This window comes from Moschus berezovskii, chromosome 6 (genome assembly GCF_049115385.1).
Source record: "Moschus berezovskii isolate FMDL1 chromosome 6, NW_MosBer_1.0, whole genome shotgun sequence".
NCBI lineage: Eukaryota > Metazoa > Chordata > Mammalia > Artiodactyla > Moschidae > Moschus > Moschus berezovskii.
This window is the reverse complement of record NC_142465.1, coordinates 119,371,894-119,441,812: the sequence shown is the minus strand read 5'-3', so window position 1 is coordinate 119,441,812 and position 69,919 is coordinate 119,371,894. Positions and strand designations below refer to the sequence as shown.

Below are 69,919 nucleotides of genomic sequence, written 5' to 3'. Positions count from 1 at the left end.
ACACTGAGAAAAGATGGGGTTTTTTTGTTTTGCTATGGAAAATTTAAAACAAGCACAGAAGTACAGAAAATAGAATGTACTTATCACTTGGCTTCTACAGTGATTAACATTTTGCCAATTTTGTTTCATCCATCCTCTGACTTATAAAAATCTTTTTATCACGGAGAATTGTAAATATATTACAAAAGTTGAACAATGGAACCATGACTCTCCCACCTTCAATAATTATTCATCCATTTATCAGTTACCTGGTCTATACTAATACACCATTTTCCCCTCCCCTGAAATGATTATGAAGCAAATCCAAATTTAAGATTAATGGAAGTTACAAAATATGGGATTATTCTATCAAGTTCTTGCCTTGAGTTGGAAAATGTCTTCAAACAAATGTATTCCTTATTAATATAATAACTCAATGAGTGATAAAATAACAGAAAGTCATCTTCCCGGCGATATTTTCTTTCATAGATCTCCATTTCTTTAACATGAGTTTTTAAGTTTTTATTTTATATTGGGGTATAGCCCATTAACAATGTTGGGATAGTTTCAGGTGGACAGCAAAGGGACTCAGCTGTACGTGTACATGTATCCGTTCTCCCATCTCGGCTGCCACCTAACGCTGAGCAGAGTTCCCTGTGCTGTATAGCACGTCCTTGTTGCAACCCATTCGACTTCTTTATCTGAGTGGGTCGGTTCTTCATTGCAGTGCGCGGGGTCCCCTTCGTTGCCTCGTGCAGGATCCTTTGCTGCAGCACAGACACTCTCTAGTTGTGGGCTCGCAGGCTCACAGGCTCTAGTAGTCCTGGCTCGCAGGCTTAGTTGCTCTGCTGGCATGTGGGACTTGCATTCTCTGACCAGGGATCAAACCTGTGTCCCTTGCATTACACGGCAGATTCTTAACCACTGGACCACCAGGGAAGTCCCTCTCTGTTTTAAGTACAGCAGTATATTCATATGGATCCCAAACTCCCTACCTATCCATCCTTCCCTCTTTCTTGGGTATATTATGGTAACTTTTTATCTTGTGAATCACTATGGAGTCATGGATTTTCATAGATCCAATGTGTTTTAATCAAGAACAGTCTATTTACTTATTTTCGTGCTCAAACTGCCAGAACTTCAGCCATTGGGAGGCCCTCTAAGTAAGCTCTGTGCCTTCTTGATACGACTTGAGCGATCCTTAAAAGCGTCCTTGCCCCTGTGACACAGCACGGTGGCCCAGGTTTACCAGATGGCTCCCGGCTCACCCATGGGGACAAGGAAGATATGTTTATAGCATCGTTAATAATTACTAATGTAGTTATTTCAGATCATGAGTGTGTGTCAATATCTCCAATGCAGTTCTGACATTAGAGCATGTTCACATTATTTGACTCTATAATTGCTATTTATGTTCCTACGGGAAAATCCCTACTCCTAATGCATGAACCTATATACTTAGTTGTTTTTGCTTACAATACAATAAAATAATCCAAAAGAACTCTGCCAGATTCATACCGGGAAAAAATAAAAAAAGAATACTACAGAATCAAGTCCTGGATTTTACAAGAAGTTCCTTTCTCCGCATTCATTTGTGATGGTTAATTATATGTGTCAACTTGGCTGGACCACAGTGGCCAGATATTGGTCAAACATTAGATGTTTCTGTCAAAGTGGGTTTTGAATGAGATTAGCATTTAAATTGAATGGACTTTCTTCGCTGTTCACCTGAAACTATCACAACGTTGTTAATTGGCGATACCCCAATACAAACTAGTTAAAATAAAAAAATCGAATGGACTTTGAGTAAAGCAGACTCCCTTCTATAGGGTGGGTGGCCTCATCCAATCAGTCAGAGGCCTGGACAGAACAAAGGCTGACCTGCTTCTGCTGGGCAAGGAGGCGTTCTGCCTCCAGTTGGCCTGGACTTGAAATGCAGCCCTTCTCTGCCACTGTTCTGCAGTCTCCAGTCTACCAGCTGCCCTGGAGATTCTGGACTTGCCACGCCTCCAGGATCACACAAGCCAACTTATTAAAACAAATCAACATCCCACACAAGTACTAACCAGGTCCGACCCTTTTTAACTTCTGCAGTAATTAACATAGCATTGCCACTCTACTATACTTCAATAAAGAGCAAACTAAGCTAAATCAACGGAGAAGGCAATGGCAAGCCACCCCAGTACTCTTGCCTAGAAAATCCCATGGATGGAGGAGCCTGGTAGGCTGCAGTCCGTGGGGTCGCTAAGGGTCGGACACGACTGAGCAACTTCACTTTCACTTTTCACTTTCACACATTGGAGAAGGAAATGGCAACCCACTCCAGTGTTCTTGCCTGGAGAATCCCAGGGACGGGGGAGCCTGGTGGGCTTCCGTCTAAGGGGTCACACAGAGTCGGACACGACTGAAGTGACTCAGCAGCAGCAGCAGCAAGCTAAATTAAACAATAAAACAAAATAAACTCTCTCTCCATACGCGCGGGCGCACACACACACACACACACACACACACACACACGGCTGGTTCCGTTTCTCTGGAAACTCCCAGTGCACCCTTTAAGGATGCGCTGGAAAATATTTTTGCTCTGGAGCTGAGGTTTTCAATTGGGTCCATTCTGCCCCCCAGAGGACACCTGGTCTCTGGAGACGCTGCTGTCTGTCACAACCAGGGTGATGTTGGGGCCGGGGGTGGGGGGGTGCGGGGGTGGGGAATGGTGCTGGCGCCCGCACGGTGGAGTCCAGAGATGACAATATACATCCTACAATGCACAGGGCAGCCCCGCACAGCAAAGAATGATCCGGCCCCAAAGACCACTCTGCTGAGCTGGAGAACTAAGGCACGTGTCATTCACACGGGGCCCACTCAAGCATGGGTGGGGTGAGGGCCCGGACCTCCCCCACCATCCACCCAGGAAAGCTGCGTGGGTCTCCCAGCTCCCGTTATTTGTCCACCTGAAAGCCATTTCTCTAGGTCGTGCTGGGGTCATGCGTGACCCAGGCCCATCCCAGCCTGAAGACTCCCAGTCCGCTGTCTTAGGAGAAGGAAACCGACTGACAGTGTGGACAGGGCTCCAGGGGCTTTAGGGAGCTCAAGGGAGGCGCCTGGCTCGGAAGACTTCCTGGAGGCGGTGGTACCTCAGCTGGGTCTCGTAGAGGAAAGAGGGGCCGTGAAGTGCACAAGCAGGTTTTTGGCGCGGCGGGGACCGTAGGGGACCAGAGAACCGCTGTCCCCTCCCCGCTGTTCGGCGGGGCCGCGCGCCGGAGTCGGGCGCCCTCTGGCGGTGGCCCGCGGTTCGGACCGGGGAGCAGCGGAGTGGTGGTCGCGCTGGGAACGGCAGGACAGCGCCAGGCCGTCTGACCCCAGTTCTCCTGGAATCAGAAGAAACAGGAAGCTTACAGGAGGAAAATGCTTTAGCATATCACTTTGGTATATTTGTCTCTATACTAACGCTCTAAAGAAAGCTGAGCGCCGAAGAACTGATGCTTTTGAACTGTAATGTTGGAGAAGACTCCTGAGAGTCCTTTGGACAGCAAGGAGATCCAACCAGTCCATCCTAAAGGAAACCAGTCCTGAATATTCTTTGGAAGGACTGACGCTGAAGCTGAAGCTCCAACACTTTGGCCACCTGATGTGAAGAACTGACTCGTTGGAAAAGACCCTGATGCTGGGAAAGATTGAAGGTGGGAGAAGGGGACGACAGAGGGTGAGATGGTTGGGTGGCATCATCGACTCGATGGACATGAGCTTCAGTAAGCTCTGGGGATCGGTGATGGACAGGGAAGCCTGGTGTGCTGCAGTCCATGGGGTCACAAAGAGCCGGACACGACTGAGCGACTGAACTGAACTGATACTAATGCAATTGTAAAATACTTTTAATTTATGGTGAATAAATATTTACATATTGAGGTTTGGGGAAGTCATTCTGGCATATACATGGCATTAATAACTAATAATTAATAATTAATGTATGCTGTTTGGCTCTCTCTCTCTGAGCTAACCTGGTCTTCTCCCCCGGCTCCTCCCGTTTACAGTGTGGCAGCAGGAAAGATGCAGTGTGGACCTGTGTGTCTGACATCCCACCTCATTCCTCAGCACTTAAAAGAAAGTGAGCTCTGGGACTTCCCTGGAGGTCCAGTGGTTAAGACTTCACCTTTCACTGCAGAGGGCATAGGTTTGATCCCTGGTCTGGGAGCTAAGATCTCACATGACTCACTGCCAAAAATTAAACAATAAAATTTCTTTTTTAAAAAGAAAAGCCAATAGATACAAGAGCTCCTCCTGTCTTCCCGAAGTCAAGGAGAAGTGCTCTGAGCTTCCCAGAATCCCTTTTTCTTAGTGGTTCGGTGCACAGATCTTATAAGGAGTGAAGGTGAAAGATTTCTCCGACTCCCTGAGGTTCCTGGGTTCCCACAGTTCCCGCAGAGCGAATTTGGTTGAACTACAGGAGCACAGAGCTTTGGGAAGATTCTGGGCCCCCGGACACACCTTCGCGGGGTCATGTTTCTGATCTTGGGAATTAGCAGTTCCAAGGAGGAAGCTGTCAAGAGGAAGTGAACCCTTGAGGAGTACTGGAATATTACAGAAAGCACTGAGCCTTCCTTCCCCCTTAGAGATGGGGAGGCTGGGGCCGGGGAGAGGGAAGAGATGTGGCCAAAGCCACACAGGCCAGTTCTACAAAAACTTACCCAGAGCTGGACCAGTCGAAGCACAGAGCCGCCTGAGCAAGGCCAGTCTCAGCGTCCCTCAGGAAGAGGGGCGAAGGCGTGCGGGCGGAGCTCGGTTCACAGCAGCTCCCAGCCGCCTGGCTCCTGACTTGGTGTCACAGACACAGAAATAAGGACCAAAGGAGTCCCACACAATCCCCACCACCCTTCGCCCCTCAACCCATTGGACAGTCCCCGCTTAGCATCTTCTGTAAAACGGGGTGATGATGCATCCTTCCAGGGTGTGGTGTCTGTCCTGAGCCGGCCCTGTTCTAGGATGAAGCCCAAAGTCTGGTATTCAAGGCTCTTCTTAACCCTCCCAGCAAACTTCACCTGCAATCAAAATGAGCAGGGCCTCGTGGGGCCACCTGACAAGGGCCTGGAGGAACAAATCTGTGTCCCCCCTGCTTAAAACCCACTCCCAGCTCTCTGGCGATTCTGCTGTCGCCATGGATGCAGGGTGGAGAAAAACCAAAAACCAGCAAGTGGGTCCAAGGCCAGCTGGGGAGCCCGTACTGGGTCCAGAGGGGCCCCAGGACCTCCAGTCCAGCTGAAGGGAAAGCCACACGCAGCCGGTCAGTCATGTTTTCAAGTCAAGTCAGAAATACAGATTTTTAATATTTATTTGGTGCTGCCTGTGGGCTTTCTCCAGTTGCAAGGAGGAGGCCACCCTCTCGTTGCGGCACTCGGGCTGCTTGCTGCGGTGGCTTCCTTTGCTGCAGTGCACAGGCTTTGGGTGCACGGGCTTCCGTAGTTTAGTAATGGACTCAGTAGCTGTGGCGCACTGTGGGCTTAGCTGCTCTGAGGCTTGTGGGATCTTAATTCCTTAAACAGGGATCAAACCCACATCCCCTACATGGAAAGGCGGACTCTTAAACACTGGGCCACCAGGGAAGTCCCACTCAGTATTATCATTTTGAGCACCACCCATGTACTTCCATGTAACGAGTTTGTTCCTTCTAACTGCCGAGCAGTATCCCATCATCAGTTCAGTTCAGTCGCTCAGTCGTGTCTGACTCTGCGACCCCATGGACTGCAGCACGCCAGGCCTCCCTGTCCATCACCAATTCCCAGAGCTTACTCAAACTCATGTCCATCGAGTTGGTGATGGCATCCAACCATCTTATCCTCTGTCATCCCCTTCTTCTCCCGCCTTCAATCTTTCCTAGCATCAGGGTCTTTTCCAATGAGTCAGCTCTTCGCATCAGGTGACCAAAATATTGGAGTTTCAGCTTCAGCATCAGTCCTTCCAATGAATACACAGGACTGATTTCCTTTAGGACGGACTGGTTGGATCTCCTTGCAGTCCAAGGGACTCTCAAGAATCTCCTCCAACACCACAGTTGAAACGCATCAGTTCGATGCAAACACTAAATTCCATCAAAACAGTGGACAGTTTGTCGCCCTGCTCACCTGTGGTGGACTCTGGATTGTTTCCCTTTTGCTGTCTTGTTGTTCAGTTGCTCAGTCGTGTCCGACTCTGTGACCCCATGAATCGCAGCACGGCAGGCCTCCCTGTCCATCACCAACTCCCGGAACTTGCTCAAACTCATGTCCATTGAGTCGGTGATGCCATCCAACCATCTCATCCTCTGCCGCCCCCTTCTCCTGCCCTCAGTGTTTCCCAGCATCAGGGTCTTTTGTTCTCTTAGCTGTTACATAAAGCTTCCTTGAACATGCATGTACAAGTCTCTGTATGTTTGTATGGTTCTGTTTCTCTTGGGCAAATCCTAGGAGTGGAATGGTTGGGTCGTGTGGAAGGAGTATGCTTAACTTCTTAAGGAACCGCCCGCTGTTTTCCTAAGTGGATGTGTGTTTACAGTCCCACCAGCCAGGTAAGAGGGTTCCTATTTTTCCATATCCCTGACAATAACTGGGATGATCAGTTTTTATTTAAGGGAGTCTTTGGTGTTTATTTTCTTGACTTTTAGGTGTTTGGCTGAGCCAGGTTTTGCTTGTGGCACACAGGATCTTTAGCGTGGCACGTGACCTCAGTTGCAGCAGGTGGGATCTAGTTTCCTGACCAAGGATCAAACCCAGGACCCATGAAGTCTTAACCACTGGACCACCAGGGAAGTCCCCAAATAGTCAGTCTTTAGACACGGGTGCAATGCTGCTTCATCATGAGAACTCATTCCGTAACCACTCATGCTGTTGTACTTCTCTTCATGGGCTCCTTTGTCAGCCCTGTATATTCTTTGGTGAAAGGTTTATTGAAAGCTTTTGCCCATTAAGTGAAAATTGGGTTGTCTGTCTTCTTACTCTCTAGCCACAAGGGTTCTTTTTATATTCGAGATCACACAGTTTCAGTGGAGGCAGTATTGCCCCCGAGGGGGTGAAATTGGTTTTGAGGACGTGAAAAAAACCATACTCTTTTAATGTGGAAAGCATGAACATATGTACAGTACAGAAGCAGCGTCTGTGCTATCAGAATTTCATGGGAGCAATTAGGGGGGAAAATGCCTGAAAAGGCTCCATGCAGGAGAGAGGAGTGAAAAAGGCTGAGAAACATTGTTGTAGATACAAGTCCTTTGTTGGATATTTTGCAAAGAGGAAACCTTCTAAACTTGGAATAAGTCCAGTTGATGAGTTGTGCTTTGTGTGTACTAGTCTAGGGCTTCCCAGGTGGCGCTAGTGGTAAAGAACCCGCCTGCCAACGCCAGTAACAGAAATGCTTGCCTTAGTCACTCAAGGTCACTAACATTTTCTCCTGTGTTTTCTCCTAAAAGTTGCATAGTTTTAACTATTCCATTTAGGTCTATGATCCATCTCACAGACCTAAAGAGATCAAAGTTAAAAAAAAAAAAATTCTTGGCATCTGCACGTCCAAACTGATCCAACAGTGTTTGTTGAAGCACTTTTCTGTCCCCGTTGAATTGCTTTGCTTTTCAACCTCTGTCAAAAATGAGTTGACCAGGAGCTCCCTGGTGGCTCAGTGGTAGAGAAGCCCCCTGCCAGTGCAGGAGACATGGGTTCGATCCCTGATCTGGGAGGATCCCACCTGCTGCAGAGCAACTAAGCCTGTGAGCCCCAACTATTGAGCCCGTGCTCTACAGCCCGGGAGCCGCAGCTTCTGAAGCCTGTGTGCCCAAGAGCCTGTGCTCAGCAACAAGAGAGCCACCTCCACTCTCTACAGCTAGAAAAAAGCCAGCAGAGCCAAAAATAAATATGTAAATAATTTTTTTTAAGTCAATTGATTATAGATGTGTGGGTCTATTTCTGGACTTTCAGTTCTGTTCCAACTAACTCAAATATCTTTAATATATTGTGCAGACCAAAGAGAAGCTGGTCTTTGGTCGGCCTGCTATGGGCCCTGCTCGCCTCTCTCTGACTCCCATGCAGACCTCCTTGGCTGCCTTAGCCAGGTACCTCCTGACTCAGGGCCGCAGTTGCACCTGAGTCCTGGCCCCACACCCTCTACCCTGAGATGACCTCTTGGTTCGTGTCTCCTTCTCTGAGAGGGAGGCCCCTGCTCACAGGCAGCCCTGGCCTCTCTCCGTGGCATCACGCTGTTGGTTTAGTTTTAGGAAAGCTCAGTGAGGTCTGTGGACTTCCCTGGTAGCTCAGTTGGAAAAGAATCCGCCTGCAATGAGGGAGACCTGGGTTCGATCCCTGGGTTAGGAAGATGCCCTGGAGTAGGGAAAGGCTACGACTCCAGTATTCTGGCCTGGAGAATTCCGTGGACTGTATAGTCCAGGGGTTCTCAAAGAGTCAGACACAGCTGGGCGCCTTTCAGTTTCAGTGAGGTCTGCAAGCATCAGATCACACAGGCCGTGTAGACAGTGATGAAGACTTGGGGCTTTGTTCCGTGTGAGATGGAAGCAGGAGTGGTAGAGCCAGACCTCAGTTCTGGGAACGTCACTTGGGGTGCTTTGTGGACGTGGTCTGAAGGGAGTAGCGTGGAGGCCCTGGCCAGCACACGGACCCTGCCAGCCGTGGTCCCGCCATCGGAGCCGACCCTCCCTTTGACAGCAGCGCCCGCAAGGAGGAAGGGAGCTCTGGTCACCCTCCCTCCTGGCTCTCAGGTGGTGAGAATCGGGGAAGGTAGGAGCTGGGTGTCCTGAGAAGGGGTGGTGGGTGGCTAGCGACCCCTAAGGCCTGCTGGAGTAGCAGCACCCCTGTGGCACTCCCTTGGGGTCAGGCCCTTTTGCCAGCAGCCCCCCTCTAGCCAGCAGGGGCTCGCAAATCCTCTGATGGTGCCACAGTGACTCATCCACAGTCTGGCCCACTCCTGCATCCAGCGGCTCAGCGAGTGTTTATTGAGCGCCTACCAAGTGCCGGCTCAAGGCCAGGTGGTGGGGCGATGCCAGCACCTGACGGTGGGCAGATGTCCCTGCTCTCAGGGCCCCAGGCTGTCGGGGGAGTGACAGAGCACTCAAGGAGGCACCCCCGGAATGGGTCTCTGTGAACTGGAGGGAGGTGCTCCGAGAGACGGGACTGCGGCAGGGCAGACACAGGGGTCCCAGAGATCAGACGAGACAAGACTTGGACCTGATTCGGGGATTCTTGGAGGCTTCTTGGACTGCATGGGAAGGTACAAATAAGTTCCAGGAGGAGGAAAAAAGGCAGACCAGTAGGTCCCGCAGAGGGAAGGAGGAGGGCTCATGGGGGGCTCTGAAGGGCTGATGGGGGAGGCAAGGGTGGGGTCCCGAGAGCTGGGGAAGGGAGAGGCCTCGGGGTGAAGGCAAGGGCTCTGGCTGCACATTACCCGGGCCACGAAACCCTGCACCGTGACCTCTTCATGACCTTCGGACTCTGTCTTCTCTCCTTGCTCATTCCCACCGGACAGCCCCAGTCCAGGACTCCCAGCCCCTCCCTGACCTCCTGCAGCAGCCTCCTTCCCCTCACCGGCCTCTCTGACTCCGGTCCCCACTGGCTCTTGGTGGCCTTTCTTGCGCGCTCACAGCTGAGATCATGCCCTTACCTGGGACTCCCTGGGCTCTCGGGGCAGCTCTGGGAGGGCAGGAACCATGTGCGACCCACCCATTCCTGGGTCCTCGGAAGGCGCTGGGGACAAAGTTGCAGATACTACCATGGTTTGCAACGTTTCTGTGATCTGAAGCCTGCAACCATACTGAGAAAAGCAAACATTTAAGACAGAAGCTTGTGACAATAAAGAGGTGATTTTTTTTCCCCCACTCCAGTCCACCGATCTCCTGAATTCTATCTACCAACCCCAGGGTGAAGGGCTGGAGCTCCATCCGTAATGAGGCACAGATTGGCGCACTCGGAGCGGGGTAGCCTCACCAAGAAAGAAGAAAAGGGAGCCGTGGCCACACATTCAGCAGGAGGACAGACTGGACCAGAAAGACAGTTCACTGACAGCCAGCCGGCCTGGAAGAGCCAAAGCACTGGAGTTTCAGCTTCAACATCAGTCCTTCCAATGAACACTCAGAACTGATCTCTCAAGAGTCTTCTCCAACACCACAGTTCAAAAGCATCAATTCTTTGGTGCTCAGCTTTCTTTATAGTCCAACTCTCACATCCATACATGACCACTGAAAAAAACCATAGCCTTGACTACACGGACCTTTTGTTGGCAAAGTGATGTCTCTGCTTTTTACTATGCTGGCTAGGTTGGCCATAGCTTTTCTTCCAAGGAGCAAGTGTCTTTTAACTTCATGGCTGCAGTCACGTGCGAGCGCCTCAGCTGAGTTGGGGGTTCAGAGGGCATTCTTGGCAGACAGCACCCCGTGGGTGACCCCAGAGCAGATCCCACCTCTCTGGACCTCCGTCCCCACTCTGCGTGGTGGGCAGGCTGGTCTCCAGGCCTCTCAGGGTCCGCAGTTCATCCCTGGTAAGGAGGACTCTGAGAGTCAACGTGCCATTGAAATGTCCCCCTTGGTTAAGTGAGGCTTGTGGTGAACCTGCCCTCAGACCCTCAGATGAGTGAAGACAGATGCCTCTCACTGGCTCTGGGGGGAAGGGGTGGGCACTGGCTCCCGTGCCTGACAGGCTGGGCTTCCCTGACTGTCCTGCAGCCCTGCCCTCCTGTGTGCGGGCTCTGTCCTCTGCTGTCCCAGTGCCAGCCAGCTGCTCTCATCACTGCACAGACAACCCGAGCCCTGGGATCGGCTCAGCTGGACCAGCCCTGGACCAATCACTGTGGCCGGGGAGATGCTACGTTTTGATGGGCAGGCCAGGTCAAGTATTCACTTGACATGGACCAAAACAGGGGCTGGTGGGTCCCAGGCAGATCTGAGGACCTAGGTAAGAAGATGATGGAGTCCATCGGCGAGATGCTTCATCCACAAAAGTAGCAAAAACCACTCCAAGAAGTTGAACTGTTGCCCCTCAGGGACCCTCACGGATACGTCCACCCAGAACCTGTGAACGTGTGTGACTTTATGGGGCAAAGCCTTTGCGGATATAATGAAATCAAGGCTCCTGACATGAGAGCAGCCTGGGTTTAGGGTAGACCCTGAATCCAATGTCAAAAGCTCTTATAACAGGGAGGCGGGACTTCTCTGCTGGTCCTGTGGTTAAAAACCCACCTGCCAATGCAGAGGACACAGGTTGGGTCCCCAGAAGATCCCACACGGCTTGGAGCAACTAAGCTGGTGCACCGCAGCTACTGAGCCCACGCTCTGGAGCCTGTGCTCTGCGGCAAGGGGAGCCACCGCAAGCAAGAGCCACCACACCGCAACTAGAGTGACCCGGCCCCAAGCCGAGGACAGCCCAGAGCCCCCGGTGCTGCAAGAGGCAGGAAGAATTCCTCCGCTCGGAGGGAACACAGCCCTGCTGGCGCTTGATTTCTGATTTCTGGCCTCTGGAACCGTGAGGGAATACATTTCTGTTGTAAACCACCCGGTTTGTGGTCGTTTGTGACGGCCGGCACAGGAAACTAACACATCCACCCCAGTCTCATGTGACGCCCCTTGCAATCCCCGAGGGTTGGGTCTACATGGGGGATGGGCCTCCAACATGCCCAGATTTTGTCTCTGATCCAGCCCCTCACCTGCCGCTCCCAGGATGGACCACTGCACCCAACATTCCCGTCAGAAAAGGATAGAGGTGGGTGTGAACAACTGCTGGGCTCTAGACACTCTTCAACGAGCATTCGCAAAGTAGTTGTTAGAGAAGTACATCAATACAACTGAAGGGAGACCCAGACTACACTCACTGCCTCTTTGCAAGGCTCAGGGAAACAGATCCCAGTGTGTGCTGTGCTCTGGTCCTGTGAATAAGCCACTTAGTATCTCTGAGCCTCAGTTTTCTCACCTGTAAAATGGGGATGATGAAATTGCAGTCCTGCAGTTAGAGTGAGGGTTAAATGAGCTGGATACAATGAACTCAGCACAGTGTTAGGTGTTTAAGAAGAGCTGTTTTGTGATTTCCCTGGCAGTCCAGTGGTTAAGACGCCACGCTTCAAGGGGCAAGGGTTCCATCTCTGTTGGGAACCAGGGTCCCACATGCACAGTTCAGTTCAGTTCAGTTGCTCAGTCGTGTCCAACTCTTTGTGACCCCGTGGACAGCAGCACGCCAGGATTCCATGTCCATTACTAACTCCTGAAGCTTAGTCAAACTCATGTCCATCAAGCTGGTGATTCCATCCAACCATCTCATCCTCTGTCGTCCCTTTCTCCTCCCGCTTTCAATCTTTCTCAGCATCAGGGTCTTTTCCAGAGTCAGCCCTTTGTATCAGATGGCCAAAGTATTGGAGCTTCAGCTTTAGCATCAGTCCTTCCACTCTATTCAGGACTGATTTCCTTTAGGATGGACTGGTTGGATCTCCTCGCAGTCCAAGAGACTCTCAAGAGTTTTCTCCAACAACACAGTTCAAAAGCATTAATTCTTCTGTGCTCAGCTTTCTTTATAGTCCAACTCTCACATCCATACATGACCACTGGAAAAACCATAGTTTTGACTAGATGGACCATAAAATAATGTCTCTGCTTTTTAATATGCTGTCTAGGATGGTCAAAGATTTTCTTCCAAGGAGCAAGCGTCTTTTAATTTCATGGCTGCAGTCACCATCTGCAGTGATTTTGGAGCCCAAGAAAATAGTCTCTACCTGTTTCCCCATCTATTTTCCATGAAGTGATGGGACCAGATTCCATGATCTTAGTTTTCTGAATATTGAGTTTTAAGTCAACTTTTTTGACTCTCCTCTTTCACTTTCATCAAGAGGTTCTTTAGTTCTTCTTTACTTTCTGCCATAGCGGTGGTGTCATTTGCATAACTGAGGTTATTGATATTTCTCCCAGCAATCTTGATTCCAACTTGTGCATCATCCAGCCCAACATTTCTCATGATGTACTCTGCATATAAGTTAAATAAGCAGGGTGGACTCCTTTTCCAACTTGGAACCAGTCTGTTGTTCCATGTCCAGTTCTAACTGTTGCTTCTTGACCTGCATACAGATTTCTCAGGAGGCAGTTTAGGTGGTCTGGTATTCCCATCTCTTGAAGAACTTGCCACAGTTTGTTGCGATCCACACAGTCAAAGGCTTTGGCGAAGTTACTAAAGCAGAAGTAGATGTTTTTCTGAAACGCTCTTGCTTTTTTGATGATCCAGTGGATGTTGGCAATTTGATCTCTGGTTCCTCTGCCTTTTGTAAATCCAGCTTGAACATCTAGAAGTTCATGGTTCACGTATTGCTGAAGCCTGGCATGGAGAATTTTGAGCATTATTTTGCAAGAGTGTGAGATGAGAGCAATTGTGTTGTTGTTTGAGCATTCTTTGGCAATGCCTTTCTTTGGGATTGGAATGAAAACTGACCTTTTCCAGTCCTGTGGCCACTGCTGAGTTTCCCAAATTTGTTGGCATATTGATTGCAGCACTTTCACAGCATCATCTTTTAGGATTTGAAATAGCTCAACTGGAATTCCATCACCTCCACTAGCTTTGTTTGTAGTGATTCTTTCTAAGGCCCACTTGACTTCACATTCCAGGATGTCTGGCTTTAGGTGAGTAATCACACCATCATGATCATCTTGGTCGTGAAGATCTTTTTTGTACAGTTCTTCTGTGTATTCTTGCCACCTCTTCTTAATATCTTCTGCTTCTGTCAGGTCCATACCATTTCTGTCCTTTGTTGAGCCCATCTTTGCATGAAATGTTCCCTTGGTATCTCTAATTTTCTTGAAGAGATCTCTAGTCTTTCCCATTCTGTTGTTTTCCTCTATTTCTTTGCATTGATCACTGAGGAAGGCTTTCTTATCTCTCCTTGCTATTGTTTGAACTCTGCTTTCAAATGGGTATATCTTTTCTCCTTTGCTTTTCGCTTCTCTTCTTTTCTCAGCTATTTGTAAGGCTTCCTCAGACAACCATTTTCCCTTTTTGCATTTCTTTTTCTTGGGGATGGTCTTTATCACTGCCTCCTGTACAATGTCACAAGTCTCTGTCCATGGTTCTTCAGGCACTCTATGAGATCTAATACCCTTGAATTTATTTGTCACTTCCACTGTATAATTGTAAGGGATTTGATTTAGGTCATACCTGAATGGTCTAGTGGTTTTCCCTATTTTCTTCCATTTAAGCCTGAATTTGGCAATAAGGAGTTCATGATCTGACCACAGTCAGCTCCCGGTCTTGTTTTTGCTGACTGTATAGAGCTGCTCCATCTTTGGCTGCAAAGAATATAATCAATATGATTTGGGTGTTTACCATGCAGTGTGGCACCACCAAAAAAAAAGCAGTGTCCCTTCTCCTTCCTCCACTCCAGTCTCCACCCCCAGTGGACCACGACCCATGCTGTGGGTCACCTGGGAGGAAGGGCCATTTGCAGGCATTTATTGGCCTCAGTGTAATTCTTGCTTTTGGAGGCTCTGTCCACACAGTCCCAAGCATTAAGGTAGCCTTATAAAATGTAATATTTTTTAAAAAACAGATTCTGAAAGGATTTTTTATAATTTTTAACTTGAATTGACTTTGTTCCTTGACCCTGCCTTTGATGACCTTGGAGCAGATCCTTAACCTCTCTGGGCCTCCTGGTGCCTCCGTGAAAGAGCGATAATGGTGTTCCTGAGTCACGGGGTCCAATGTCAGCATTTGTGAAGTCACAAAACAGTGCCCCGCACGTAGCAGACCTGCAGGCACACTGGCTAAATAAGATAAAATACCGGCAACTTTTCATTTCTGATTTCCCATCAGTGACTCTGAATTCTCAGGATTCTTGCTACTTGAGAGTTCTCAATGTAGTGAAACCAGCAAAACTTTCATAATCACCAGGTCAGAAACAGTGATGACACAATGCCACATCCTATAGGTATTTGCTGTTGCTGTTGTTCAGTCACTCAGTCGTGTCTGACCCTTTGCGACCCCGGGGACGGCAGCACGCCAGGCCTCCCTGTCCATCACCAACTCCCAGAACTTGCTCAGACTCGTGTCCATTGAGTCAGTGATGCCATCCACCATCTCATCCTCTGTCGTCCCCTTCTCCTCCTTCCCTCAATCTTTCCCAGCATCAGGGTCTTTTCCAATGAGTCAGCTTTTTGCCTGTAGATATTTAATGAAGCAGTATTCATTTATTTGGCTGTGCTGGTCTTCGTTGCAGTGCCTAGGCTTAGTTGCCCTCAGGCATGGGGGATCTTAGTTCCCTGACCGGGCATCAAACTTGTGTCCCCTGGATTGGAAGGCAGATTCTTAACCAGTGGACCACCAGGGAGGTCCCAGTAGAGCATCTTTTAAATTTCACCTTTTTTTTTTCCCATTTGCAGTAGTACACAATGTTGGTTGCTAATACAAGTTCTGTCACCCCAGGGGACAAAGGCTGCATTCACGGACAAGGGGAATGACCTCCAGGTAGGAGCTCTGACAGCCCGGAAGAGCGGGGAAAGGAGGGCAGGCTCTCTAGCTCTCTGCTGGGCTCACCCAAACTGTCCTCCTATCGTGTCCGGGCTGGACAGGCCCCACATAGTTCAGCCTCCACTGACGGACGGGAGCCCGGGGCTCTGGAGCAGAAGGGACTCGCGCAGGTACGAAGTGTGCGGTCCCAGGTCTCCCTCCCGATGAACGAATTTCTTTCCCTATTTCAACCCCTTCCACATCCAGCACAGCCCACGACACCTCCCACATCGCTATCTCAGGGACAATTATTCTTCCCAGGAACAACCCACTGCCTGGCAGTTCCACGAAGAAAAACTTCTCCTTTCCAAACTTGTCATCAAACGTGCATTTTCTAAGAGGCCTTCCTGCCCCAAACCAGAAAAAAAGGATCACTAATGCCAGCTGGTGTGTGGGTTGCTGTCTCTCCCTTCCTGGCTCCAGGGTTCCAGCCCAGACTCCAGGTCCAGCTTGCTGTGTGATTTTCAGCGTGACTCAGCCTCTCTGGGTTTCATGTGTATCACTTAACATGGAGGAGAACACCAGTTGCCTTTCGGGGCTGAGTATAATCCTTGTACACATTCATGAAGCTTCTGACATCAGGAGGCGTCTCAATGTTAGTTAGGTATCTCCCCAACCCCCAACCGTCTCCAGCACTTCCTCTTTCAAAATCGCCGAATTCCTTTCTTCTCCCCAACTTGTCGGGTGCCTAATAATAATTTTAAAGTTATCCCTTCTGGGGGAATTTTAACAGAGATCTATTTTTAGAAAATGGAGTGCTAAAGTTGGAGTTTCTGCCAACAGATGAGGATGAGAAACTCTTTCGTGTGTGAGGCGGATGGTGGAAAAGGGGCCAGGGATGGGAGAGGAGGTGGCTGGACCTTTCCAGGTTGCTCCTCTCTCCTGGGAGCAGGTGAGAAGCACCCAGTGCTGGAGGAGCTGTTGCAGTCTTGATCTGGGGACGGTTGGGTTTAAATTTCCTGACGAAAAAAAAAAGGCCGGGGAACCGGAGTTCCAAGAACCTGAGTCACAAGAAGGGAGAAGTCAGGCTAGGAAGCTGCTGACCACACACTCACATGACTGAAAAAATCTAACAGATTCTCAAGGGCGACTGACAGAGCCTGTGAACCTGCCCCTTGCGCCTTCTGCTCATCCACCCGAGGAGAGGTTATTTATTCTTGATCTACCTCCAGAAATATTGTCTTTTCTTCTTGGGGACTAAGCAGAAAAGATGAACAATTGGTTCCAACTATGAAGCAACAGTTAGAACTGGACATGGAACAACAGACTGGTTCCAAATAGGAAAAGAAGCATGTCAAGGTTGTATATTTTCACCCTGCTTGTTTAACTTATATGCAGAGTACATTATGTGAAATGCCGGGCTGGATGAAGCACAAGCTGGAATCAAGATTGCTGGGAGAAATATCAATAACCTCAGATATGCAGATGACACCACCCTTACGGCAGAAAGTGAAGAAGAACTAAAGAGCCTCTTGATGAAAGTGAAAGAGGAGAGTGAAAAAGTTGGCTTAAAGTTCAACATTCAGAAAACTAAGATCATGGCATCCGGTCCCATCACTTCATGGCAAATAGATGGGGAAACAGTGGCTGACTTTATTTTGGGGGGTTCCAAAATCACTGCAGATGGTTATTGCAGCCATGAAATTAAAAGACGCTTACTGCTTGGAAGGAAAGTTATGACCAACCTAGACAGCACATTAAAAAGCAGAGATTAGCTTTGTCAACAAAGGTCCGTCCAGTCAAAGCTATCAGTGGTCATGTATGGACATGAGAGTTGGACTATAAAGAAAGCTGAGCGGTAAAGAATTGATGCTTTTGAAGTGTGGTGTTGGAGAAGACTCTTGAGAGTCCCTTGGACTGCAAGGAGATCTAACCAGTCCATCCTAAAGGAAATCAGTCCTGAATATTCATTGGAAGGACTGATGCCGAAGCTGAAGCTCCAATACTTTGGCCAACTGATGCGAAGAGCTGACTCATTGGAAAAGACCCTGATGCTGGGAAAGACTGAGGGCAGGAGGAGAAGGGGACGACAGAGGATGAGATGGTTGGATGGCATCACCGACTCGATGGACATGGGTTTGGTTGGAATCTGGGAGTTGGTGATGGACAGAGAGGCCTGGCGTGCTGTGGTTCATGGGGTCGCAAAGAGTCGGACACAACTGAGCAACTGAACTGAACTGATAGACTCACAGAACAATGGAAATCCAGGAAGGTGCTTAGAGATCACCTGGTCCCATGGGGCATTATATGGACAATAAATGATGCTCAGAGAATAGAAGGTTGGTGGCCAGGGGCCAGCATCAGGACTGTTGGCTTCTCTGATGACCAGTGCCTGCGAGAAGAGTTCCCTGGGAGCATTTGTTCCTAACACTGACAGGCTCTTTGAATCAGATCAGCCCCAAATATTGAGAGAGGAAAGCATGAACCACCAATGCCATTGTCCCTGGTATATACAATGATGGTTTTCGGGTCTATGGGCACAGATGTCAGGGAACGAAGCAACTGACCTATGAAAGCAGACTGCTTGTGGTTGGTTTTCCTCTGCACTTTGCTTGATTGCTGCTCTAATGTTGTTTGCAAAATAAACCTTGGGGAAAGAAGTGCTTGAGTAGAAAGTTTATATGATTCCCTTCATCTCAGGTTTGCCCACTGCATTGGTTTTCTGTGATAAACAACAAACTACAGGTTAGAAGTAAGACTGGGGGCACTGGGGAGGAGATGGGTTAAAATCAAGGTGCAGGGAAGGCTGTGCTCTTTTCTGGAATCTCTGGCAGAGAATCTGTTTCCTGGCCTTTTCCAGCTTCTAGAAGCTGCCTGCATCCCTTGACTCGTGGTCCCTTCCTTAACCTTCAAGACCAGCCACACTGCATTTATCTGATCACTTTTTTGTTGTCACCTCTCTGACTACAGCCAGGAAACCTCCAATTTTAAGAACATATGTGGGGACTTCTCCGGTGGTCCAGTGACTAAGACTCTTAATGCAGGAGACCTGGGCTCAATCCCTGGTCAGGGAACTAGATCTCCCATGCTGCAACTGAGAGTTCAACTGCCATGACTGAAAGGTCCTATGTGCCACAAGTAAGACCCAGCACAGCCGAATAAATAAATAATAATAATAAAAGAATGTGTGTGATTGCATTGGGTAAACGTGGGTAATTTGGGATACTTTCTCCATCTCAAGATCCTTAACCTAATCACATTTAGGAACGGTTTTTTACCATGTAAGGTCATATATATTCACAATTCCAGGGATTGGGGTTGGGCATCTTTGGGGACCATTGTTCTGCCTACATGTTCTTTCTCCCCCTCAGTGGTCTCTAAAAATACACCCAATTCTTTGCAGAAAAGAACATTTTCATTGTCATGGAAAATACGGCTACACCAAAATTCTTTCAAAGACTTTAAATCTTTTTATCTTTAATTCTATTTAACATTCTGCATATATGCAGAAAAGTGTATAACTCATCAAGTTACAGTATGAGTTTTATAAACCGACCACACCAATGTAAGCAGCATCCACATCAGGAAGCAGAACATGCCCTGGGACCCCAGAAACCCAGCTCATGCCCGCTTCAAGTCCAAGGTATTGGTCAACATTTGTTGATAAAAAATTTCCTATGTGGGCAATACTTGGAGTCTGATTGAACAAAGAGGAAAGAACCCAAGGGCTGTTCATTTCTTCATTCAATGAGTATTTTCTGGCATCTCTCCTGGGCTGGATGCCAGGGAAAATGGGATGAGCTGATTGGACAAGGGTCCTATGGCACAGAAGCAGTAGAGGCAACTCTGTGTGTGTGTGTGTGTGTGTGTGTGGTGGGGGGTGAGGGGGTGGGAAGGGAGTTTGAGAAAGAGATAAAAATACAAATGCATTGGCCAGGCCTAACCAGAAGGCTTCCCATAGAATGCAGGCCCTGAAGGTGAACACACAGAGGAGAAGAAAGGATTTCCAGCAAAGGGGTGTCAGCGGGGCAGGTGGGGTCAGGTGGAGTTCGGGAAAACAAAGAAAGAGATGACCATTGGACTTGCCAGCCTGTGAGCCCTTGCTCAATCATTCCCGTGTCCCATTTCATTTTATTTTTTAAAAACTTTCTCACAAACATTTGATTTATTTATGATTTTGGCTGCGCTGGGTCTTGGTCGTGGTGCTCAGGGCCCTTCTCTTGTTGCAGAACATGGGCCCAAGAATATGGGATCAGTATTTGCGGCACGTGGGCATAGTTGCCCCGTGGCGTGTGAGATCTTAGCTCCCTGACCAGGGAAGTCCCCCCATTTCCCATTTTACCAGCCCCAAATCCCAGCAGTCTGGATTCAGAACCAGAACCACAGCCCTCAGGCCAGTGTCTTCCTTTCAAAGATGGGGAAGCAGTTCCGGGGGAGAAGATATGATATATACATATATATATACACACACACACATACACACACGGCAGATCATTGGCTTCATCAATTCTCTTCCTCCACATGCCTCTATCGAGCCTCCCAAACCCCACCCTCCCCATGCCTGGTGCGGGCACACAGGGGTCAGACCCTGCCACAAGGTGCTCAGGGTGGCACAGAAGTAGCCGTGAGGCCTGAAGCGGGATCCAGACCAGCCCCTTCTTCCTTGAGAGTTGCTCCTGCACCCTGTGGTCCCTCACTGCCTCTCAGTCATTCTTCATGTGCTCAATTCACGGCACCTACTTCGTGGTGGGCGACGTTCCAGGCACAGGGAATACAATAGTGCAGAAGACAGGCCCCTCCCTCAGTGGGGACGTCAGACAATAAACAGAACACAGAGATCTATAATGTAGTGTCAGCAGAGGTAAGTGGTGTGTGTGAAGAAAAATAAAGCAGGATAGGGATTCCCTGGTGGTCTAGTGGCTGAGATGCTCAGCTCCCAGTGCAGGGGACCTGGGTTCAATCCCTGGACAGAGAACTAGATCCCACATGCCACAACTAAGAGTTCGAATGCCCCAACTAAAGATACTGCATGCTGCAACAAAGACTGAAGACCCCACGTGCTGCAACTAAGATCCAGGGAAGCCAAATAAATAAATAAATAAGAAACAAACAAACAGGATAAAGGGGTTGAGGGGAGGGAAGGTGGTCTTTGAAGTTAGGTGGTTGGGGAAGCTCTTTGAGGAGGTGACACTGGGACCCAAATAAGATAAAGAAGCTTGAGTTACAAGGATGGGGGACAGTTACAAGGATAGCCTGTGGACAAAGACTGGTGTGACCGCAGGGGGACGTCCTCGGAGGTTTAGCAAGTGGGGAAATGCCAGTTTCTCCCTCTCCACGTCCATCTCCCTAGTCCACAGAAATGGGTCACCAGGGGTGAGGTCAGGGAAGGGCCTCTAGCTGCTTCCCAGCCAGATCTTCCTTTCTCAGTGGAGGCCAGCACGGGGCCAATGCCCACTGGACTTTGGTCTTCATCAGGATCACAAGTCCAGCTGATCTCAACTCCCTGCTCCCCAGCCCCCTCAGTTCAGTTCAGTTCGGTTGCTCAGTCATGTCCGACTCTTTGCGACCCCATGGACTGCAGCACGCCAGTCCTCCCTGTCCATCACCAACTCCTGGAGTTTACCCAAACTCATGTCCATTGAGTAGGTGACACCATCCAACCATCTCATCCTCTGTTGTCTCTTTCTCCTTCTGCCTTCAATCTCTCCCAGCATCAGCGTCTTTTCCAATGAGTCAGCTCTTCGTATCAGGTGGCCAAAGTATTGGAGCCTCAGCTTCAGCATCAGTTCTTCCAATGAACACTCAGGACTGACCTCCTTTAGAGAGAACCTGTTGGATCTCCTTGCAGTCCAAGGGACTCTCAAGAGTCTTCTCCAACCCCCTCGTACCTAGTTAACACTCAGACCCCATCGCACAGCTGAGGAAGCAGGCTTTCTCAGCACCCTGCACTGTGGCAAGAGAAGGAGGCTGCGGCGGCAGGAAGGGCTTTTCCACTGCCCCCCCCACCCCGTGAGACCTGTTTCTGGGGGAGGGGTGACCCCTTTCTGGGTTCTGAAGAGGAAGTTCCCAGCGGAAACCGGTACTGACAACTTGATTGAGAAGAGAAGGGTGACAATGGGGAGGGCAAGTGACAAATTCAGTCCCTCACGGGGCAGCGCATAGAGGGTGGAGCCGGCCGGGTAGGTCCCCCGCGGTAGGTCAAAGGCGGGTGACGCGGGGCGTGGCCTGAGACGGGGGCGTGATCTGGGCGTATCATGGGTGGGCCCTGAGAGCCAGGGGCGGGGCCTCGGAGATAGGGGCGGGGCCTGGAGGACGGTGGCGGGATCTGGATGGCTGGGGTGTGGCCTGAGGGCGGGAAGGGGCGGGACCTAGGCGATCGGGGGCGGGGCCTGGGGAACAGTGGCTGGATCTGGATGGTTGGGGTGTGGCTTGAGGGCGGGCCGAGGCGGGGCTGGAGGCGGGACCCGGGCGGCTTGGGGGCGGGACCGGGCGGGGCCGGGCGGGGCCCGCGGCGGCCTGGAGGCGCGCAGGCGGTGTGTCAGCTACGCGGAGGTGCGCTGGTCTCGCCGGGCTTGGCGGGCGGCGACGGCGGCGGCGACACGCACAAAGGCGGATTGTGGCTTCTCTGGTGCTGGCGGCGGGCGGCGCCGGGGCGGGGTCGGCGGGGCGAGCCCGGGGCCCCCGCGGGCACCGCGGCGCGGGCGATGAGTCGGGGCCCGGCATGGCCTCCGCGCGGCCGCCGGGCCGGGCCTGCGCCGCTGTGCCCGCGCCCGCGGGGCTCCGGGCCGGGCCGCCCGCCCTCCCGGCCGCCGCCGCCTCCTCCCCCGAGCCTGCGGGCGGCGCGGAGGCCGAGGAACGCTCGCTGCAGCACATGCTGCGCGCCATAGCCGAGGAGCGCGGCCGCGTCAGCCTGCGCCGCGAGGTCTGCGGCCTCGGTGAGTGGGGCCGGGCGGGGGCGAGGCCGGGGCCGCGGCGGCGCCGGAGTGTCCGCGCGCGTCTCTGTCTCTGCGCGGGTCTCTTGAGTCTCCGCACGTCTGTCCCCGCGTGCGTCTCGGGGGCAGCCCTCGCGTGTCGTCCCCAGGTCCTCGCGTCCTGGTCGTTCCCGCGCCCCCGCGTCTCCGTCTCTGATTCTGGTCCCTGGAGCGGTCCTGCACGCTCGCGTCCCTTGCGTGTCTGTTCCCCTGTCCGCCCATCCGGGCGTCTGCCTGTCTTCTCCCTCCCTCTCCCCTCCGTGGCTCCGCCGGGTCTCTTCCGTCTCCGGGAAGCCCTCCCCGGGGCCTCCGTGCGGCGGCCGGCAGTGTGGACAGGCAGGTCCCCGGCGCCAGAATTCGTCCCCGGGGCCTCCGTGTCGCGGCCGGCAATGTGGACAGGTCAGGTCCCGGGGCCAGAAGCCTTTGTCTCCCCGCGCGGCTCTGCGCCTTCGCTCTGACTGGGGACCTGTTGGACCGTGGGCCCCGAACCCACCCGCTGGGCAGAGGGAGCGGGGCGGTCGCCCCTCGGGCTGTGACTCCGCTCTACGGAGGCCCAGAGTCCTAGATCGGCCGGTGAGTGGGGGCAGGGGTGTCCCGTATTGTCTACTGGGAGCCGGGGGTGGGAGGCTGCAGGCGGGGGTGGGGTCTCCTGGCGCGGCTGAATGTGAGGTAATGCCTCCTGGTGGATCGTGTTCGGACTGAAGAGCTAGGAGCCCCCCACCCCAACCCCACCCCACCCCGAAGGGTGGGTTTTGCGGTTTTCTCTCTGCAAAGACCCCTCCCTTCCTCCTGCGGGAATGACTTCATTACCACGTTGTCACCCACCCTCCTCCCCAGTCTGGGCTGGGGATTTCTGAGGGGCCTACGGCAGCTTTTGGAGAAGGGAATGTCCACCTTGGAGATTCTACGGCCCCGCCTTCATTCACCGTTGGGGAAACTGGGTCCCAAAGAGCCTATATATCCCCCACCCCCAACCCACCTGAGGTCACAAGGCTTCCAGACCCCCTCAGCAGGCCACACCCTGGAGGCCCGGATGAGGGCGGGGATCAATTTGCATCCTCTTTTTTGTGGGAGGCCGGCTGCCCTGGAATGAAACTTTGCTCACAAGTGGGAGTGAGGGCGGTGGGCGTGAAGCTGAGGGTGTCTACAACACCGAGCTGGACGGGGACACAGGTTTCTCTGGTCTCTTCTGGAAAGGTGTCACTGATGAGTTCTGAGCAGAAACTGAAGGATCCTCATTCCTCCATTCGGCAAATGTTGGTTGAGCACCTACTCTGTGCCCGGCTGCATGTCCGCCTGGCAGGCTGCCTGTCACCTGCCACAGAGTCTGAAATGGGAGGGGTCTGAGCGACCATCTGCTCCAGGCCCCTCTGCCCTTTTTGCTCAGCCTCTCTTGGCACCCCTCCCCACTCCTCTCTGTCCTGTGTCCTCTGAGCATCCTCTGCCCTGTTAGACAGTCCCTGCCCCGAAGGGCCTGCAGCACCGCCCCATAAGAACAGTAATCATTTGTCCTGGCACCTGGCATTCACTGAGTACTCGGTGTGTGCCAGGTGCTTTGTGCAGGCGCCCTCCATCTGACTGACTTTGCCTGAGAGGAGTGTGATCTCTGTTTGACCGACGAGGAGCCTGAGGTCCAGAGAGGCCCAGGGACAGCCTGCGAGGAAGTTGTACAGCTGAGGTTGACCGTGGTCAGGGCGACCCCGGTGCCTGGCCGCCGGGATAATCCCAGCCACGCCACGTTGCACCTGCTGTTGTGCTGCCTCGGGGGAGAACTGCGCCTGCTAGGCCAGGGACACAGGCCGACGGTCACAGTGTTGCTGCGTCCCTCCTCCTCACCTCTCGTTGCCCTTCACATACAAGGTCTCCCCATCCTACCACCCCAGCCCCTCAGAGCTCAGTCCCTTTCGTGCTCCGGTGCTCTGCGCTTTTGTCCCTGCTGTTTTCTGCTCCCAGGAGGCCACCTGTCCTGCACACTCACCGGCCCTGCAGACAGCTGCAGGTCTGCCTTCAGGCCTCAGCACTGATGCCGCCACCCAGGGACCCTTCCTCTGCCCCCTGTCCTGTTGTCTGGGCGCTCATGTCCAGTGGGTCATCGGACTGCTGTGGCTCTGTGATGCTGTCTTCTCAGTTAGCAGACGACCCTTTCAGGGCCTTGCCCACATCTGGGTTCCCCCCCCGCCCCACCCTCCCCCAGTGCCCAGCATGTGGCACGTGCTGAGCAGATGCCCAGTGCTCATTCAGCAAAAGAAGGAAAGGATTACTTTCTGGACTGGGGAGTGAAGGGCGTGGGTGGCAAGGAAGTTCGGATCTTCAACTCATAGAAGGGCTCATGCTATCCATCTCTTCCAGTTTTCAGACGAGAGATGTGATGTTCAGAGAGGGGCAGGCTAAACAGTGACTTCATGCCCAAGCAGCACGAGGACGGAACGACTGGCCTGAGCACCTGGGCGCGAGCCCAGAACGCCCTCCCCAGAGCACTTTGTACATGCAGTTGCTCGCGTCATACTATCATCTCCACTTTGCAGCTGGGACAACCTGTTACAGTTATGAATTAACTTAAATTTCCCAGATGGTTGTTGACTAACGCTTAGGCTGTTCAGAACCGTACCGTGCCCTCTGAGGTTGTTTTGAAGGTATGCAGGAGCCTCTGGGGGAGACCCTTAAACCTGGATGAGTCAGTGTCTGTCTGTAAAATGGGAGAAATTGACTACCCTTCCCCCACACCTGGCCCCCACCCTGGCCACTCCCCACATCATTGCTTGGCTGCTATGATGAAAGGTGCCTTGGGGACCCAAACCTGATTTCTGAATCTTGCCCACTGTATCCTCTGCAGCGGAAGCACTTGTCTGAACACTCTCTCCGTGCCAGATGGGGGGATCAGCTTGGATCCCTACCGCATGGGGCGGGGGACAGGTGAGTGGGGAGAGAGAGCTAGGTACTCAGGTGAACTCTGCTGGAATCAGCCGGGCCTCCGGTCACTCTGAGCGGGGCTTTAGGGTTTTATCTTCAGGAAACTGCCTGTGCTTCCAGGGAACTTGTGGGCCAAACTGGCGGCTGGGATAGCTTGTGCAGGGACCAAGAATCTCTGAGCTGGGAAGAGTGAGGTGGTTCAGTGCCCAGATGTTGTGTGATGCTGACATCTGGACCAAAGGTGGAGATAGCCTGATGCTTCCTCTTGGGGCCTGGGCTTTCTGATGGGCCCTGGACGTCAGCCCACGCATGCGTGCCGCTGGCATGTGGTCAGGTCACACGGACACGGCCTGGGTGTGAGTTGTGGAGGGCGCTGTGAGGGGAGGGGGCTCCTCACGCTGCTGTTTTTGGTGCCCTGCCGAGGCTGGGGATTATATATTTTTTTCTTCTGTTTTATTTTATTGGCTTTTTTTTTAAATGGCCGAAGCCAGCCTGTGGGATTCCCCAACCAGGAATTGAACCCGCACCCTCGGCAGTGAACGTGCCGAGTCCTGACCCCTGGACCAGCGGGGCGTTCCCAAGGCTGAGCGTTTTGGAACTGCTTGTTCCTGGGCTCTCACCCCCACTTAGGTGGCCTAGGGAATTTTCTCTTCCTCTGGAGTGCTGCTCCCTTTCGCCATGTCCTTTTATCCTCAAAATAATTCTCTTCAGGTGGGGATTATTAAACTTTTCTTTGTCCTGGTGGAGAAACACAGGTTCGGAGGTGCAGTAACGCGCCCCAGGCCCGTGGCCAGTAAGCAACAGAAGAACCTGGCTGAACCCCAGCTCTTAGCAGAGGTGAAGGCCCACACCTGTCCTCAGGTGCCCGTGACCCGATGTAGGCGCTCACAGCTACCTGCCGCCAGGTGGCCTGGGGGCAGGCCTAGGTCAAGGTGGGAGAGGTGGTGAGGGGCACACCTCTCCACTCACCGGGACAGGCGGGGTGGTGCCTCTGAGAGGGGGGCCTGAGGCGGGCAGGACTTGCCAGGCCGGAGCAGAGAGGCTTGAAGGGCGGCCGTGGGAGCTGAGGCTGGAGTGGCGTTTGGGGCTCCGGATGCCCGGCTGGGACTTGGCAGGGCCCACCCTCCGGCCACTCTGTGGGTGTTTGACTTGAGGACCAGCTGGCACTTAGAGAAGCTGTTAGTCCTGAGGGTGGGAACTCAGCCCGTCTGCCATGTGCCAACCCCACTGGGCCTTCACGTCTGTCTCTGGTGGAGGCCGCTTCTGCTGTTACCCTAGAGGAGGAAACCAGGCTTCAGAGAGGAAAGTGACTCACCCAGGGTCATGCAGCTGGGAGCTAGCAGAGCTGGGGTTCTCAGGGTTCCAGCCAAGGCCGGTCAGGCGCCAGGAGCCGTCCTGCAGAGAGCTGGTGGTGTGGGGACGACAGAGGGCTGGGGGGCAGTTGTCTTCCCTCGGGCCTCGCCTCTGTGCTGAACACCTGCACCCGCCGGCGCCCCGTGCCCGGGAAGGTCCTTGCTCGCTCTGCCGGGCCTCTGGCCGGTGCGGTGTAGCTGGGGCGGGGGATGTCTGTGGGAGGTGTGGCTGGAGGGGAAGACCGTGGGGCCTGCGCCTGCCACCCCTTGGGCCTCCGGTCCTAATCCGTGAAGTGGGGACGTCAGGGTCTCCAGGCCTAGGGAATCGTCTGGGAAAGGACAGGGGCAGCCGCGGCAGGACCGGGCCCACACCACCCCGGCATGGGCTGGCCCTCGGTGCCGCCATCGTTAAAACGGGCACAGACCTCTGGCCACGGAGCTGGGGTGGGACCTGAGCTCCGCAGAGGATGGCTTCGCCGTGGCTGTGGCTGGTTTCCCGGGGGTCCCTGGGGCCCCCCAGCGCCAGGGCTGGCCGAGCTGGCCATGGGCCAGTGCGCGGGGAGGAAGTGTGGCCGTTGGAATGGCAGAGGGGCCTCTCTTGGTTTCTGAGCCTATTTTTAAGGCCTGTGGTTTCCGGCCTCCACCATTTCTGGGGCTGGAGCGGCCCTGGGCGGCTGCCGGTGGGTCCTCTCTCAAGGTCGGGGCGCTGCGTCCTTTCAGAGAACGCCGAGGACGCGGGCCTTCACTCCTAAGGAGACTGAGGCTTGGGGCTGCAGAGATTCTTGGCAGAGCCAGAGGGCGGTCAGCTGTGTCGGCACCCACCGCCCTCCCCTGCCTTGGGCAGGTGTGCGTGCTGTGCCCCTGCCCGATGCACAAGGCACACCCTCTTCTTGAGGCACTGGCTCCTTATTTGCATCTGCCTCAAACACCAGCCAAGGCCCCTGAAGACGAGCCCCGGCTGGGATACTTGTTTACAAAACACAACAAAAAGAGCCTCAAAAACCCCCAAACAAACATTTTTTTCCAATTAAAAAATGTCACATGCACAATATAGAAACTGGAAAATATAAGAGAATGGGAAAAAAAAGTCACTCGTGGTTCCAATTACACAGAGACACGTGGCATCGCCGACTCAATGGACATGAGTTTGAACAAACTCTGGGAGTTGGTGATGGACAGGGCTGAACTGAACTTAACTGACAATATTAACTTTTGCAAAGTCTCCATTTCCAAGCTTTTTGAAGCCCCTTAACAGATACTTGACATTCTGTACATAAAGTTTCTTCATCGTGCTTTCTTACTTAAAATTCCTCAAACATTTTCCATGTTGTTCAGACTTGAAGCGTCATTTAAATCACTGCAGGTAGTTGAGTGGATGTGCTGTAATTTACTTAATTGGTCTTGTCTTGTGGGAAACTTAGTTTGAATGCAGTTTTTCACTTCTATTAACAGCTTGCCACAAGGCTCTTCATCTGTGTGGAGCTTTCTGCAAGCGGAGGATTTTTTGGGCCTCCAGCCCGGGAGGCTGTTTCTTAGAGGTTGCTGTCTGACCCCCGAGGGCCGGACTGAGGCCATGCGTGGATATGGCAGGTGGCAGACAGACGTTTGCCAGACTCACGGAGGACTTGGTGAATTGCCGGGGTGGAGCGCTTCCGGGGCAGATGGTAGTGGCAGGTGGGCAGAGAGGGTGACAGTTCGTGCTGCCCCCGCGTCCTGCCCAGCCCCTTCCCAGACCAGCCCAGACCCTCGCTGGGTCCCCAGCCCCCAGGGCCGACTGTCCTTGGCTATCGGACACCGTCTCCCTTCCGGGGATGTGTCGCAGGTACCTGCCCTTCAGCCTGGCCAGGCCTGGATGGGGGTCAGCCCTTCCCTGCCCCCAGCCCCTCCCGTGGCCGAGTTCTGCCCGCCCTGGACCATCCCTCACCCCCACCTCAGGTCCCCCCTGGGCTGACTGTGTCCCCGCGGCTGCCACCCCCAACCGTGTCGTACTCGGCCGCTCACACCCTGCAAGACTCCTTGAGGCAGCCAAGTCAGCGTGCAAGACCCTTTGTGACCTGGGCCTGCTCACAGCTGCGCCCCCAGCTGTGTGTCTTCTGGGGGGGCGCTCCTCCATGGGGAGCCTGACCTCTCACTTCCCGCGCTTTCCTGACCTCTGGAGGGGCTCTGCTGCCCCTCTCCCCACCCTGTTCTTGGCACCTGTAGGGATGTCCGCCCCCAGGCCTGTGACGCACAGTCTCCTGTGTGAGACCTCCTCTCCCTCACCTCCCCTGCAGGGCCACTGGGCTGGCTCCTGGTCCCCTGTGCCAGCTCATGGCAGAGCAGGCCCAGGGCAGGGGGCTGGGGGCAGTGAGGAGGAGGGGTAGGTGTGAGGGAGGGGTCGGTGGCTTGGTGTCTGTTGAGTGAATACAGTGGTCATTCTTAGGAGGCAACCCTTGTGTAGGGCAGTCGTCAAGTTGTGGGGGGTCCTGCCTGGCAGAGACAGAGCAGAGAAGGTTCAAAGGTTGAATGCTGTGTCACTTTGGGGAGGTCACTGCTGTTCTCCGATCCCCCGGAGGAGTGGGTCTCCTTACTGCCCTGTGTCCATCTCAGGCAGAAGTTGGCCTGCAGACCTGGAGCCCAGGGAGGGTCACCGAGGCTACCTGGGACAGGTTTCGGCCCTGGATCAATCCAGGGACCCCATGGGAGTTGCTGCAGGCAGGGCCCTTCCCCCGCCCAGCCCTCAGTTTCCTCTTGGGTAGAGCGGGGAGGGGAGGTTTACTGGCCCACTGTTCGCAGCCTGTGGTTCTGGGGCGCTTGGTCACCAGTGCACACGCCTCTAACACCGAGCCAGCGTGCTTCAGGGAGGACCGTGCCGCTGTGGTTCAGGACGCGGGAAATGAAATTGGGAGAAGCAGACGCAGGAGGAGCCACGCAGCCCGCCCCAAGCTGGACGTAAGAACCGGGTCACCCCACCTCCCAGACCTGCCGTGTCGCACTCAGGGTGGTGGGCTTCACCCCGCCGAGACCCCCAGCCCTGTCTGCAGGTCCGTCCTTCTGATCCCCAGCACGTGGAGACTGGTGCTGCCTCGAGTGGTCCCCAAGGCTGTGCCCCCCTTCCAGGAGGTGGGTCCCTGGGTTTCAGGCTCCCCACTGACCTGTGGAGGAGGGAGCTGTCCCCTGAGCGGGGCTGGTCAGCTCCTGGGAGTCCTTGTCCCACCCCGGCTCCCTGCAGCAGGTTCGTGCGGGTTCTGCACCCAGGCCTCCTGGACTCGAGGCTGTGTCTGTGCCTGTCACACGCGGACATCCATTTCTCCAAAGGCATTTGTGCCTTTTCTTCCCAGTGGCCTCACCCTGGTCTAGTGTGTGAGGAAGAACCCCGGCTGCTGCTTTTCACAGCGAAGGACCTCTTAGAAGAAGCGAGAGTGAAGGAGGGAAATGAAAGAGGAGGACCGCCTGGGAGGGGGCATTCCTGGGGAGGAAGCCTCGGGCTGAGGGCTGGAATTGCACAAGGCCCTGGGAAGGAGGAGCAATGAGAGGAGCCGCCCCTGGGGGAAGGGGAGGGGGAGGTGTGTTTGGGGGGACTCTGTGGGCGACATTGAAGGCAGAACACCTGAAGCGCCCGTGTCTGTTGACTCTGCCCAGGGCCTGGTTGGGGGAGGCGGGCATGCTTCGAGTCCTAGCTTCCCACAGCGGGTCACATGTTGGAAGTGCTTAGTAAACCTCAGCCTGCACCCTGAAGCCCGCAGGAGCAGCTGCTGGGGTGTGGCCATGAGCAGGGCAGTCCTTCTGCCTGGGCTCCCTTGGTGGGCTGGCCCAACTGAGCCAGGTCCCCAGCCCTGAGCCTGTTTTGTGGGCGGGGGTGGGCTGGGCTTCTGGGATCCCACCATGTGCCTCGTGCTGTGTGACATGGCGGGAGGAGGTGGGATAGTGACTGGGGCAGGTACAGGTGACCTGCGGGCGGGAGCTGGGGCGGCCGGGCCACAGCCCGTGTCTGGGCTGGGCACCTTGCGTGGGTGTACACGTAAGGTCACTCATGAGAACTGCCCCTCCTCGTCCTGGAGGCCGGTTGATGTGCTGGACAAAGCAGTGAGTCGGGAGTCGCCAGCACTGACTTGGGGTTTGAACGGGGAGCCACTGTTTTGGCCTGATGAGCACACAGGTAGGCTCGAAGCCATCTGGGAGCAGTTAGCAGGGAGCGAGCTGGTTGCATGACGGTAGCTGCAGGGCTGTGGGGTTTGCACGCACTGCTGCTTCGGAGAATCCAGAGGATCGCTTTTGGGAACTGTAGGGGCCGTGGGAACTCGAGTCCCACCCGTGAAAGTGACCTCGAGGGCGGATCTGGGTTTCTTTCTCACTGCACCCGGGCCTCAGGGGATGCCCAGTACAGGGCAGGTCAGGGTGGGGGCGGAACCCGACCTGGCGCTGGCCAGTGGGGATCGAGGCCTCCCTGCGGGGGAACCCGAGGGTGTAGGAGCCCTTGAAGGATTCCACTACACTGCACAGATTGTGAGAAGGGCCGGTGGCCTTGGGTGGGTTTCAGAGCCGACGCTGTGTTCTCTGAGTAAACCGGAAACTGGAGTGTGTCGGTCACATGGTCTTTGGTCCAGTGTGGCTTACTCCCTGTCTGGGCCCTGCCCTGTGCTGGGTACTCGGCCACTCTGCCCGCGAGCTGCCTGCTCACGGCGGGGGGGACACACACGGGTGGTTAGTGTGACGAGGCCCTACCCAGGGCCGAGAGCGCGGCTGAGTGCTGGGCTCTGGTTGGCCCTGCCCCCTGCCAGCAGGGTGACCTCAGACAGGTGAGTCACACCTGCAGCCTCCACCTCCTCCTCAGCAGAGTGAAGACACTAACAGGTTCTTTAATTGAGCGTTAGCAGCTGAACCTGCCAAGACACATATGCTTCGAGCTTCTGATGACTTGACAGCGCCTCCAGTATACATGCATATATAGGATACTCCCGTCATCTCCCTGGTGGAAACCTAACACTGAAGCTGCAGCTGAGCCCAGAGCCAGCACCTGGTGGTGGCGGCTGCCCGTCTCCCTCACCGTCTCCTTTTGCACATGTGGGTAGAAATCTGGCTCTGACTTACACCCCTCGTCTTCTGGGGTCCATTCCTCAGCATGCTAAGCTTCCCCCCTTGTTTTGTTGATATCTTATTTTTTTCGTTGGTGCAGGGGCATCTGTTATCGCTTTCTTTTGTATGTGATTTGCAATGATGCACTTATCCAGCTAACCCTTGAACTGCACTTTTTAAATAAATACTTGTAACAGTGAAAACATTTTTTGATCTTTTGAAGATCACGTGCGGTCAGGTGGATCAGGGGAGGTGTGTGGTGGGGGATGCGGGTGGTAGGGACGGGCCCCCCCGGAGGTGATGGCGAGCTGACCTGCATAAGCCAGGTTGGGCTGGGCCCCAGAAGAGACTCCATGGTGACGGGAGGGGTGGCCTGGGGATGCCTAGGGTGTTAGTCAGGGAAGAAGCTGCCGGGGAGGAGGCTGGAGCGTGGGGGACTACACTGCCCTCTGGAAGGGGTTCTCTGGAGGGCCTGGCTCCTCTGGGGAGGAAGGCTGGCCTTTCCTTGAAGAAGAAAGGAGCCAGGCAGGTGATGTCTGTCCTGGTCAGGCCCCTGAGCATCTCTGAAACCCCGAGCTCCCTGGGGCCGCAGCAGAGGACTGGTCTGGCCCGTGGGGCGCTCATGTGGGGCCCGTCTGACCAACTCTCCATCCAAGTGCCTCATGGGGCAGCTCCGGGCCTCCCCAGGCAGCCTCTTTGTCTTCTGTGCTCCGGGGGAGGGAGCTGGGAGAGCCACGAGGTGATGAAAGGCCTATTGAGAGGTCACAGAAGCCTATTCATGCTGCCCTGGCTGCCTGGGGGCGGAAGCGGCTGAGGGCTGCCCTGGACTCTCCCCAGAGAGGCCAGTTGACCCCCAGCCTTCTGGAGGGGCTGGGCTGAGCTGGGCGTCCCGGAGCCAGGCAGCTCTCAGGAGGCCTCCCGCGGGGCCCTCGGGCAGCCTGGACACCAGCATCCACAGGCGCAGGTCGCGCCTCCGCCCCTTCCTCCTCTCCACAGCAGAGAGGCTCCATCTCAGCCCCTACAGGGGCCCCCAGTCCACTGAGGACCAGCGCACAGCCCCACCCTGCCAGCGGCCACACGAGGCCACGGCCTCCCCAGCACGGGCTCCCACCCGGCCTCCCGGCGCTTGGCCCCTTCCTGGTCCTGTCCTCTCTCCAGGAGGGCTTTGAGTGCTGTTCCCACCCCCTGAACCTCCCCTCTTCGGGGTGCGCTCCCTGACGCCCTGACCAGGTGCAGCTCTGTGGTGCAGGCTCAGGGAGCTCAGCCTGCCCTCCGCACCCTCCCGACACAGCTGTCCTGAGGCCGATAGGTGTCCCTTCACGGGAGCTCCGAAGGACTCCAGGACCGTGGTCCTGTGTCTCAGTGCAGAGGAGACTTCAGCCAGAGCGGAGTGGCTGATAACTGGTTTACTGGACTAGGAAACGTGCGAGGCTTGCAAGCGGGCGGGTGAGAAATGCCGCGCCCTGAGAACTCAGTGGCTGCAGTTTCCTGTGAAAGTGTTAGTCTCTCAGTTGTGTGTGACTCTCTGTGACCCGCCAGGCTCCTCCGTCCATGGAATTCTCCCAGCAGGAATGCTGGAGTGGGTTGCCATTCCCTTCTTCAGGGGATCTTCCTGACCCAAGGATCGAACCCAGGTCTCCCACACTGCAGGCGGATTCTTTACCATCTGAACCACTAGGGAAGCCCCACAGTTCTATAATCAAAGGAGAAGTGGGGAATGGGAGAAGACCTTCTTTGTCTTTCTTGCGCAGACATCATGCTTCCATTACCAGCCCCTCCTCCAGGCTGGGCGGGGCAGTTTCCTTGTCCCTACATGGTCAAGCTAGGTCCACAAATGGTTGTTTTTCATATGTGCAGAGAGCACGTCCTTGGGATCGTTAACTCACCGAGCTCGCTGGACAGGACGTAGGTCTCACGCCACCTCTGTTTTATTGTTCTGGGTCTTGTCTCATGCTTCTGTCTCGTGGTTTGGTTGCTAGGCAAGCCTGCTTGGTGCTGTGGTTAAGCGAGCGTGCTTTCTCGAGTAATGATTAACTTCCAGAGGTCTCCTCACAGTCCCGTGGTGGGACTGACTGTTTAATCACCTGTTTTGTCCATTCTGTCCCTATGACTCCCCCTCCAGGTGTTTTATCCTTCTGTGCTTCAAAGGGGGTGAGGGTGATGGCCCTTCAGTCATTAGCTCCTTCCAGCTGAGGTGGGGCAGAGGCCTGCCTGGGGAAGGAGCAAACAGCCGACTTATTGTCCCACCTCTACTAGGAGAACGCCAGTCAGTATCATGCTGGTTAACGTCAGCCTTTCCGCCCTCTCAGAAGTTAAGCTTTGGAGAATGAGTCTACAAAAAGATGTATATGAAAAGAAGCACAGCAAAAAGCATCAGAAAAGTCATTCAAAGAGATTATAATCATGATTTTGAAGATCCAAACCATTTTTTAACCCCGATAGTTTCCAAATCCGGAAGGGGGTCACTTAAGGCCTCCGTGTGTTTTTACTTAGGCCCAGAACCCAAGTGTTTTATATTTTAGAGTCTGTCAAGTCTTTTATTTCAGCCATAGGTATAATCTGTACGTTTTTTTCCTTCTGTTAATAACATTTGGTGATGAGGGTAGCTTTCTTGTCCCTTGAGAGGGAGGGTGGCCCCTAATTTAGTTAACGAGTAAGTTTCTTTTATTAGAGAAATGGGGCAATCAGGCACAAACAGAAAGCAGTGTGGAAGCAACCGGTGCTGATGTCACGGGAGAGGGGTCCCAGGAAGTGTGTCCTGTCTCTTTCCCGCCAGTCCCGTTACACATTTCTACAGTTGTCAAGGTTTTCAGCCATTTGGGTTGAAATCAAGGAGGCTGCGCCAGCGTATGTGAGAAATCCCGTCATGTGGCCCCCCCTTCAGTGACCACCGAGGCTCAACCTCAGTTACACGGACACCACCTCTAGGCGGGGCCACTTCTGGCTTTGGGCCCCGTCAGTCTTCTGATTGTGAAACTGTCAGTGACCGAGGGGCCTGAGGCATTCCCTCCATCAGTGCCCTGTCGATCCCTCGTCAGGGAACTAGATCCCCTGTGTCGCAACTAAAGGTCCCACGTGCCACAGCGAGGACCGGAGATCCCACGCCCTACGAGGACTGAGGATCCCACGCGCTGCAGCTGAGACCTGGCACAGTCACATAAATAAATATAGTTTAAAAAAGCCATTTATATCTCCCTTTGCCTTTCCATTCTGTTTCATTTTATTCTGCATCATATAAAACTTACTTGTTAAGAAAATTAACCCTCATTTAAGAGCTTCAGCAATATGTGAACCGTGAACTCCCAGATGTTCAAGCAGGTTTTAGAAAAGGTAGAGGCACCAGAGATCAAATTGCCAACATCCGCTGGATCATGGAGAAAGCAGGAGAGTTCCAGAAAAACATTTGCTTCATTGACTATGCCAAAGCCTTTGACTGTGTGGATCACAATAAACTGGAACATTCTGAAAGAGATGGGAATACCAGACCACCTGACCTGCCTCTTGAGAAACCTGTATGCAAGTCAGGAAGCAACAGTCAGAACTGTACATGGAACAACAGACTGGTTCCAAATAGGAAAAGGAGTATGTCAAGGCTGTTTATTGTCACCTTGCTTATTTAACTTCTATGCAGAGTACATCATGAGGAACGCTGGGCTGGAAGAAACACAGGCTGGAATTAAGATTGCTGGGAGAAATATCAATAACCTCAGATATACAGATGACACCACCCTTATGGCAGAAAGTGAAGAGGAACTCAAAAGCCTCTTGATGAAAGTGAAAGAGGAGAGTGAAAAGGTTGGCTTGAAGCTCAACATTCAGAAAACAAAGATCATGGCATCTGGTCCCATCACTTCATGGGAAATAGATGGAAAAACAGTGGAAACAGTGTCAGACTTTATTTTTTTGGACTCCAAAATCACTGCAGATGCTGATTGCAGCCATGAAATTAAAAGACGCTTACTCCTTGGAAGGAAAGTTAAGACCCACCTTGATAGTATATTAAAAAGCAGAGACATTACTTTGCCAACCAAGGTCCGTCTAGTCAAGGCTATGGTTTTTCCCGTGGTCATGTATGGATGTGAGAGTTGGACTGTGAAGAAAGCTGAGCGGTGAAGAATTGATGCTTTTGAACTGTGGTGTTGGAGAAGACTCTTGAGAGTCCCTTGGACTGCAAGGAGATCCAACCAGTCCATTCTAAAGGAGACCAATCCTGGGTGTTCATTGGAAGGACTGATGCTAAAGCTGAAACTGCAATACTTTGGCCACCTCATGCAACGAGTTGACTCACTGGAAGAGACTCTGATGCTGGGAAGGATTGGGGGCGGGAGGAGAAGGGGATGACAGAGAATGAGATGGCTGGATGGCATCACCGACTCTGTGGACATGAGTTTGAGTGAACTCCGGGAGTTGGTGATGGACAGGGAGGCCTGGCGTGCTGTGATTCATGGGATCGTGGAGAGTCGGACACGACTGAGCGACTGAACTGAACTGAACTAAGAGCTCCAGTAGTTTTTCCAGCGTGGTATTTGTCTTTGCCTTTATTTATGGTGTGTAGGGCTTTTTGTTTTCCTATAGAAATTGTTTATGTATTTTGATTTATCTATCATGCTTTTCTTTTTTCTTCTTTTTTTAAACTATCATTCTTTTCTTTGACAGCCTCCTCTTTACGAGAGAATAAAAAAACTCATGCATGGTTTATTTCATTTTCTTATGATTTTACTTTTAGCATCAGAAGTGTTTCTCTTCCCAAAATTGGTTTTGGCCTGAGCAGGGGCCCAGCCTCATTCTCTTTCCTCTGCTGGCTGGTCTCTCCAAGACCACCTGTTGAAGAACCAGCTTTATCCTACTGACTAAAAGGACGAATCTTCATGTGAACTAAGTTACTGTGTGTTTTCCTTCTGGTTCTGTGCTTTCTCTTCTGTTCTGCTGATCAGTCTGATTGTGTACTGGCACCACCTCGCTTTCCTTAATCACTCAGTTCATCTCCCATGCTTAATTAGCCAATATTTATTGTTTCCTACAAGTCAAATACTGTTCCAGGAGCTAAGTGTACAGCAGTAAACAAAACAAGGAGGGAAGGTGCTCTGTTCAGACAGATGGGTGCTAGTAAGGCAGGCGCTGGCACTCGAGGGCCCCAGGCCAGCTCCAGCCTGCTGCCCGTTGTTGTAAATGAGCTTCTTGGCACATCGCCATGCCCATTTCTTTATGTAGTGCTGTGGGTGATCTTGTAGTTGAGATCGGACCATATGGTCTGCAGAGCCTAAACTGTTTTCTGTCTGGACCTTAACAGAAAAAGGTTGCTGGCTGCTGTACTTGGGAAAGACTGAAAGCAAAGAAAACACATAAAATAGATATGACGCTGCACCAGAGTAGTAGTAGCACAAGTGGTTGGGGAAGGCCTCCCTGAGGAGGTCGGCGTTTGAGTAAAGAGCTGATGGAGCAACTTCTCTGGTGGTCCAGTGGCTAAGAGTCCAAGCTCCCAGTGCCCTCCCTGGTCAGGGAACTAGACCCCACATGCCACAGCTGAGTTTCCCTGCTGCGATTAAAAGGTTATCTGAAAAGACCCTGATGCTGGGAAAGATTGAAGGAGGGAGGAGAAGGGGACGACAGAGGATGACATGATTGGATGGCATCACCGACTCAATGGACATGAGTTTGGGTGGACTCCGGGACTTGGTGGTGGACAGGGAGGCCTGGCGTGCTGCAGTCTATGGGGTCGCAGAGTCGGACACGACTGAGCGACTGAACTGAACTGAACTGACATGCCTCCAAGATCCTGCATGCTGCAAGTAAGAACTGGGGAGGCGAGGAAGGAAGCCTCATGGAGGATTTGGAGCAGGAAAATGACAAGAACTGTTTCAAGTCTGGGGGCCGTTTAGGAAGCTGGGACAGTCCACACAGGCAGGAAATGGTGGTGCTTGGCCCCGGCTGGAAGAGTGGTTTGTGGGAAGTAGTTGGATTCCGGATACATTTAAAGATAGAATCAGTGAAATGATGCAGAGATGAAGTCAGAGAGTTCTGCGGGAAAACAAAAGACAAACCCACCAAACAATGGTAGGATTGACCAGATCTGTCAGTTAACGTGTCTGTTCAAGAGAGGACTGAAAAGTTTCTGTTGGAATCAGTGTCTGGGGAGACAATAGCTAGAGGTGTTGTGGGCTTAAGAGAGGGTTTGGGGTTTTTCTGTAACTTGGGTAATTCTTGAGTATTTTTTTGGGGGGGGGTCTTTTGGTTAGAAGTGAAGAAACGTATCCATGGCAGCTTGGAGAGGGAAAGTAAACCTGAAAAGGAATATATTACATACAGGAACTGAACCGAATGTAACTGAATCAGTTTGCTGGGGACCTGAAATGCTGTCTTGTAAATCAGCTGTCTTCAGTAGGGACTTGCCTGCTGGTCCAGTGACCGAGACTCTGCCCTTCCGGTGCAGGGGCCCCGGCTTCCATCCCTGGTCAGAGAACTAGATCCCAGGTGTCGCAACTAAAAGTTCACATGCCGCGACTAAGATCCCATGCAACCAAATAAGGACTGGCGCTGGCGGTAAAGAACCTGCCTGCCAGTGCAGGAGACAGAGAGATGCTAGTCTGATCCCTGGGTCAGGAAGATGCCCTGGAGGAGGGCATGGCAGCCCACTCCAGTATTCTTGCCTAGAGAATCCCACTGACAGAGAAGCCAGGCGGGCTACAGTCCATAGGGTTGCAAAGAGTTGGACGCGACTCAAGTGACTTAGCACGCATGCACACAGCCAAATAAACATTTAAAAAAACCCAACAACACCATACTTCAATTTAAAGAAGTAAAAAGAGAAATTTATTGGCTAACAATCTGTAGAAGATTGAAACCAAAGCCTCTGGAAGACTGGGAAAGCCCAACACTAAGAACTTGAGTGGATCTCCTCTCTCTGTCTTTGATCTCTTGTCTCTGGCTGTCTCCTCTCTCGCAAGTCCACCTTCTCCACGGGGCAGAACAGGCGTTGTATGATTTGGGTTGATGGTGACATAAGGGTTTAGCTTTCCTAGTATGTTTCCATATCTGAGAGGATTCATGGCCCCATGTCACTCTTTCTGCATTTTCCTGGCTGTTCTTATTTTGAAACATTCTTCTTGGCATTTTCTCTTGGGTCATGTTAAATTAATAGGTCAAATTAGGTAGAATTGCTGCCTCCGTGATTTGAATATTCTATTATGATTATGTTTGTTGTGGTGGTCTGTGATCAGTGAGCTTCGATGTCAACACTGTAAAAAGATTGTGACTTACTGCAGACTCAGATGACGCTTAGAATTTTTCAGAAATAAAGGATTTTTAAATGGAGATATGTTTTTGCTTTCTCAGACATACGGAACTCTATACACATAACTTTTAGTTCACTGGGAAGCCAGTATGTGTGATTCATTTTATTGTGATATTTGCTTTTATTGCTCTGGTCTGGAACCAAACTCCCAACATCTCGAAGGTCTGCCTGAAATGGTGGGTTATGATGATACTTTGTCTCTGACTTTTTCTTTTTTTCATATTTACTTATTTGGCTGTGTAGGGTCTTAGTTGCAGCACGTGGGATGTTTGCTTTTCCTCTCGGCCTGCGGCATCTTTAGCTCTAGCGTGTGGGGTCTATTAGGACTCCTCTGACTAAGGATTGAACCTGGGCCTCCTGCATCGGGAGCTCGGAGTCTTAGCCACTGGACCACCAGAGAAGCCCTGATTTCTAGTTTTTTCTAGTTGAGATACATATCGTGTTTAAGGAAGTATTTGTTTATTCCTATTTTATAGGGAATTTTAAAAAATTAAGAATGAGTATTTAATCTTACTGAATGTTCTCCCAGTATCTGTGGATACGATCATGTGTTATTTCTCATTTGAACTATAACTTTATCATGAATATATAACTGGATTTCCTAATATTGGACCATTCTGATATTTCTGAGTTAAATGCTACTTGGCATACTTTTAACAGATGGCCGGATTCTGTTAAATGTATTATTTAAGATTTTTATGTTATGTGATGAGTACAGTTAGCCCATAATTTTCTCTCTGTGTCGTTTTGGGTGGTCAAGGCTGTGCCTCCTTGTTAAGAAGAATTTGCAAGTTTCTCAGGCTCTTAAAAACTTGTGTGTGGCATTTGAGCTGTCTGTTTCTTGAAGATCTGGTAGTGAGTGAGTGATGGTTGCTCAGTCATGCCTGACTCTTTGTACCCCCATGGACTGTAACCTGCCAGGCTCCTCTGTCCGTGGAATTCTCCAGGGAAGATTACTGGAGTGGGTTGCCGTCTCTTTCTCCAGGGGATCTTCCTGACTCAGGGACCCTGCATTGCAGGAGAGTCTTTACCATCAGGGAAGCCCACTATTAAGAGACATTTCTAGGTATAAAGACAGGTCAACTTAAAAAGCATCAGCAGGTACATGCTTGACTTTATCTTATATCTGTAGACAATACATTAGAATATGTAATGAATCCATACAACTTTTCCAAAGGAATACCCAAGACAGAAATAGAAGACCTGGCAACGCCCTCTCAAAAATGTCACTTGGCTCCAGTGCACTTGTTTAGGGAGTAGCTCTGTGGCAGTTGTCTTTATTGTAATACATGCCCATGATTTCTTTCTTTTTTGGCCTTGCCATGCAGCTTGCAGGATCTTAGTTCCCCGACCAGGGAGTGAACCTGTGCTTCCCTGCAGTGGAAGCGAGGAGTCCTAACCACTGGATCACCATGACCGTCATTTTTAATGGCTATAAACTGTTTTAAGTACTGAGTTACCATAGCTTGCTTCACCTGTGTGGTTTACTGGTCTGGAGAAGGACTGGGGTGGTTTTCAAGGAATGCCTCCTAAAATCCAGTTTACGACTATTCCAAAGCTCTGGTTAGTGAGAGATAATTCCAAGTTATTAATAGTAGCAACAGCGTGTTCATCCATTGAGTGTTGAGGAGGCTCTGTTACCACTCTGAGCACCTGGGATTAGCTCTAATCTCCGGGGAGACTAGGACAGAGCTCATGGGGGCTCAGATGAGCAGTGGGAAGGTTTGGAAGCCGAGTTATTTCTTGGTTGCTCACCAACGACCCTTCAGTGTCCTCATTATACAGCGGCTGGAAGACCCCAGGCCCGGGGTCTTGGAAAGAGAAGGAGGGGCTCGGCTTGACCCTCAGAAGCTCTTGAGCTACTGGATTCCCAAGCTTCTGTGGCCTTATCTTTAAACTGAAGCCTGAGGATATTTTAAGCTCAGGTTATCCCACCTTATCAGTTAGAAGCAACAGTTAGAACTGGACATGGAACAACCGACTGGTTCCAAATAGGAAAAGGAGTATGTCAAGGCTGTATATTGTCACCCTGCTTATTTAACTTCTATGCAGAGTACATCATGAGAAATGCTGGGCTTGATGAATCACAAGCTGGAATCAAGATTGCCAGGAGAAATATCAATAATCTCACATATGCAGATGACACCACCCTTACGGCAGAAAGCAAAGAACTAAAGAGCCTCTTGATGAAAGTGAAAGAGGAGAGTGAAAACATTGGCTTAAAGCTCAACATTCAGAAAACTAAGATCATGGCATCTGGTCCCATCACTTCATGGCAAATAGATGGGGAAACAGTGTCAGACTTTATTTTTCTGGCCTCCAAAATCACTGCGGATGCTGATTGCAGCCATGAAATTAAAAGACACTTACTCCTTGGAAGGAAAGTTATGACCGATCTAGACAGCATATTAAAAAGCAGAGACATTACTTTGCCAACAAAGGTCTGTCTAGTCAAGGCTATGGTTTTTCCAGTGGTCATGTATGGATGTGAGAGTGTGACTATAAAGAAAGCTGAGCGCCGAAGAATTGATGCTTTTGAAGTGTGGTGTTGGAGAAGACTCTTGAGAGTCCCTTGGACTGCAAGGAGATCCAACCAGTTCATCCTAAAGGAAATTAGTCCTAACTATTCATTGGAAGGACTGATGCTGAAGCTGAAACTCCAATACTTTGGCCACCTGATGCGAAAATCTGACTCATTTGAAAAGACCCAGATGCTGGGAAATATTGAACGTGGAAGGAGAAGGGGATGACAGAGGATGAGATGGTTGGATGGCATCACCGACTCAATGGATATGAGTTTGAGTAAACTCCAGGAGTTGGTGATGGATAGGGAGGCCTGGCATGCTGCAGTCCATGGGGTCACAAAGAATCGGATATGACTGAGCGACTGAACTGAACTGATCCCACCTTATCAAGTTGCCATGGCGATCTGGAGAGGTCACAGGGGAAAGGACTTTATAAACTATAGTGTGTGCTAAATTGCTTCAGTCATGCCCAACTCTTTGCGACCCCATGGACTATAGCCTGCCAGGCTCCTCTGTCCATGGGATTCTCCAGGCAAGAGTACTGGAGTGGTTTGCCATTCTCTCCTCCAGGGGATCTTCCTGACCCAGGGATCGAACCCTCATCTGTTAGGTCTCCTGCATTGGCAGGCGGGTTCTTTACCACTAGTGCCACCTGGGAAGCCCCATAAACTGTAGAGTGCAGGGCAAGCATGAGCCATTGTCACTATCAGTACTGTTGAGCTGTTGACTTGGTTACGTACCCCATTCAGTGTCCTGCAGAATGAAGTGGACAGTCTGTGGCCAGGTGGCGGGAGAGCATGGAGCTGGGCTTGAGCGGCTCAGGTTCAGTCCTTGCACAGCGGCGTGCCCTCTTCCACGCTTCCCCAAAGCCACTAGTCTATAAAGGACTCTCCAGACCGGAAGTTCAAAGATGGTGACTTATGAAAGCAGGTCACTTACTGCAGGCAGCTGTGGAGGCTGGATCCCATAGTCCCATTCGGAGCTGGCAGATCGCAGACTTGCTCCTTATTCACGGATTCTGCTTTTACGGATTTAGCTACTCACTGAAATTTGTCTGTCAGCACACAGTCAGTACCTTGGGTGCTTTTGTGGTTAACTGCAGATGTGTGCACACTGGTGGGCAATTCTGAGTCACGCGGGGGGCATGGTCACAGCTGAGGTTGAACACGGCGACGCCTGCCTCCTGTCTCAGCTCATCCTTTCTGTGGCCTCTTTGGATGTTGTTCAGTCGCTCAGTCATGGCCGACTCTTTGCGACCCCGTGGACTGCAGCACGCCAGGCTGTCCTTCAGCATCTCCCGGACTTTACTCACACTCATGTCCGTTGACTTGGTGATGCCATCCGATCGTCTCATCCTCTGGGTCTGTTTAGTGCCACGTATTTGCATGTTGTGCTTTTCGGTGGTGATTTTGCTATTTGAAGTGGCCCCCGAGCGTAACACTGAAGTGTCTAGTCCTGAGCAAAAGAAGGCTGTGATGGGCCTTATGGAGAATATGCATGTAGGAGAAGCTTCATCCAGGCACGAGTTAGCGTGCTGGTGGCCTGGAGTTCAGTGTTAGTGACCCAACTGTATATCACGGTGTTTTTAAACAGAAACACACGTAACGAAAGATAATGTACAGATCATTTGATGAAAACGCAACCAGAGGCTTGCAGGAGCCCAACCCTGTATTTCTTTAGGAGCAGCGGCTCCATATTTGTCAAGTCAGCATCTGTGGCCACTTGATAGATGAGAGTTTCCACCACGGTCACCGTGGATTAGGAGAACCGGCGGGAGGACCCCGGCCTGGGAGGGAAGATGCTGGTGGGCGTGGAGCTGTCCATGGTGCTGCTCCGCATCTGCGGCTAAGCGGATTCAGGGGTCAGAAGCCTATGACCTTGGGCCGGACAGAGCCCTGGAGTTGAGGGAGCTCTGCTGGCCTGGCGGCTCCCGGGGCTTCTGACCCAGGGCACGTCTTGGTGGACAGACCTTGGGACAGGATGCAGTGAGAAAGGGGCTCACCTGTGAGAGAAAGAGCCGGCACTGATTCCACAGGCCACCCTGTGTCTGTTCACATGGTTAGCACATCGCGTGGTTCAGGGACACTGGCCAGCTGGAGAGTCATCACCTTATCCGAGCAAGCCAGATATGCAGGGCAGCAGTGCGGAGGCCCCCACAAATACACATGTGGACAGAACTTTACAGCATGCAGAGGACTTTCCCTATTAGCCCCTCTCCCCACCCCCGACCTCACCACTGGTTCCGGGAGAGTGGCAGGTTAGACCCCTCTGACAGAGGGACTCTCTGGGGTCCCCAGGGGTTCAGTGAACCGGCCACCCGGATGGGGAGGAGCAGAGAGCCAGGACCTGAGCTCAGGTTGTCTGGCTGCAAAGCCTAACACTGCGCTGTGCTTCTGCCAGTCTGAGCCCTTACCCTGACCTTGACCTTCCTAGCTCCGGACTTGGACTGTCTCCTCTCCCTCCCTCTTCTGCTCCCTCTGAAGACGGGGAGCCCCTTCTCCACCTGCTTCTCCCCCTCTCTCTTTAATGAGCTTTATGACACTCATCAGAAGTCATACATTCATGGGCAAAAGTGGTATCATCTTACTGTTAAAAGTGAAAAAAAATAAAAAGCAAGCATATATCCTGTGAGGTTCAGCAGCTCCTGCCATGCAGGCATACGTGTTTCCATCAAGCGTACGTGTTTCCGTCAGGGGTACATGTCTCCGTCAGGTGTGTGTGTGTCCAGGGCCCCATGTGCAGTTGTGGTCAGTGTGTGTGCAGCTTGAATTTCTGCTCCCTCATACATTGTGTTGCACGCCTTTCCCTTTGTCTACTCATCTTCATTGGCATCCTTTTAAAAGCATGATGGTGATTTGGTTTAGTACTTACAGCACAATCTACCTAGATTAAATGTGAGTGATTACAGAATATTATTTTCTTTTTCTCCTTACTGTTATGACTACTGCTATATTATTTGCTGTCATCAATACATATGGAATGTCTTTGTGCCTAAGGCACTTCTTTATTCCCATTATTTTCTTTTCCATAAGATAGAGTCACAGAAGCGGGAAGATGCTCGTTTGCCTTCCACAAAGGACACAGTGATTTTTGTTCTCTCACAAGAGCTCCCAGTTCAATGTGTTCTTGCCAGCTTTGGCCGTCATAGCTTTTTATCAACTTTACCAGAGTATGGTTTATGTCAGATAAACTGTGTCCATGTCAGGTAAGTAAGTGGATGAGTTTTGATGGCTGTGAAGGCACCAGCATCAATGCACAGGTCATTCGGGGCGACCACCAGTCTGCTCCCTGTGACTCTGTTTTCGCCTTTTCAAGCACCCTGTGAATGTGGTCTTCAGTATGTAGCTTTTCCTATGTCTGACTTCTTTCACTCAGCGTGATGGTTCTGAGATTCATCCTTAGTGCTGGGTCGATCAGCAGTTTGTTCTCATCGCCAGTAACAGGCCACCGAGTGGCTGGGCTGCGTTTCGTACGTGTCTCCTCTTGGCTTCCAGTTTGGGTTTATTTAGGGACAAAGCGTCTGTGAACATTTGTGTGCCAGCGTCTGTGCAGACACGGGCTTTGTATCTCTTGGGCAAGTACCTGGAAACGGCTGAATCGCCGGTAAACACATATTTAACTTTATAAAATCTGCCTGTTTCCCTAAGTGATTGTTTTCTCTTTTCTTTCTGCTTTTTTTTGGCCGCGCTGGTTCCTCGTTGCTGTGCGAGAGCTTTCCCCGTTGCGGCGGGGTGGGGCTTACTCTGCATTTGCAGGGCATGCATTTCTCCTGTTGCAGAGCATGGGCTGTGGCCCATGAGCCTCGGCAGTTGTGGCACGTGGGCTTGGTTGCCTCGCAGCAGTGGAGGTCTTAGTTCCCGGACCGGGGACTGACCCCATGTCCCCTGCATTCACAGGCGGATTTTTAACCACTGGACCACCAGGGAAGTCCCCTGGTCGATTTGCCTTCTTAAAAATGACAACCTGTTCTTTCAGTGTGATTTTCTTTTAATTGCTAGTGAGGTTAATATTTTCCCACATTTTGCCAAGTGGGTCTGTTTCCTTTTCGGTACTTACCTGTTTGGGTGTTTTACCCATTTGTCTACTGGGGTCTTCCGCATTTTCTTCCGTGACTTGTTACCCTGTGAACTCTTTATACGCAGACAGTTGTTTATTTGACTCGCCCTCCTCTTCACGTTCCCTTTGATTGCAGCTGTGCCCCTCGGGCGTAAGGGGACTTCTGAGTGCTCAGGGTGGCGGGCGGGTCTGACTTTGCGGTTTCCCTTCTCGCTTTATACTGAGTGTCCCTGGCCTTGCCTCTGCCTGACTGTGCCACCTGTCTGCCCGCCTGCGTCTCTGGTGTGGCACCCACAGCCACCCTTGGCAGTGGTTCTGGCGTCTCAGTGGTGAGAGGCGGGGTACGAGGGGGCTCCTCTGACAGAGTAGTTTTCTTCCTCTTGAGTTTGTCATCGGTACTGAAATAGTTATGCTAGTGATAACATCTGCGTGAACTCCCAGCCCCTCGTTCCTTTCGGAGGTTGGCGCGGGGCAGGCAGGGGCTGCAGATGCTCGAGAAGACGGGTGGGGAGGGCCCTGTCTGGGTGCCCAGGTGCCTTCTCAGCGGGTGGCTGGCCCGCCTGCCCGCGGAGTCACCGGTTTGAGCCCTGGGCGCGCTGAGTCAGGGGAGCTTTGGCCCTTGTGTTATGTGTGATGTTGGGGCTTCTTTGAAGGTTTTTCTTGGGTCAGGGCCCTTATGACTGAAAGAAAAGGGTATGTTCGCATCCTGTGTCCTGCGTGGGGCACCCAGGCCTCGGGCGGACGGTGGCTGGGCCGCATCCGTGCTGTGGGCACCTGGGCAAGGCACCCACCTCCCTAAGCTCGTCTTCTGTTAAGTTGGGCCAATCCGTTTATTCATGCAGCATTTATTGAGTGCCTGCTGTGCGCCTGGCTCTGTTCTGGGCACTACATTCAGATGGTCATCCAGGCAGGTCCCTACTCCTGGGAGGCGTTTGTGCAGTGGGGGACAGTCGTGACACCCCAGACGTAGTGATGGCGGTAAAATAAGGTGAGGAGGAAGGGGAGCGAGGCGCGTTTAATGTGGGGTCTGAAGCGGTTCCCTGAAGACAGGAGAGCCATCTGAGCTGCAGCGGGAATGGCAGGAAGGAGCTGCCTGTGCAAAGGCCCCAGGGCAGAGGGGCGAGCATCCCCAGGAGACCAGCAGGGCTGGTGAGCAGCGAGGGGAGGGCCTCTCATGGGGAGTTTTCTCAGAACTTTGGCTTTCATTCTGAATTCCATGCGAAGGTTTTAAGGGCAACAGGAGCCAACTTTAAATACAGACCCTGTAGCTGTGGGTGGGGGGCGGACCACAGGTGGACGGGGCAGTGTATGCATTCCAGGGGAGCTGCCCCTTCCACCCCGGGAGGGGAAAGACCTGGGTGTGGTGCCCGCCAGGCTCTCTGACAGCCGTGGGGCTGCCGGCAGTTTCCGGGAGACGCATCCAGGCGGTGCGCCGGTTCAGGAGCTGCCCGTCAAGGATGGGGGCGCCGGCACAGGGTGACCTTAGGGCTGGACCCCAGGAGCCCCTGTGTCAGGAAGGAACACCGGCAGGCAGTGTGCTGCCGCCTCCCTCGCTAACTGGGCCGGATGGGCTGTGAAGAAAGCGATTGCTCAGCGTTTACTGGAAGGAAATGGGATCCCTTGTGCGGATCTGCTGGGCCAGGCCTGGTGGCACATGGAACCCTGGAGAGCACGTTGGTATGTATTTTGTGCCGTCTTCAGCACTTCAGTCCTGCACGTAGGACCCCCCATCCCCACCCCCAAACCCAAGGACCTTCCCTCTTCAGAACCTGGGGCTGCCAGCTGCCTGCTGAGCGCTTTGCATTCATTATCTGGGTCCATCGCATTGCATTTTCTGAGAGCCTGTGTGTGTGTGTGCGTGTGTGTGGTCTGACAGGTCTGAGGATTCAGCAGTTTCTAGCTCTGGGATCTTGGGGTCCTTTTAGTGACTCCTGAGAGTCAGTCTCTTCTCTTGTGAAACCAGGCAGCAGCAGTAACAGGCTGTGGGCAGAGTTCAGTGAGACGGCCCACACGGCTCTGCCTGGGGCAAATGCAGGCAAATGCAGGAAAAGCCGTGGCCACCCACCTGGTGCCGTGGGTACCACCAGGCTCCTTCTGCTTGCAGAATAAGGAGATCGCCCGAGGGGGTATGCACTTGAGCCTGAGTGACGTGGATGGTGAATTTGACTCACTGTGGCAGGTGGTGCGGTTCAGAGCCCTGACCCACTGCGTGTGGAGACCACAGTGGCTGCCATAGCCCCCCCCCGACCCCCGCCGAGGGACCAGGAAGCTGTGGGTGTGGGCAGTCCTGGAGCATTGAGTCTACAAGGCCTTCTGCTGGGCTTGGGGCTCAGAAGGAGCTGACAGTAAACTGTCCCGGGAGAGTTCTTGTTTTGTTAGGAAGAAAGCCCCTCCCCCCAGGCTTGATTTTGTGCAGGCGGCTGTAGGGGTGTGAGTTGGGCGCTGCCTGTTGTCACAGTGGTCAGTCGGGGGTCTCTCCTGGCCTTTGCCCCCGAAGCTGATGGGTGACCTTTGTCCTGATCAGGCTCTCCGGCCTGGGCCCCTGACTGAGACCCCCTTCTGTTTTCCTTCGTGGAAGCCAGCCAGGCGTGGGCGTGGGTGGGCTGTGGACCCCCTGGGCAGGAGCCTATGTTGGAGAGCTGATGTAAGCAGGGCTGGGGCGTTCAGTCCTCCAGGGCCTGAGGGCTGAGCCCTGTCCGCCCCCCCCCCCCAGGAGCGGGTGTGGGCTGCAGGCCAGGGGTCTGACCACCTGCGGACATGGGCAGCCCCATATCCGCCCCGAGGGTCCTGCCTCCACGGGTTCCAGAAGACAAGTGCGAGGACCTAGGGTGATGTAGTCGCTTCGGGAGAAGTGGGAAAGAAACCAGCAACAATTTAGTGTCTCGGGTTTCTAAGCAATAGCTCTGCAGCACATCTTGTGGTTTCATCAGGTCTGTCCAGATGCCCACCTTTGTTAGGTCCCGTGGGCCAGCCACGTTGGTGGTGTCAGTCTGCATTCACCCCCAGGAACCTGGGGATCAGAGAGGTCCCTGGGCTGGCCCGCGGTCACCCAGCTAGTGCAGAGCTGGAGAGGAAACTCTCAGCCTTCCTACCGGATCCTGTGGGCTTTTTCCCTCCTTGTGTGGGAAAGAGGTATAACGATCTAGGTATTGGGAAGAAATACTGTCGGTAATAAGAAGCAGAGTCAGCCCGGCGTGCTGGAAGGCTGCCTGCCGGCTGCCTGCCTCCTGCCTGCAGCTGAGCCCGGCAGGCAGAGGGGCAGCTGTCCCTTTAAGTCGGATTCCCGGGGTGGGGGTGGGGAGGGAGGTGCCGGTCGGATGGCTCTCCCCTCCTGAGCCCTCGGGGCTCCCCGCCAGACAGCCTGTCCGCGCCCTCCGATCCAGGCTTCCCTTCCCCGAGCGATGCTGCTGATTCATCCTGGGGCTGGAGTCCGCGGTGCTGCGGGGCTCGGGGCCGCGCCGCTGGGTGAAGGGCTCGGGGCCTCCTGGGAGGTGCCCTTGGGCCTCTGCGGGTGCCCCTTGGGGGCTGGGGCGTGAGGGGAAGAGGCGGAGGTCTGCAGGGGGCTCGGCCCAGGTCCCTCACAGGTGCCGCCCCCATCCCCTCTGGCCTCCCTGCGCAGGGTGCTTCAAGGACGACCGCATCGTCTTCTGGACGTGGATGTTCTCCACCTACTTCATGGAGAAGTGCGCCCCGCGTCAGGACGACATGCTCTTCTACGTGCGCCGGAAGCTGGCGTTCGCGGGCAGCGAGGGCGCCCTGGACGGGCGGAAGGTGAGCGCCCCGGGCCCCCAGCCCCGCACCGGGGTCCGCAGGCTTGTGGGCCGGGGGGCCTCCTGCAGTCCTCCTCGCGCGCGTTAGTTCATTCAGCGCCTGTCAGATGCCAGGAGCTGGGCAGGTCGGACGGTCACTCAGGTGTCCGGTGGTGGGATGCGCGGGCCTCCTGTGGGTGTTATTGCCGAGCTTCCCTACGAGGCCGGGAGTCCGTGCCTTGGAGGAGACACGGCCAGAGGCTGGGTGGTCTGGCCGGCATCTCACCCTTAAAGGGAGGAGAGCGAAGACGCTGACCCCGGAGGCTGGGTCCAGCCTGGCCCTGGGCAGGTGACCTGGCTAGGCGATGATGACGCCTCCAGCCACCTGAGCCCTTACCTCACCCCGACAGGGGCTCAGCTCTCTGCCTCTCCCATCTCCCATGTCTTCCCAGCAACTGGACAGGACAAGGGTTGTTACCCCTTTTCACAGAAAAGACTGAAGGCTTGCAGGTGACATGTTTAAACCACTAAGTTTCAGTGTGTTGACAAGTTAATATAACAAGCTTTGCATGTCTTTCAGAAGCTTTATTTAATGTTTTGTAAAATGTTGAAGCAACCTGTATGCCAAACATACAGAAGCGTTGTTTTCATTTAAACACAAAAGCGCCGCGGGCAGGGGAGACAGGTCTTTGCAGTGTGCCTGCCCCAGTGCTTGTGACCCTGGGCCTGGGGCTCGGTGGAAGGGGCTGGGTGGCCGGGGTTTGTGCCTTCCCTGCCCTGCGCTTGCTCTTTGAGCCTGATCGTGCAGGATGGGTTTTCTGCAAACGGACAGGCCTGGTTCCTGCTGCAAAGGAGACATGGTGGCCTGCATGCCTGCAGCCAAATGGCTGGTCATCCTGCTGCGTGACAGGCGGGAAGACCCGGGGGTGGGCCAGGGTGCTCTGGTGACCATCTGGAGTCTGCAGTGGCTGGCTACGTGACTGGGTTGTCACTGGGGCCAGTGGACACTGGGACCCTGAAGTGCATCACGCGGAGCCAACATGGTGTGGGTCGCTGCAGTGACCAGGAGGGAGGGGCGTGGTCAGCAGAGGCCGCCTGAGTGAGGCGGGTCTTGAAGGGAGGCAAGAGGTGGTCCCAGCAGAGGGGCCAGGGGCTGAGCAGTGGACCTGGCCGTCTGCTGAGGTTTAAGTTGCAGATTTTTTTTGCACGATCTTGGTGGTGGTTTCGAGGCTGTGTTGGAGCCAGAGGCAGCAGTGAGGACTGAGTGCCCCTGAGACGCGATCGTGCCTTGAATGTTGGTGCCTGGAGAGGCCCGGCTCTGTTCAGGGAGGGTTTTCTTAGCTGATCTGGCCTCGACTGCTCCAGTGGCAGGCGGCGCTCAGGAGGGGTCAGCTTTGTGGGTTCCCAGAGCGGCTGGGCAGGGAGGCGAAAGGAAGCGGCAAGTGCTGGCTCCTTCTCTCAGGGAGAGAACCCTGGACTTAGGCCTGAGCGGTTTCAGAGCTGGAGCCCTGAGGCTGTGTGTAAGGACCCCTGAAGGCTGGGGTGGGGCCTGTGTTGACAAGGTCAGTGAGGGGAGCCTGAGTTTGGGAGCGTGTGGCCGTCTATCTGTGCGCATGCTGGAATGTTCCATCGCACCCCTGCCCTGAGCCCTCTGCAGGCCCTTCTCTCCCAGCACTGGGAGCACAAGATGACTCAGCCTTAGCCAGGTCCTCAGGGAGCACTCCCCCGCCTCCCTGCCCCCGGCCCCGTCCGCTGGGACCCACGGCGTGGCTAGTGGCATGTGGAGCGGTTGGTGCTGTGATGGTGGGAAGAATGGAGTGGTTGGGGACCCACAGAGAGGAGGCGGCGGCGTCTGGCCAGAATGTTATCGGTCAGATTGAGGGGATGACGGTGGAGGGAGGACATTTGTGGGGAGGGGCGAGCCAGCACACGCACGACAGGCCCCGCCGGGTGGGTCTGCGGTGTCTGGAAGGCAGCAGGTGGGCCGCGCGGCGGGGAAGACCCCACGGGTCTGGAGGTGCAAGGTGGACGGGCTGGAGGAGGAGGGAGACCACACAGCTGTTCCCGGGCAGCCTCCCCGCCCGCCTCTGCTCGGAAGAGCAGAAAGGAAAGCCCGGCCGGTGCGCCGTGGGCGCTGCTGCAGGGCTTGCGCACTGCGGGCTCTCTGCGGCAAGCCCGGCCGCCTCCGCCCCCTCCTCATCCGGCCGGCCGCGGAGCCGGGTACCCGGTTGCCGTAGCAACCCGAGGGCCTCCTGCGCACGCTCGGCGGGTGTAGAGGGTGGCTGGCTGGACTGGCCGCCTGTGGGCTGGGCCAGGATGCTGGGATTCCCCCCGCCCTGCTGGGGGGTCCGAGGGACCTCTTCCATCGGAGGCTGGCTTCTTGATGAACCCTGGGCAGGTCGCGTAGAAGAGAACCCAGGAGGGAGACTGGCGCCCACGCCCCGCGTGGGAGGGGTCAGGGAGGAGAGGATGCCCCCGGGGCAGGGGGCGGGGGTCCGGGACTCACCTCTGCCCTGGGCCTCGCAGCTGGCGGAGGCCGAGCCCGAGGTGGAGGTGGAGGTGTACCGGCGGGACTCCAAGAAGCTGCCGGGCCTCGGAGACCCGGACATCGACTGGGAGGAGAGCGTCTGCCTGAACCTCATCCTGCAGAAGGTACCAGACGCCGTGGGCAGGGCTCCCGCGGTGCGGGGGAGGAGGGAGGGCACAGCGGACCCCTGCACTCCTGCCCCGCGTCCCTTCCAGCTGGACTACATGGTGACCTGCGCCGTGTGTACGCGGGCGGACGGCGGGGACATCCACGTCCACAGGAAGAGGTCGCAGGTGAGCCCGCGGGCGCCCAGGGCCCATGGGGGCGGGCCCCCTCCCGCTGCCCCACCCCGCGCCGAGGGGAGACTGACTGTAGAAGTTCCCTGCAGCCCCGGGAGCCTGTGTCCAGCTCAGGGGCCCTGAACCAGGTCCTCCCTCCCAATGTCTTGTTCCCCAGCGGCTCCTGGGACCCTGGCAACCCGTGCCTTACAGCACACCCCACCCCAGCGCGTGGCTCCGGGCCCGGGTGCAGGGCACGGTGGGGGTCTCACTCAGCCCCCTCCAATCTGCTTTTTTCCAGCAAGTGTTCGCCTCCCCCAGTAAGCACCCCATGGACAGCAAAGGGGAGGAGTCCAAGATCAGCTACCCCAACATCTTCTTCATGATCGACAGCTTCGAGGAGGTGGGGGCTCTGTCTAGATCTGGCTCCCTGAATCAGGGGATGTGACCCCTCCCTCTGGCTCCCCCCCCCACCCCCGCCCGCCACCCCAGCCACCCCCCAGGCTGCACACGCCTTCAGGAAGGAGGTGGGGGCAGGGCTGGGCTCCTGCTCTCCCTGCTGCTTCCTTGACTCAGGGCCAATGAGTTCACCAGGCTCCCAGCCTCAGTGTTCTCATCTGTAAAATGGGAGTCAGGGTTGAAAGATCAGAGAGCTCACGCGTGGGAGGAGGCGTCATCAAGTCCTGCAGAGAGCTGCCTGGGCAAGAGGGACGGTTATTATCACCCTTGAACCCTAAATGAGGCCTCAACACCTTGGGATCCTAAGATGTCTGTGATGGGCAGTGCTCCAGAAGTTACAAAACTGGGGCCCGGGGCAGTTCACTCCACTGGGTGCTGGGAAGCCGGCTGTGCCCCCTGGAGACCCTGCCGGCTCCTTCCAGCCACCCTCCTGTCGAGGTCTGGGCAATGGAGATATTCCCCCCACCACCCGCAACGAGGGCCGGGGGGTGGGGGTCCCTGGAGCACTCACGAAGGATGGGGCACGGGCTGCAGGTCATTTCTTGATTTGGTTGGTGTCTTGAGCATCCCAGATCAGGGGGCTGAGCGCCCTCTCCAGACTCACACAGCTCGTCTGCAGCAGAGCTGAGATTGAAGCCAGAGTCTGGACAACCTCAGAGCTCAGCCTGCACATGGCCCCGCCCTGCCCCGTGGGCAGTGATTCTCGCGGGGGCAGGCTGTCCAGTCCCCGGCAGGCCGTGGCCCCCTGCAGGCAGGTAGTCTGTCTGTGCGGCTTCTGAGCTGGTACCCACACACAGGCCCGGGGCAGGGCTGGGGCGGGTAGGCTGCGCACCCATAGCTGTGGGTGGAGAAGACACTCGAAAGCGGGCCAGACAGTCCCCGTGGACTGTTCAACTTCCTGGTGTCCCTCCTGTGGACACTGGGAGTGGGGGGGGTGCATCCTTTTCTGGTTCCAGAGTCACTTATGACCTCAGCCCCTTGAAGACGCTGCCCCTGCCCACAGGTGGGCTGTCCCCCTTGCTGTGCCAGTCCCCATGGAGTGGTGGCAAGCCTGGGGGCCTTGGGCAAAAGCCTTCACATCTGTGGCCCAGCGTTCTTACCTGTAAAGGGGGAGTTTCCAAGCAGCCCTCCCTGGGTCCAGGAGTGGGGCGGGGGGCAGGGGGCAGCCGACCGGTGCCATCACCGCCTCCGCCTTGCACTCCACCCCCCCAGGTGTTCAGCGACATGACCGTGGGGGAAGGGGAGATGGTCTGTGTGGAGCTGGTGGCCAGTGACAAGACCAACACTTTCCAGGGGGTCATCTTTCAGGGCTCCATCCGCTACGAGGCGCTCAAGAAGGTGTATGACAACCGCGTGAGTGAGGGGTGGGCTGGGGTCTGGGAGGCGATCACCCCACAGCCCCCCTCAGCGCTCGCTCAGCTCTGCTGTACCTGGCCCTCCCTGGAGCTCCTGCAGCACCCCCAATGCCCCTTCTAGGTGGCTGGGGCCTGGGTCACGTAGTGCTCTTCCCAGGAAAACCCTCCTGGGATTGTTGTTCCCTGACAGATGGGACCAAGGGGAGAGGTGTCCAGGTGGACAGGCCACCCTCCTGACGCTGAGCACCGCCCCAGGTGTCCTGTCTCTGGACCCCGGGGCAAGGGACAGGGAGGCGGCCTTGGTCCCCAGACGGGGGCGTGGTCGTCTGGCCGAGAGGGCGTCAGACAGGGATGTAAGGGTCCCGGCACCTCCCGGCCTTGTGGGCAAGCCCGGGTCAGCTGGAGCTGGGTCTCCCCAGAGCAGGCCAGCAGCCCTCAGGGGCTTCTTGAGAGAGGGTCCCCCTGGCTGCTGGAGCCCCCAGGGAGCGGGCACCCCCACATGCCTGACTCCGGCCCCCGCCCATCCGCCTGCCTGCAGGTGAGCGTGGCGGCCCGCATGGCCCAGAAGATGTCGTTCGGCTTCTACAAGTACAGCAACATGGAGTTTGTGCGCATGAAGGGGCCCCAGGGCAAGGGCCACGCCGAGATGGCCGTCAGCCGTGTGTCCACCGGCGACACATCCCCCTGTGGGACTGAAGAGGACTCTAGCCCGGCTTCACCCATGCACGAGCGGGTAAGGCTGCGCAGCTCGCGGAGGGCCTCTGCCCCTCCCTGAGGCCCGCCTCCCACTGCCTCCCTGGTCCTTCCTGTCCCCCACTCCCCGGCAAGGTAGGTGTCATGGTCCCCACCCCTCTGGGGAGGAGGCCGAGGTTCAGATCGGGCAGGTGACTGGCCCGGGGTCACACAGCAGGTTAGTGCCTGGGCCCTGAGCTGCCACGGTGGCGGGGCTCAGCTGGCGGGGTCCCAGCACCCGCCTTGGTGGACCTGCTGGGCGAGGGTGGGCACCCGAGCGGCCTTTCCAGGGGTGAGATGGGGGCAATGACGAATGAGCTCTGGGAGGGTCGGCTGGAGCCCCGAGACCCTGGGGCCCCCTGGCTCATCTCTGCCGGGACCTGCTTGCCAACCAGGTGCTGGGCACCGGAACTGCTGGTGGCCACCGTAGCCATGGACGGGGCTGAGCCTTCCTGTCTGCAGCGATGGGCAGCCCCAGGCCTGCCGGGGTACCCTGCGCTGCCCCCTGCCACGTGGCTCATGTGACAGCACTGAGCCTCTGAGCCCTTTCTAGGCTGCTGTCCTTCCCCGGGGCCGGAAGCTGAGCTCAGTGGCAGCCTTATTCCCAGAGCCTCTGGGGTGGTGGCGGGGGGCAGGGCTCAGGCAGGAGAAAATACCCAGCCCATCTGCCACGTTGCCCCCATTGGGGGCTCCAGAGGAGACCGGGGGTCTTGAAGGAGGAGTGCAACCCCACCGGGCGTCTCCAGGAGGGGCTGCGGGGTGGGCCACAGTCCGAGCAGTGCTGCTCGCGTGAGCTTGGACAGGTCTCTCCTCTCTGGGCCTCAGTTTGCTCGCCCGGAAATGGGGTGAATGCACACCCGCCTCCCGAGGTGTTGTGGACTCAGGAACCAGGGCATCAGGGGTCCCACCGGGGGTGGGGCTGGCTGGGGCATCTGACTGGAGAAGCGGCCCCTGAGCCTGTCGGTGCCGTCACCGCTGGTGTGCCCGAGGTCAGGGAGGTGCGTGCACTCTGCCTTTCACTTGTAAGCTCACCTTCAGCACGCAAACCTCCAGGTAGTCGGGGGCAGGTTTCTTTCTCTTGTTATGTCTGTTTTTTTTCTGCTTTGAGTTTCCTGCAGTGAACGTGTTTTGTAAGCAAAGCAGAAACAACAAAGACTCTCTTTCTGTGATGATGGGAGCACAGAGAGGTTACTGGACCAGTCCGGGCCTTCATCTTCCCATCTGTCAAATGGGGGTGCTGGTCTTTCTCCCCCAGGGTGGCCGCAGGGGTGAAGAAGACAGTGCCTGAGAAAGCCCCTGGCCTGCAGCAGCAGGGGGAGCCTAGGGTCAAGGGGCGGGGCCTGCCAGGGTCACACGGCTGTCAGCGGCGAAAGCCCTGACCTCCCAGAGCTGCTAAGGCGCCCCCGCCTCTGCTCGCTGCTGCTTGTGCCCGCCTTTCCCAGAGGGGTCGTTTGTAACCAGCGCATGACAAATGCAGACTCCGTGTGTATTGTGGTTCTGGTGTTTGTTTTTCTATCTTCTAAAAACCTTCCCCGGCTTGTGGGAGGACCGTCTGGAGCCCAGCGGCCGCGGGGACTCTGGTGGACATCGGAGCCGTGACGAGGAGGCTGACGGGGCTCGCGAAGTTTCAGTCCCAGCTCACCTCGCTCCTCAGATTCTTGTTTGCATGGGGAGGAGGGAGGAGATGGGCCACGTTCCCTCTGCCTGGAACGCCCTTCCCCCCCTTCTTCACCTAGCGAACTCCTACTCGTCCTTCAAGAGCCAGCTCAAGCGGCGTCTCCTCCGGGAAGCCTTTCGTGATTTCCCAGGCTGTTGATTCCTTTTGCCTCTGTGCTCGCCTGTATCCTGTGCTTCCTTTTTTTTTCTGTCTTTAACAAACCAACATTCAGTCTGTGGTTGTCAACTTTTGGGTCTCTCGCCACCCCTGGCAGACTGTGAGCTCCTTGAGGGCAGGGACCCTGGTCATGTGCTCCCCTGAGTGGATGTGGAGAATGGTTGGTGATGGGCAGTGTCGTTAGAAGAGAGGAGAGGAGGAGATGGAGGGGTGGACCGTTTGACCACTGCTCTTCTGTGGAAGAACCCTGGGGGAGAAGGGACAGGAGATAAAAGCCAGGAGAATAAATTAGAGGGAAGAGCATGGCCTCAGGGGCAGAAGACCTGGGGCGCAGCCCCGGCGTGGCTGCCGTCTGCTGGGCGACCTTGACCTTGGCCCTGCCAGGGTGGCTGTCCTGCTTCAGCCAGCTCTCACGTTGAGGGTGGTCGGGAAGATTCGGCTGATTCGGCGCCTGGAGGGTGCTCGACCCGCGTCAGCAGCCAGGCTTGCTCTGTGCTCCAGTGACCCCTGGCCAGCGGTTGAGGCCCCAGGAGGGCAGTTGGGTTCTTCCCGGGGCAGAGCTGGTGGCCAGTGCCCGCTGAGCCCCAGGCCGGCCGCACTCTGCAGGCAGGGGACAGGTGGGCGCCAGGCCCCCCAGGTTGGCGGGCTGCCCTGGTGACATGCTCCTTGTTCCCAGGTGACCTCCTTCAGCACACCCCCAACCCCCGAGCGGAACAACCGGCCTGCCTTCTTCTCCCCATCCCTCAAGAGGAAGGGGCCCCGGAACCGGATCGCGGAGATGAAGAAGTCTCACTCAGCCAACGACAGCGAAGAGTTCTTCCGGGAGGACGATGGGGGAGGTGACCCTGCTTCTTCCCCCGCCCCCAGGCCCGCGGGGCCTCCTCACTCCCTTCTGCACATTCAGAGAGCCAGGGGGCCGTGTGCCAACCCGTCCTGGGTGGGGGTGGAGCTCTGGACAGACAGACAGCAGACAGCCACCGAGGGGAGCCCCAGCCCTGGGCTCAGCATGGCTGGCAGTTGGCACCTGATTTCAGGGGCTCAGAGGGGAGGGCTCTGGCGTGCGCGTGTGCTGGTCCCTCCCTCTGTGAAGTGCCCTGCGGCCCTGCCGCCTCTAGCGGGGTGTCCCTCCTCCCTGAGCCCGGGCCCTTCTGTCTGGCGGCCTCCTGGGCATCTCTGCGGTCCTCGGTCGCACCCACTCGTCCTCAGGGCCTCCCCAGCCCCTTCTCCGCCCTGCGTGGGCCCCGCCGTGGGAGCCGTACCTTGGGAGGGCAGGGCCATGTTTATCAGAAGAGCAGCAGGAGGCCGTTGGAGGAGCTTAGAGGGTCCTGATCGGCAGGACCGAGGCAGAGGGCCTGCTGGATGAGACCCTGGTCCAGGCTGGAGATCCCAGCCCTGCCCTTGACCTGCTCTCAAGTGGGCTTGGGCAGGGCTGCCCTCCTGGGCTCCTTCCAGACCAGCGGGAAAGCGTCCACAGTGCCCACCTGCCTCCTCGGGTGGCCCACCGGCCGGGTGATGGTGCCAGGTCGTCCCAGCTGTACCCCTGCGCCCCTCCAGGGAGAGGACTGGAGCAGGGCAGCCACAGGGCGCAGCACAGCGACGGGCCAAGGCCCACAGGGCAGGCACTCCAGGACCGGGAAAGGGTGTCAGGGAGAGCCCCGAGGGGTGGAATCAGGCTGGGCGCTGCAGGCCGGGCGGTCAGGAGGAGGTCAGGTCAGGTCGGAGTTTGAGCTGGGCCGGGGAAGGGTCACCTGGGTGGGTAGGGTGCTCTGCTCCTGCGGCCCGGGCCTGACCCGCCGTCTCTGCTGCAGCCGACCTGCACAACGCCACCAACCTGCGGTCTCGCTCCCTGTCGGGCACCGGGCGCTCCCTGGTCGGGTCCTGGCTGAAGCTGAATAGAGCAGACGGGAACTTCCTTCTCTATGCACACCTAACCTATGTCACTTTGCCGCTGCATCGGATTTTAACAGGTAACTCTGACTCTGGGGTGGGACCTCTGGGGGACCCACGGGCCCTTAAAAAGTACTCCTGTGGGCAGTGCTCGGGCCCCCACTCCATCCCCCTGGAGGGGCTTCAGACCCTCAGCATGCGCATGCTACTCAAGGGGCAGGCAGAGCTCCGGCTGATGGGCCCACAGGGCCCTGGCTCCAGAGTCAGGCTGCCTGTGTGAGTCCTGCACCCCGAGCCCTTGCCCGGTGGTGCAGCCACCCCAGGCGCGCTCATTGCCCCATTCCTGTCCGGAAGGAGGGTGAGCCCAGCACTGCGGGTCCCCGAGGGCTGAGAGAGCGCCTTCGGGGCTTCCCTCACAGATGGAGCACCGGGAAGGTCCGCGTGCTTCCTCTGCGAGCACAGGAGGGTCACCCTTCCCTGTCTCCTCCACGCCCCCTCCTGCTGCCCTAGACATCCTGGAAGTTCGGCAGAAGCCCATCCTGATGACCTAGCCGTGTGCGGAGCCCGCGCGGAGCCCCCCAGCCCTGCCCAGTCCTGGGAGTGCTGCCAAGTGCCTACCTGCCCACCGCCACTGGGGTCTTCCGGGACCACCCAGCGCCGGAGCCAGAGCCAGGCGGGGCTGCTTGACTCCCGGGGCCAGGGCCGACTCCACAAACACCAGCCCAAACTGAAGTGCCTCTTCCTCGTCCCTGCTGGCCCTGCTCCGGCTCCCACACCTGCCCACCCACCACCCTCAGCCTGTCTCTGGGGGAATCCTCTGCACCCCGAGGAGCAGACCCGCCAGTAGGCCGCAAGAGAGCAAGGGAGCGGCCAGCGGCCAGCCCACGGACCCGACGCTCACCTCCCAGCAGACAGCAGGGAGACCACCTGGCTGGAGCCGCACCATCTATCCAACGCTCAAGGAGAACCGGTTTAAGATGTGGTGATGCTGATCCGATGAGTTAGTCCCAATCGTCTGTCCTCCCTGGCTTACCCCGCGGTTGTCTTTAGATGGGTTTCCACAGGGAGCACGGCCGTCTGCTGGCTCTGCCCTGGGCTGGGAATACCTCACCCTGCGCCCGGCTCCAGACCGGCCCTCGTCCCGCCAGAATGGCCTTTGCTTCCAGCCAAAGAGCATCACCCACCCACATACGCACACCTCCAACCTGGAGACGACCCGTCTGCACCTCGGCTGGCGTGACCCACAAGATTGGGGTCCTGAGGGCAGGAGGGAGGGGTCGTACCAAGACAGGAGAAGTGTGGGGTCTCCTGCCAGAAGGGTGGATGGTGCACCGTTGGGTTGACGTCCTCCCAGGAAGGTTCCAGGCCGAGCCTCCATTCTCCGGAGCCAGGGCAGGGGCTGGAGCGTCTCGTCTTCCTTGCTTTCCTGGAGCTCATTTCCTTTGACTGGGTGTGCGGGTCCCACCTCTCTGGCCAGTCACTGAGGCAAAGAGGCATTGGCTTCCCCACGGCCCAGGGCTGGTCAGGCCTCCTTCCAGCTTGGATGGAAGGTTTCCATCTGCGGGGACACACCATGCTCCTCTCAGAACCACGAGCCTCCCCGGGAGCAGAAACATCGCTCCTGCTGTTTCCCTCGGGATAAGCCGTCAGCTGGGTCTCTGCTGCTCTGTGTGCGCCCTCAGGGGTATCTGAAGGGTCCCTGGTGTGCGGGTAGCGACCCCCCTAGGGGAGGAGAGGGGAAGGAGCTCGTGTTCCCGTCCGTTTCTGTCCTTTGCGTTCCAAGGGTTTGCTTCGAGCTCCGGGAAACAGGGGAACTCCTTTGGGGCTTCTCCAGATTTTGTATGCTGTTATTAAAAGCGAGCTACTGCACTTCATTCTGCCTCAGTTTGCCCACCTGTGAATGGGGCTGATACCACCTACCTCACTGAAGTCTCCAGGGTTCCAGTGCACGACCAGGTCAGGGTGAGATGGCCAGTCATTCCACATAGCTCAGCTCAGGTGTCGGGTCATAGGAATGCTTTCCTCCCCGCCTACCTACCCCAACCCCTGTCACCCGGGCCAAGAAGGCAAGCGGTGGGGTCAGGGTGAATGTTCTCGCCTTCTCTGACAGCGCCCAGCTCACCCACGTTCAGCCGCAGCTCAGCTCCTCGCACGATTTGACGATCTGACGTCCCAAAGCTGCGTCTTCCAGCTCCAGAGTGCTGGAACAGAGCTTCAGGGAGCCGGGAGCCCGGCCCCGGGTCCTGAGATGGGGGTTGAGTGTTCCCTGGGCTCCTTTCCTTCCTGGTTTTCTGGGGTCTGAAGGCTCTGGACCCCGACCTTGGGAGAAATGCAGTCCTGACGCATCTCCCGGGGGTGAGATCTTTCAGCACAGGTACACGTGCAGGGCCCTCCCCATTGTCAGCGGTGAGGAGCCGGAGGAGGGGCCTCCCACTGGGCCAGGAACAGGCTCCCCTGTTAAGACACCTCGTAGGGTAACTGAGGGCCAACTGCAGGAAGGTTGTCTGCATTCTTTGCAGATCTTAGAAATGAGGGCCAGGGGTTAGCGATCACACTTCACTCGTAAAGCACATGAACAGACACACAGCATGGTTTGGCTGTTTTGTATCTAACGATGAGAGAGTCCCTGGCACATGCAGGCACTGTGCTAGACATTCAGGTACCATCACCACTCCATCTCAGAGACGAGGAGGCAGCCACAGAGGTTAGGTCAACTGCCTGAGACTGAACAGCGAGCGGGACGGCAGGAGCACAGCCCAGGCGTCCGGCCCCAGTGGACACTGAGCCGTGACCCCCTGCCGCCCCAGGATGGACACAGGAGCCGAGCTTTCTCAGTCTTAAACCCTCCCCGGGGCACTTCTGACACTTGATCTAAACAAGCGTAGAGGCACTTGGTCACTAGGCAGTAAGCCGTTACTCTGAGTTTTGCTTTTTTCAGCCCCAAATGACTTCAGTAGCGGTCACAGAGAGGCACGTGACAGCTGGAACCAGGCCTCCAGCGTCCCGGGCATCTCGGTGTTGCCACACCTCACTTCCTATAAGGCCGTCTTTTCTTTTCCAGAACATGCCTGACTTATGTAACACGGACGCGGCCAGAGCGTGTGGACATCTCTTAAATGGGGACTGGAATTCAAGTCCGGGGTTCCTTTGAAGAAACCTATAACCTTTCAGCTTTTTAAGGACATTAGTAAGAAAGTTAATCTTTACAGTGACATGGCTTGGTCCTACAGTCGGACGAGGCCACGTCCCTGCGTGTCCCAGCACCTGAGGGTTCAGGCAGTGTTTAGTCTCCATCCCGGTGTCTGACAGAAGGAAGTTTCAGTTGTCTGTGAAAACAGCTGAGCCTTGTTACTTCAAAAGGGTATTATTTAAAACAAATATCATTTAGAACATTAGGTAATAAAGAAGTTGTCAAAGTATTCTATAGCCAGTCAACTTGGAGATAGCGTGGGTGTTCTGGTGAGTCAGAGCCTAGCTAACATTTGAGCTTTTCCAGGACTGTGAGCAAAGCATCAGAAATCAACTAGGTTTCTACCAAAGATGCTAGTGACAGAAAGGCATGTTCCTGATGTGATTTTTTTTTTCCCCAAAGAATCTAGCTAGAATCAAACCAGGATCTCTTTTTGCTGTTTTAATCACATAAACTAGTCAGTAAACATTTTTGAAGAATGACGTGAAAACATCATTCGTTTTTCTGCTAAAAGACATTCCAGAGGAAGTCCCTATGTAGTTAGTATTGTCTAATGACCAACATTTGAAAAACATATTTGACATTATTATAATACAGGCATTTAAAATTGCTGGCCAAAAAAAAAAAAATGCTGGCCAAATTTTTAAGATTTACAGATAAAACTGTCATCTTTTTAATATACTGTGGTAATAGGTTCCACTCTGATAATTCTGTTCAGTTTTCCAGTGTAGCTGGAATTTAGTTTCAAAACCAAATGTCTTTTGACAGTACATGGATTATTCCCTGTTCAGGCCTTTTCTCTCCTGAGTATCAGAAAGCAGAGCTGTTTCTCTTTGAAAGGTATCCGCCCTGGTGGGACAGACTCCAGCAGGGATGCGATGCTGGCCCAGGTCGGGCCCCAGAGCCAGAGTGAAGCAGCTTCTGGGGGCATCAGCCGTCCTTTGGACAGGGCTCCTCTCTGGCCAGAGTCCCGCCCCATCCTTCCGGGAGCTGGGTGCTGGAGGCACCGTGGTTTCTTTCCCTTGTCCCTGGTCACGGACTGACTGGGCGCTGACGTGGCCATGGATGGAAAGGAGCCCTGCAGCCCTTCCTTGTCTGACCCCCGGAGCACCACAGGAGCCAAATCACCTGAACACCGAGTGGCCTGGGGTTGGGTTCAGAGTCCACAGCGGGACTGCCTCAGGAGCTGAGGCAGCCAGCCTTGTGAAGGCGTTTGTGTTTACAGTTTTCTACCCTACCCAAGGCAGGCAGGCATCTTTGCGGCTGCGGCTCCAGCCCTGAGCTCAGCAGGTCAAAACCCACAGCGATACTCCAGCTCCATTGTGGGTATCCAGTCTCCCGTTTCCCCACTTCCTGAAGGCTGGGCGATTTAGGTAGAATAGTAATCTTCCATGGTGTCCAAACGAATTCTTTGTGTGACGATATATAAACCTGCAAGGAAAACCTGTGGAGGTTTTCACGACTTTGAAGCTCAACTAAAATGACTTCTACAGAATACACTTTAGCAGAAACACCATGACGGCATACTTTGACTGTACTAGGATCTGTCGGTGGTATTTCCATAAGCACTGTCAACGGCTTCGGGATTAACCATCTTCCACACACAATAGGAATCATTTCTAAGCAGTAATTGTGGTTGGCTGTTGGCTGTGCTTTATGACTTTGCATTTCTTTTGAAAGTTGATTTGCATGTTGGGTATTATTTCTTCTCTATTGAATCTGTACTGTTATTTTTTTCTCTAATGGGTGTTTCGGATTAAATATGGATACTACTTCAATGTGTTAACTTGCTGATTGAATCTTAATTTATTCCCCCAGAGATGTCTTAACCTTTGGAGCTTTCATACAAGTTACTCTGTTGAATGACAAGAAGGCACGCCCCGGCTTTGGCAGGCCTGGGAGTTAGCAGGGAGGTCTGGAGGCCAGCAGCCGGAATGTGCTCAGATGCTGTATTTGCAGATTGAAATCACAGATACGCTTCAGGTTCGGCTTTTGGCGCCTATAATGCAGTATGTACCCTTTCAGCTACACTATAACATTTCCCAAGCTTTTGCTAGAGAACCTCTTAAAAGGCCCTCAGAGAAGTGGGAAAAAGACTAGAATAAAAGTCAAGAGTCCGAAGTTCAAGTGCTGGCAGGCTCCCAACAAGCTACTGGTCTTCTGGAAGATGGGTTTTTGGACTGTGGCTCTCTGTTGCCTCCTAGCGCTGTAGCTGCCAGGCCAACACTGAGAATGTTCACAGCGCTGGCAGGTCAACTCCGCCAGCGCCACCTCCTGCAGGTTCTGTGGAAGGAAACTACTCAGGCAGCGGGCTCTTCCCTTCCATGGTTAGGTGATCTCTGATGTCATGGGGCGATGGGCAAAAGGCCTAAGGCACCACAGAAAGTTACAGCAAAAGGTGGGGTGGGGGGGGGGAGTTGGGAGGAACACATACAATCAGGAAATAGGATCATCACTTCAAGTGACATCTCGTAGAACGTCACTGCATTAGAAACACAAGCCAGGATCCTCAGAACTGGCGTCACCAAGGGCAGCCTGTACCTAGGAAGATGTGCAGATGGTGCTTAAAGAGGAGGCAGTTTAGTGGGTGAGAGGTGACTTCCTTTTCATCCAGTCAACCCCCTTTCTTGCTGACTTTCTTGAGAAAGGCTCTATCCTGGAAGCTATCTGCGGTAGCCGTGTCCCTACTGCCTGCTCTCTCACTCTGACCTAGGTGTGCTTTAGGAACCACTGTCATGCCCTAGCTTAGAAAAAAAAAGTGGACTGAAAGGGAAAACCTTGGGGAATTTTCTCCCGGGAGGAGGGGTAAATGTGTAATAATGCATACAGTACCACGGTTCATTGTATATATACATGTTGAATGTGTAAGCACGCTGTACTCTGCGCTCGATTGTTAAAATGACAGGACAGCTGGAAAACTTGTATGAGGAAGGAAAATATTTGTTTTGGGGATGACCAGACAAAAGATGTCTTTTCCTTCGCTTAGCTTCATTCATTTCTCTCCTGACTTGGCCTCCACATAAGCCAAAAGGCTTACAAGACACCTTTTTCCTGTTTGTGGGTTAAGGAACCTGACTTTAATAAAGCAATTAGACTGCTTCATTTGAAACATCATGGTTTTTAGTAAACTAACGATTATATATTTTTAAAATTTTTATTGGAGTATACTTGCTTTACAATGTTGTATTTCTGCTGTAAAGAGAATCAGTTAACACATGTACACATTTCCACTCTTTATAGATTTTCTTTCCCATTTAGGTCACCACCCATCATTGTAGGGTTCCCTGTGCTAACCAGTAGGTTCTCTTAGTTACCTATTTTATATGTGGATTATATTTTCAATAAACCACTTTGTTAAAACTATTTTAGACAGCTTCAGAAACCAGTGAAGCTTATGTCCTTTAATGGGCACACACATACCTTCAAGTCACACTGCAGGGAGCCCCATGTGGCTGTTCCGTCAACAAGCTCCATCTCCTTGGCAAGGTTTTCTGAACTGTGAAGAACCGCCGCCTATCTTCCCAGATGCAGTGAAGCTGGACTGAGACATGTACTAAGGCTGGTGTAGTTCCAGGAAACTATGATGATCATTGTGCCAAAAGGGCACTTTATAGGTTATCTTGAAAACAAGTCATAAGGGAACACAGATGTAGCCCACTGGTCCTCAAATTTGACGTGAGTCCGAAACAGCTGTTAAAATCCAGATGGCTGGTGGTAAAATATTCTGGAATTATTGCTAACAGTGGTGTACAGCTCGGTGCCTAGACTATTAACAGCTGGACTGTACACGTTAAAAAGGAGAATTCTATTGTATGTGAACGACATCTGCCTCTGCTTCGGCAGGGGCAGGGTGGGCCGAGCATGATTCTGTCAGGGCCCTGGGTGTTGCTGCCGCTGCTCTCAGGACCATCCTGCAGAACCACTGCTCCAGCCCGGCCCCTCAGCCGAGCGCCTGAAGCGGGGTCAGTGTGGCTACAATGCCTTCTTCCTCTCTAGACAGTTCCTGCACTCTGCGTCTTCAATAGTTTCCACGAGATGTTGCCAGCTCAAGAAAAACATTTTGATGGATAACTTAAGTCTTTAAAAGTTTTCTTTACCACAGACACCACTTATAAATAAGCTAAGTGAATAACTCAGGAATGTTTTAAAAATATGAACCTTACTCTAAATTACAGTTTACTGTGTTAATGCCTTAGTAGTGATTTCCTAAATCACCAAAAACAAGGTTACATAGACTCAATCATTTTGATCCTTAAGTTTCACAATGTCCTCCTGGACAGATTCCCAACTCCACTTACTTGCTAGAAGAAACCTCGCTTGCCCAAACTCATTTCGTTGGGAAGTGCACCCAGGAGTCCATGTCTGGAAGGTTTGCTGCAAGCACTAAACAAGAGAATATATTAAAAGCTTCTAGCACAATGCTGCTTGCAATAGCCAACGAAAGGCCCGTTACTCCCAGTCTAACCTGTAAAAACAGGGATCCAACAGAAAGTCCTGAATGGCCTGGAACGGGTCTCATCCGGCACAAGGGACCCAAGGCACCTACGGATCCAGTTTTGGGTGGGTTTGGGTCTCTCACCTCCCAGCTGACCCTCCTGCTGCTAGGGGGGCTTCTGGGCACACTTCCACATGGCCCCTCCCCCTCCGGTGGTGCAGCAGAGGAACATAAAGTATCAAACACTGATTCTGTTTACTTTTCATTTATTCACATTTCATGGATTGATACACTTGCTCAACCGGATCATTCAAAAACTAATACACACAGAGATTACATTGTCTGACAATTCAAGTATTTACCTTTAGAAAAGTTTCCTATGTAAAATAGAAAGCAAACAATTGATCCATTTGATATGCTAACAAGTTTCCTGTCTCCGCTACAACTGGGTCTGCCACACCAGCCACACACACACACACACACACCTGTGTCTGCCACACCAGCGACACACACACACACAGAGGCCTTGTGCTCAGAGCACCACACGGGAAGGAAGTTGTGACAGGCCCCTCCCTGTCGGCTGCTGTGCTACAGGACACAGCGGTTTGTGCTCAGAGACGTCCTTCCAGAATGAGGATGGCCCCCAGGGGTTTGGGAGTGAGTCGCTTAGTTTGTAAAAATGCACTGTGCTTTCATTTGGATTGTTCCGAACTGTTCTGAAACAGAATAACTGACAAATGCTCAGAAACAGGCAATTCGCTGACCTTTAAAACTAAACCAAAAAAGCCTTCTCTAAACTCTAACAGTAAGGTAGAATATTAGTTTGTTTTCCCTCTACCCCAGAACAGGTAGATATTTTTTGGCATGCAGCATATCAAAAATATGATTTCGAATTCAAACTGTAAAACAATAATCCCTTTAAAAGAAAACCAGTCCATAAACAGACCTGTTCTTTCATGAAAAACACAATCTACAGTTTAAAAACTGGACACACATTTTCAGCCTGTAATTCTAATAATGAAAACAGCATAATACTCTATTTTTTGCTTAATGGGAATGCTCAAAAGGAAGAGATGAACACACAGCAGTTAAAAAAAAGGCCACTGGGATATTCGGTATTTGTCAAGATACAACACAATCTGATTTAAAGATATATACACCCTTTAGGCCACATTTACGACACTCTCTTTATAGATTCTCAAACCAAAGATAAAAACTTCATCCACATTCAACATTTTAAGACTAATTTCTAATAACTTGTTACAAAATAAATCTAACTAAACCCAAGGGGTAGAAATGAGCTGTTAAACAGTGGGGACAAAAAGGCCAGCCCTCCAGGGGCCAAGGCGCCCCTCCCCCAGTAACATACAGGGAGAAATCCACATACACTTATTAGGCTCTTTTACACTCAGACATAATTAAAGTGGAGACCGGCAAGTTCCTAAAGTATAAGAGTGATTTTAAGACAATACCACATTTTGACTTATGGTATACATACCACATGTCCCCCCTGTAATTTCCACTTTAACAGTACAGTCTTAGCAAGAATTTGCTGGGAATGTTAGAAAGAAAGAAAGCCACACACACCCAGTGATTTAAAGAGACAAACTTTTTAGGATGGTGGTGGGGAAGAGTTAATCCAATCATGACTTTCATGACATTTTTGGTGAACATTCCACATTGCATGCAAAGGCAAACAAAATAATGCACCAGAGTTCCTACAGACAAAGAAGTCTATGAGCCTGACTTTCTGGCGGGACAAGGAGCATGCGCGGCTAAGCTGGGACATGCTGATGAGGTTTGTTCCCCTAATTTCCTCGTCCCTGTAACAGCTGGGTAAACCTAGTATGAACAGGGCAGGGCCAGTATTGATTACAAGTGGTAATCAAACACTTGTTAACGAAAACTCATCTACAATGAACACTCATGAACATTCTCATTTCTAAAAAGTAAAAGAAACAATTGCCACTTCCTCCCCAGGCCTCATAATACAGCCAAATTCGATCACATTCCCTAATAGTGCATGTTATCTACCCAAAGTCAGCATGGGGCCAAAGTCTCCCCATGGGATCAGAAAGGTGAGAATGCAGTACAAGAATTTCATGATCAGTGTCGGCCCAACTACTTTACCTCAAGTATTAAAGAGTAATGCATCATAAAATGGTTTCCCTGCTCCCTTTACATCTAAAAATTGTATTTTTTTTAATAAAAGCAACTGTACTATCTACAGTAATTTTTGACTATCTTCTTTTAAAGTCAAAAGACATGTTCTGAAGAGCAGAATATACAAGTGTGAGCCCTCAGGCACAGACCCTGAGCCTATCTGGTACCAGTATTAAATGACTCGTGAGGAATCAAAGTGGACATTTAGAACATTAAACCTGACATCCAGTTCGCATGACCAGAGTCTTCAAAGAACGCTAGTGCTAGTTACCCAAAAGCTATGGAGAAGTAACGTGGCTACTGTGGGTGCAGCCATGGCTCCATTCCACATGGACATACAGAATATCTTACCATTAAACAGTAAATGGATATTTCAGTATCAAATGTAGAATACACTGGTGTCTAAAAGTTAAAGGCAACGTTTACACACACAACTTCCTCTTCCATTACCTTATTGTGTGTTTCCTGCTTCGTTCACATGGCTCATGTGTAATAAAAGCTCCTATGACTTAAGTTTAGGGTTTAGATCCACAGGGTTCATCATGGTACAATTAACTGAGAGCATCTTCTTCCCCTGTTGTTGTACAGTTTAACCCTTTTTCTATAAGGGTTGTGACCACTGTCTGTGGTCTACAAACTACCTAATTTGTGCTTTTAAACCTCCTTCCTGCCAAGCCCCCATCCCTTTTGTCTCTAGAGGGTTACAGAAATAACAGCACCTCATGAAGGGACCTACAAAACCAAAGGACAAGTCACTCATTTCCTCTTAAAATGAAAAAGCAGCTCTGGAATCCTAGTAAAAGCAGCCTGTGGGGTTAAAGGCCAGCGTCCACACAAAAAGAGCTGAAGACGTCACTGCTGAAGGCAAACATTCCAGCTGTAAAGTAACATGATAAACCAAAGAACAGAGGAAAAAACTGCCACAGCGCAGCAGCACGGTTCACCTGGACACCAGTCAGCCAAGCCCACCAGAAGGACGCCTCAGGCAAGCTTCCCTCCGGACACACGGCCGTGAAGCTGTGCAGATGGTGGCAGCAGACCCCAAGCCCTGGATCAGAAAAGCCTTTGGGAAGTCTAATCGATACCCTGATTTCAGTCCATTAAGAAATCACTTGTGGTTAGTTTAATAAATGAACGTTAAAAATCTTCCAAAATTTTTCTTTCACACTTATTTTACACATTAGACAGTTCTTAAGAAGGGAGAAAGGAGTTTCTTAACACTTAACATTGAAGGTTTTATTGGCCTTTTAATATTAATCTTCCCCACAAAAGTTTTAAGTTATCTCTAAGTCCTAGAACGTCAAAGGAAGAAGAGAAGAAAACTGACTAAGCTCAGGGGCGCTAGGGGAAGCAGCAGCTTGGCAACAACTTCTCAGCGGGCATGCTCAGGCATCCTTCTTCTCCAGCAGAATTTTGTGCAGCTCATCCGCGTCTTCGCTTGTTTTCACCCGAATCAACATGGGAACGGGGGTGGCGGCGTTCTTTTCATCAATGGGCGGGTTTGGAACGCAGACGATGAGCACGTTGTTCTTCCCTGTGCGGGTGCATGGCATGCTGGGTGCAATCAGGATGTTGAGTAGTATGTTGCCTGCATTGAAACACGGAAAAATGCATCAAAATATTTTCCATGAAACTACACCTTTAACAGGCTAAACATTACACAATTATGCAACACGTACATAACGGAGCCACAGGAATGTCACAAAAAGGGCCTGGTTTCCTGACAGACTCCCTGACAGT

General features: G+C 53.6%; 2 protein-coding genes across 4 annotated transcripts in view; one reads left to right on the top strand and one right to left on the bottom strand.

The window, feature by feature from the left end:
• Positions 1-21,948: 21,948 nt before the first annotated feature.
• On the top strand, positions 21,949-63,359 carry KIAA0930 (KIAA0930 ortholog). The gene is made up of 10 exons (XM_055396842.2): positions 21,949-22,345; positions 49,190-49,341; positions 51,846-51,971; positions 52,062-52,139; positions 52,426-52,527; positions 53,796-53,936; positions 54,477-54,671; positions 57,181-57,343; positions 58,313-58,471; positions 58,902-63,359. Exons 1-10 carry the CDS (start codon positions 22,132-22,134, stop codon positions 58,940-58,942), a joined length of 1,371 nt encoding a protein of 456 aa, XP_055252817.1. The 5' UTR covers positions 21,949-22,131; the 3' UTR covers positions 58,943-63,359.
• A 2,906-nt stretch (positions 63,360-66,265) lies between these two features.
• The window catches only part of NUP50 (nucleoporin 50), a 19,891-nt gene continuing 16,237 nt past the window's right edge, over positions 66,266-69,919 (bottom strand). For all 3 annotated transcript variants that reach the window (XM_055396841.2, XM_055396840.2, XM_055396839.2), the window contains one exon: positions 66,266-69,767. In XM_055396841.2, the coding sequence (XP_055252816.1) occupies positions 69,565-69,767 (203 nt within the window). In that variant the 3' untranslated portion in view covers positions 66,266-69,564. The remainder of the gene's footprint in view (positions 69,768-69,919) is intronic.

What these genes read in the sequence shown, in the direction of transcription:
- KIAA0930 (XM_055396842.2), top strand. Translation starts at nt 22,132, where the DNA reads ATGGCCTCCGCGCGGCCGCCGGGCCGGGCCTGCGCCGCTGTGCCCGCG. An exon ending in TCCACAGGAAGAGGTCGCAG is followed by an intron (nt 52,140 to 52,425) that starts GTGAGCCCGCGG and finishes GCTTTTTTCCAG; the next exon opens with CAAGTGTTCGCCTCCCCCAG. An exon ending in AGAAGGTGTATGACAACCGC is followed by an intron (nt 53,937 to 54,476) that starts GTGAGTGAGGGG and finishes GCCTGCCTGCAG; the next exon opens with GTGAGCGTGGCGGCCCGCAT.